This window comes from Nicotiana sylvestris, chromosome 5 (genome assembly GCF_000393655.2).
Source record: "Nicotiana sylvestris chromosome 5, ASM39365v2, whole genome shotgun sequence".
Lineage (NCBI taxonomy): Eukaryota > Viridiplantae > Streptophyta > Magnoliopsida > Solanales > Solanaceae > Nicotiana > Nicotiana sylvestris.
In genome coordinates this window covers 36,775,914-36,848,002 of record NC_091061.1, presented here as the reverse complement: position 1 = coordinate 36,848,002, position 72,089 = coordinate 36,775,914, and the positions used below count along the sequence as shown (strand labels likewise).

Genomic DNA, 72,089 nt, shown 5'->3' with positions numbered 1-72,089 from the left:
AATTGCAATTATAGGAGAGGCACTGAAAATATTAATATAAATAATATATTTATATGATTAAATCATTATAAAAATAATTTGAAGGCTAATTATTGAATATTTATATAATAAAATGTAGAAATAAATTGATTTAAAGCCTTTAAAAATTATGAAAAATTATAAAAAAAATAGTTGTGTGTTCTTAAAAATCAAAATGATGATTTATATGCACTATTTTAAAAGCATATATACATATATTAAAAAATGAGAAAAAAATTGAGTATCAACAACTGCCCCTCTTTACCCGAAAATGATGGAAGAATTATCGTGTAAAGAAATGATGACTGATTTTGACCGAATGGGATGATTAAAAAATAGAGGTCGAAATCCAGTTTCTGAGTTGCCTACATATCCCTGGCTTTACAAGAATCAGACCATATGTAATTCTGGACCCAACGGTGAGCGAAACCGATGGAATTGTTGTAGGAACGGTCGTGTGATTTGGAAAAGGTTCTTTTGGGAGGGATAGTATCAGATGGGTTTATGCAGAGTTATGAATGTGAATCTAAAATGTAACAGATGTGTTATGGAGCAAGTATCTAAATAGCCATAAAGAAAAGTGAGTAGTTGATGAGAGTCGGTTACGTTTGAAATAATTGTAGGGTATGAACGTTATGAACAGAAATCGGAGCGAAGGTTGCTCCCGTTTGAAGAATGGTTACCTCCTGAATTACCTGCAAAACTTAAAACACGATGCATGCAAATATATATATATATATATATATATATAGGGGTTATTGCGAGAATTTAAACATGATGCAAATTCTCTTTGGATCATGAAGACTGTCTTCGGACGGTGAGGATGATGTCCTTAGACCATGACGTCTAGGGCGATGAATGATGTGATAAGGGATTTGCAGGCCATGAAATAATGTTCCCGAGCCATGAGAATGGTGCCTCTGAACTATGATGCCTTTGGATAATATGACAATGTTTCAGCCCATGAAATGCAGAGACATAATGATGGATCATATAAGCGAAACAAGACAGAGCTTAGTCTTGCATAAGATTGGGACATAGCTCAGCCCCGTGAAGGCAAAATAGTGCTAGATTTCAAGTAGTGTAGCATTCGGTATTAGACAAGGAAAGGTAGAGCTTAGCCTTATGCAGTTGGGGAGGTAGGGCTTAACCTTATTCAAGAAGAGGAGATAGGGCTTAGTCTCATGCAATTGAAGGCAATGTTTAGCCTTATGCAATTTAGGGAGGCAAGGCTTAGCCTCATGCAAGAAAAGGAGACAAGGCTTAGTCTCATGCAATTTGAAGGCAGTGCTGAGCCTTATGAAATTTAGGGAGGTAGTGCTTAGCCTCATACAAGAAAAGGAGACAGGCTTAGTCTCATGCGATGGAAGGCAGTGCTTAGCCTTATGCAATTAAGGGGCAGGGCTTAGCCTCATGCCAGAAGAGGAGACAGGGCTTAGTGTCATGTAATTGAAGGCAATCTTTATGCAATTTAGGGAGGCAGGGCTTAGCCTCATACAAGAAAAGGAGACAGGGCTTAGTCCCATGCAATTGAAGGCAGTGCTTAGCGTTATGCAATTTAGAGAGGCAGTACTTAGCCTCAAGCAGGAAAAGAGGATAGGGCTTAGACTCGTGCGGGCGAAGGCAGTGCTTATACTTATGCAATTTAGAGAGATAGTGCTTAGCCTCATGCAGGAAGAGGAGATAGGGCTTGGTCACGTGCAGGGGATGGTAGTGCTTAGCCTTATGCAATTTAGGGAAGCAGCGCTTAGCCTCAGGTAGGAAGAGGAGACAGGGCTTAGTCTCGTGTAGGGGAAGGTAGTGCTTAGCCTTATGAAAATAGGGAGGCAATGCTTAACCTCATGCAAAAGACAATGCTTAGTCTCATGTAAGGGAAGGATAATAAGTGATATCAGGGTATTTTCTTATCTGGAGATATATTTGCGCTTGGCAGCACGTCAATTATGAAGATAGTGATTTTGGTATGTGTATACTTGTAAATACTCCTGTCATGTTCGTTGAACCTGCATCCAAAGAAAAATCGTGAGTTTTGCGTGGAAGGTTGGTTCATGCCTTCGCCTGCTTTCTTTCCCTTGCTTGGCTCTAGAGATCCTATTCGAGTTACCCTGGGTAACATCTGGTGCCATAGAAATAAAGTTTTTGAAAAGTATGTATGCATTTAATAAACATAGTTATTTTAAAACATAGTAGTTTACGATATCAAATAAATTAAATGAACCAATGACTGAGACACTTTAGAGACATTGCGACTTCTTTGCATTAGAATTTTGAGGGTCCTCCTCAAAATTCTGCCCTAGTTTAATAAGCAATTATTTGACTGTTTTGCATATGACGAAATTGGCTGGACTTGCACCGGAATTTTGAGGGTCCTCAAAATTTTTCCCCAGTTTCTGATCATGGGAAAAATAAAGATTTTATTAAGATGTGACCGAACCCACAGGGTTGCCTACGTATCCCCTCTTAAACAGGAATTAGGTCAAGCATAGTCCAGTTACATCAGATGAGGAAATGTAAACAATCTAAACATAGTATCTTTTGGGTGCATCTGAATTGATAGGCTTTGGCCAAATTTCTCCGTCCATTTCTGTAAGTATGAGTGCTCCTCCTGTTAGTACCCTATGAACCATGTAGTGCCCCTGCCAATTAGGTGAAAATTTTCCTTTGGTTTCATCCTGATGTGGAAAGATTCGCTTCAGCACCAGCTGCCCTGGTATGAACTGTCTGGGTTTGACCTTTTTATTGAAAGCTCTGGACATTCTGTTCTGATAAAGTTGACCATAACATATCGCAATCATTCTTTTCCGTCAATAAGAGCTAGTTATTCGTAACGACTTTCTATCCATTCTGCATCACTAAGTTCAGCCTCTTACATAATTCTTAAGGAAGGAATTTCGACCTTAGCGGGGATGACAGCTTCTATACCGTAGATCAACATGTAGAGAGTTGCTCCGATTGATGTGCGAACTATGGTACAATATCCCAATAAGGAAAATGGTAATTTCTCATGCCATTGCTTGTGGTTATCTACCATTTTTCTCAATATATTCTTGATATTCTTGTTTGCGGCCTCCACGGCTCCATTTATTTTAGGTCCGTATGCTGTGGAATTCATATGCTTGATCTTGAAGGTATTACACATAGCTTTCATTAAATTGTTGTTGAGGTTGGCGGCATTGTCGGTGATGATGGATTCTAGTACCCCGAATCGACAAACAATACAATCCCTGACAAAATCTGTGACGACTTTCTTGGTTATAGCCTTGTAAGATGTAGCCTTAACCCATTTTGTGAAGTAGTCTATGGCCACTAAAATGAACATGTGCCCATTTGAAGCGGCGGGCTCGATCGGACCGATGACATCCATTTCCTAAGTGGCAAAAGGCTAAGGAGCACTCATTACATGGAGTTCATTTGGCGTCACCCGTATGATATCTGCATGTACCTGACACTGGTGACACTTTTGGACATACCTGATGCAGTCTGTTTCCATAATCATCCCAAAGTATCCTCCTCTTAAGATCTTCTTGGGTAAAATGAAACCATTCATGTGTGGTCCGCAAGTTCTGGCATATACCTCTTCGAGCAGTTTGGAAGCTTCCTTGGCGTCAAAGCACCGCAATAATCCTAAGTCTGGAGTCCTTCTGTACAAAATTCCTCCACTTTGAAAGAAATGGTTGGATAATCTTCGGAGTGTGCATTTCTGAGTATGATTTGCATGCTCTGGGTATTCTCCTTTTGCCAAGTATTCCTTTATATCATGGTACCACGGATTCCCATCCGTGTTTCTCTTCAACATGAGTGCAATAAGCTAGCTGATTGTGAATTCTTACTGGAATAGGGTCGATGAAAGTCTTGTCCAGATTCTATATCATAGAAGACAAAGTAGCCAGCGCGTCTGCGAACTCGTTATGGATTATCGGAACATGTTTGAATTCTATCTTTGTGAAGCTCTTCATCAACTCTTGTACGTGATATATATATGGCAATATTTTGGTATTCTTGTTAGCCCACTCTCCTAGAACTTGATGTACCAAAAGGTCTGAATCACCAATTACCAGCAATTCCTGAATATTCATGTCGATGGTCAAATTGAGTCCCATGATACAAGCCTCGTATTCTGCCATATTGTTGGTGCACGGAAACCTAAGCTTTGCGGATAATGGATAATGTTGACCTGTGTCTGACTCCAAAACTGCTCCAATACCCACTCATATCAGGCTTGAACTTTCCGAGTTTCTGTTTTATAGGCGGACACATTGGATTGGTAGGTAGTTTAAAAGCTACGATAGATATGCTCAAATCGGTCATATCATCATAAGATCATGCAAAGATATCTTCTTGTTCTCTTAGGAAATGGGTGTAAAAGGTGGGTGCTTATGCGAGTTTCTTTGACTGTTTTAGAATCTCCCAAGTTGACTATCTCTATTTCGTCCAAATTTGACTTAGGTGTATTCTCAAAATTTTCCACCTCTCTGGCAGTTTCCTCAGGGATTATATCTTCCTCTTCTATTTCCTCTGAATCACTATCTTTATGTTGCGTTGTCTCATTAATGTCACAGTCGTCAGTTCATTAGGATAAGTAATGATAATGTTGCAGAGAAAAATGTAAAGGATAATAATAAATACTAAAATAGCAATGGCTTAGATAAATCTGGAAACATTAAAACAAGTAGGACTCGATGATTCGAGCAATTACTTTAAAACAAAATACGTCTAAAAAATACTGAAAACGCCTTAAATGCTTGAAATTGTTTTTTAAAAATAGATCATGCTAATTGCCAGTCTACCTAGGAACTCTACGGTCCAGGGATGGTGCAGCAGACCAGTTCTAGAGAACAACTCCCTCTCCCACGGTCTAAATGGTAAGGTCTTCCTCCTCCTCCTCCTCAACTATTGCATTGCGGTCCATGCCTTCATCGTCTAGAAACAGATTCCTTAGGCCAGCTAAAGCCTCATCTTCTTCATATCCCCATTGTCACGACCCAAACCTATAGGCTGCAACGGGCACCCAGTACTTTGCTTAACCGAGTACCAACATAACATATCTTTCTTATTGTACTTTCATTTGCAAATGGGCCAAACGGGCCATCATGGGCTAACCAGAATAGACATAGGGGAATACTTAATATAGGACGACCCAACCTGATATAAATTTTCTTTATACATATGACATACGAGCCTATAAGGCCAATATGATCATTTGTAAACTCAAAACATAGGCTGGCAAGGTCATACAAGTATCCGTATACATGACATTTGTCTACAAGCCTCTAATATTATATACTTATTATAAATGTCGAGACACAGCCCCACCATACCAAAAAATATGTGTCTAAATCGTACTGACCAAACAAGCAACTCCGGAGCAAATGGAGCGCACCAACATCTTCTGCTGAGCTGATAACCTACTTGGAGGACTCTCGAGCTATCTATCGGGACTTGCGGGCATGAAATGCAGCGTCCCCAGGCAATAGGGACGTTAGTATGAATAATGTACCGAGTATGTAAGGCACATAAATAAGTACATAAAAGACATGGAAGAAGTATAGAGTAAATGACTAAACCTGTAAGTCTGGAAAACTCTGTAAATCATGAAATACTTATAGTGTCATGCATATACGTATAAATGTCATGTCGTGCATAGGTACATGTATTCATAACATCATCAAGCCTCTGAGGGCATCCCATCATATCATCTCGGCTACTGTGGGCAAAATCATCAATGTATACTAGCTGATCAGGTGGTGGTACGTATATAACGCCATAACATTTTCCATATCTCGTATATATCCCATATACATATATACATACATACATATATACATACATATATATATATATATATATATGCATATATAACACCATCTGGTCATGGGTCAATGTGTGTGTATAAATGCATGAAATGCATATGAGATACGTTAATAAAATCTCTCGGTACGTTATAAGACCATTATGCCTCTGATTAATACCATGAAATAAACTTTACCAACTTACGTATTTTTGAGACCCATGAACAGATGATTGAATAATATGACACATGGGGAATCAAGAACATAAGCATTTCTAGTATTTCTATGAATAGAGTTATTTATGGAAGTTGTGCATTTGCTCGTTTCGTTCGTGTCGTATAAATCATGCTAGAAAGGAAGAAGGGACAGCCTTAACATACCTGGAGTATGGAAAAATCCATATGATATTCTTGGAAAAGGTTCCACCGTACTCCTTTAGAATCGCAAAATCTCACGTTGCTACGGTGCAAAAAAATCTCGTTGGAATTGTTCTTGTTGGATTGAGATTAACTTCCGTTTGTGGTCTTAATTCAACCAAGCAAAGAGCACAAACAGAAAAATAGAAAATGGATCATGTTTCATGTATTAGACGAGAAAACCAACGGTCAGCACTCACTAGATGCCCTCGGTCAAAGATCGCTCAGTAGACTAACAACAGAATAGACGCTTGATTTATTTTTCTTCTAGATCCACAAGTTGTAGGCTCGCTGTAGTATCTATTCTTTACCTTTAAATCTCACTTTTTCTCTTTAATTCTTTCCTTATCACAATCAAATGGATCTAAAAGGTAACCGGAACTCTATACTCACAAAATATATAAATCAATGTTTGATTGAACATATACAATGGATGGCTCAATAAAGTGACGGTTGAGCTGCTTGTATATGCAAATTCAAGTAGTAACATAAACTATATCTATCTTAAGACTTAGCCAACTTTTGCCACATAATGCAAAGTGACTAAGAGTCACTTGTTTAGAAAGTGGCTTGCTGCCACGTAATCCCCTTGTTGGGGATTTAAACTTTATCCAATAATCAATTAATTAATTAGGTAATATCCCGCTGACCGATAATTAACTAATTACTCGCATAATTAAGAATTATCTTAAATTACTTAAAATACTACTCACTTGTCACATACTTTATACACCTTGTTGTCATGGTCATACGGTATCTTGTATGACCATAAATACCGAGTATTTTAGCTCGGGTCGTATTTTATCCCAACATGCCAAACTTGGACGAAAATTCACTTTCTTTGACTTTCTTCCCCTCTCACCTTCACAAATTTACTCACTACTTGCTTGAAATAGCATAATGCTTATAATCTCAAAATAATCACATTCTCGAACTTACGTCGATTACTTACGACGAAACTTTAACATACGAAAATGCGGGATGTAACACCCATATCACATCAGCTTGTTGAAATGTCTAATGCAGATACGGTACTGGCTGTTCAAGAGGATAATAGGGACCATGCCGTGGTGGCAACCAATCATCCTACTCCTGCCAGGTGTATTGATATCCAAGTCCAAATGTTGTACCGTGACATTTTGGTTGTATTGGCTTAGTAATACCCTGAAGATTCTTGCCGAGACCTTTACCGGGTTCATACCCTATCCATAACAGTATGCTTTCAATCGTATTACTCCACCACTTGTCTTTCTTGATTGCATTGACAAGCTCAATGCGATGGTACGTTTCTCCACCCAATTTCTATCTATTCTCAACAACCAAAATGGTTTGATCGGAGTAAATAGGATTACTTCAGTCTCCATGAATGATCACTTTCTGATGATTCCATTCGAACTTCACGACCTGGTGTAGCGTAGAAGCTACGGCTCTAGCAGTATGTATACATGGTCGTCCTACAGCAGATTGTATGTGGCGAATATGTCCAATACTTGAAACTCAAGCCTTTAGGACTCTGGCTAGTTCATGCTCGTATCTCATGCTCGTATCCCTTTGGGAACAATCAAATTCTTTCACATTCATAGTTCATGCTCGTATCTCATGCAAGCCTTTACTCAACCTCTTCAAAGTAGTCAACGGACAAATGTTGAGGCTTAAACCCCCATCTATTAGGACTCTGGCTATGAACTTATCCTCAAATTATACTGTAATGTGCAGTGCCCTATTGTGACTTAACCCTTCTAGTGGCAACTCGTCCTCGTGAAAAGTGATCTTGTTCCAGCACTTGTCCTAGCATATTAGCCATTTCTCCACTAGTGATATTATTGGATACATAGGTTTCGTTCAAAACTTTCATCAATGCGTTCCTTTGCGTCTCAAAATTCTGTAGTAGCAATAGAATGGATATCTGAGCAGGGGTTTTGTTCAGGTGATCAACCACAGAATACTCTCTTGCCTGCACCTTCCTCCAAAGATCGTCAGGCTATTTAGGAGCAGCTTCTTTACTTGTTCCTCCCAAATGCTCGGGTGTATAAACCCTGCCAGTCCTGGTCATGCCTTGTGTGGCACCTGTTTCTTCCATTTTCCCTTTTTCTTTCCTTCTCGCCTCTGCAGCATAGTCCCATGGTATAGCATTGTAATTAAAGGACGATGTGGTTGCTATCATCACAGTGAAGTGTGTGGTTATTTCCACCTCAAATGGAGCTGGTGAGACTGAGGGCGTTGTTGTTTTAACCTCAAACAGAGTTGGCGTGGCTATTTCAACCTCAATTGGTGTGACGCTCATCACTTGATTTACAAGTAAATTCTGTGTTCTGAGGCCTTAGAAGCCTTTTTTTTCCTTACCTCGATTTGCATGCATGATCCGGGCGCATATCCGGAACACTTTTATGTGAAAATGTGATGAAAATATTAATTTGGCATTTAAAATTGAATTTAAGTTGACTTCAGTCAATATTTTAGGTAAACAGACCCAGACCTATGATTTGATGGTCTTGGAGGGTCCGTAGGAAAATATGGGACTTGGACGTATGCCCGGAATTGAATTCTGAGGTCCCAAGCCCGAGAAATAAATTTTTAAAAGAAATTGTTTTACTCAAAAATATAAGAGTTTTTTGGAAATTTGATTATATTTTAAATTTATGGTATCGGGCCCGTATTTTGGTTATGAAGCCCGGTACAGGTTCAATATGACATTTAAGATGCGTCTGTGAAATTTGGTAAGAAGCGGAAGTCGTTTGATGTGATTCAGACTCGTAGTTGTGAAATTTGATATTTTGAAAGTTTTGAGATTTTTCTTAGATTTCTATGCTAAATTCATTGTTTAAGATGTTATTTTGGCGATTTGATCGTGCGCGCAAGTCCGTATGATTTTTTTAGACTTGCGTACATGTTTGGTTTAGAGCCCCGAGGGCTCGGGTGAGTTTCGAATAGGCTTGGGGTGATTCAAACTTAGAAAATCTAGTGTTTTTGCTATTTGCTGGTGTCCAGGTTTTTGTTCTATGCGATTGCATAGGTAGGGCCGCGATAGCATAGAGTTAATTCTGGGGGTCATCATTTGTTTTATGCGATTGCATAGATAGGTTCGCGATAGCATAGAGTTAACTCTGGGGGTCATCATTTGTTCTATGCGATTGCATAGGTAGGTCCGCGATAGCACAGAGTTAATTCTGGGGGTTATCATTTGTTCTATGCGATTGCATAGGTAGGTCCGCGATAGCATAGAGTTAATTCTGGGGGTCATCATTTGTTCTATGCAATTGCATAGGTAGGTCTGTGATAGCATATAGTTAATTCTGGGGGTCACCCTTTGTTATATGCGAACGCATCCAATCGTGTGCGAACGCATAGGTTCCCTGCCCAGTTATTTTAAAACAGTAGCAAAACAGGATTTCTTCAAAACTTCATAATGTTTGCACTTAAACTCAAACTTGGGCAATTTTTGAAGAGGGATTTCACCAAAAAACCATAGGTATGTGTTTTTAGACTTGATTTCTTCAATTTCCATTAACCCTATTAGATTTTTAGGCCTAAATCATGTTCTTAAGGGTAGAAAATTGGGGATTTGGGTAGAGTTAGGGCTTTTTGAATAATTGGAATTTAGACCTCGTTTTGGGGTCGGATTCCGAAACTAATTACATATTTGGGCTCATGGGTGAATGGGTGATTGGGTTTTGGTCTGAACCTTGTGCTTTGACCAAGCGGGCTCGGGTCAATTTTTGTTTTGGGGAAAATGATAGAAAACCTATAATTTAGCATTGCGATTGAATTAATTAGCATTTATTGATGTGGTTAAATTAATTTGGACTAGATACAAGTAATTTGGAGGCAAATTCTAAAGGAAAAGCGGTGTTTGAGGCTTGAGTTGGCCGTGGAAGTTTGAGGTAAGTGTTTGGTTTAACCTTAGCTTGAGGGATTAGGAGTTGTGTCTTAATTTCTACGTGTTAATTATGGAGTACGACGTATAGGCATGGTGATGAGTATCTACATGTCAGTGTCAAGCATGCCCGTGAGTCTTGTATTATAATTTTTATGACTCCGTTGTGGGTTATTCTTGCTTCATATGAGAATGTTATTATTGTTCCCTTACCGAGATGTTGTTGTGATATTATAGTTCCCTTGCCGGGATGTTGTTGTGATATTATAGTTCCCTTGCCGGGATGTTGTTGTAATATTATTCTTCCCTTGCTGGTTTGTTGTTATTATGCTATTGTTCCCATACCGGAATTCTTTTATGATTGGTGTTGATAAATGAAATGGGAGCGGGTTGCACTCCTGCAACGGTAATACATGAAATGGGAGCGGGTTGCACGCCTGCAATGGTAATACATGAAATGGGAGCGAGTTGCACGCCTGCAACGGTAATACATGAAATAGGAGTGGGTTGCATGCCTGCAACGGTAATGTATGAAATTGAAACGGGTTGAACGCCTACAACGGTACTATATGAAATGGGAGCGGGTTTCACGCCTGCAACGGTACTATATGAAATGGGATCGGGTTGCACGCCTGCAACGGTATTACATGTGTACTTGTTCTTCTTATTTCCTTATATTTTGCTGGTAATTGATTTATGGCGATCCTTACATTTCTTTACTATTATTCTATGGTTATTTGTTACTCCCTGCAACATGTTTCCCCCACCCAACTTTCGTTATAATTATCTGCTTCTATTTTTGTTGTATATGATTTAACTGTATAGGTTTATTTAGTCTGGTCCTAGCCTCGTTACTACTTCGCCGAGGTTAGTCTAGGCACTTACCATCACATGGGGTCAGTTGTGTTGATACTACACTCTATAATGTGTGCAAATACTGATACCAGAGCATTTGGACCGCAGTGAGGGTGTTGTCTTTAGTCCATTCAGGCGACCTAAGGTAGTCCTACAGATGACCGCAGGCCTTAGCGTCTCCTCCTATCTTTTCTCTTTCTGTTTTTACTTATTCAGATATAGACTTATGTGTTTCCATTCAAACCTTATTTGTAGTATTTTTAGATAGTCCATGACTTGTGATACCAAATTCTGGGTAGTATTGTACTTCAGATTATGTAGCAGTGTGTGGTTGAATTATTAAGCTTTGACTTCCGCATTTCCTATTATTTAATTTATTTCGATGTTTAATCACTTATTATTTTAAATTGTTGAACATGTTTAATAAAGAGGGTAATGATTTTATAATATTCAGCTTGCCTAGCTTCCACGAGTAGGCGCCATCACGACTCCTAAGGGTGAAAAATCCGGGTCATGACAATTGGCGACTGAATTTGCACTATAATAGGTGTGAGAGTGACTGGAGGTACTTTGGGTTCGTCCCCTTCACGAATGAGTCTAATTGATCCTTCGGGATCCTATTCTTTGTTAGTTTCAATCACATTTACCCCCTCGCCCCTGTGATACGGGAGGGGGGTTTTGCGGATATTTGGTGCAGTCTCTTTTGATTGTATAACTTTGGTGTAAATCAACGTCTAGATCTTATCCTTAAAAGTGCGACATTCATTAATAGTATCTCCATTCATGACCGAGTGATAGGCACATGTCTTGTTCAAATTTAACCCAATGGGAAGAGTTTTCCATAGCAACAGCAGGAATGGGAGTTACATACCCGGTAGCCTTCAGTCTTTCATACAACTGATCGATGGGTTCAGCAATAGAAGTGTATTATTTGGTGGTCTGTGGTCGATATTTGGTCTAGGTTTCTGGTAGTTTTGGCGGGCTGTTGTGGTGAGTGGTAATATGCAAGTTGTGTGTTATAAGTATGGTAGGTGGCGGCGGGTTGTTGGTATCTGGGAGGTGAAGGTTGATATGTGGGTAGAGGTTTTTAGTATGTGAGAGGAGATTTCGGGCCTTGGGCTACCATCACGGCCCCTACTTCCTTCTTCTTGGATATACCTCCTGACTGCAAGGCCTTGTTTGTAGCTTGGAGTTCCTCAAAGTTCGTCAATATTCTACTTTTAATTATCTCTTCTATTATTTCTCCTAATTTGATGATGTCAGAAAATTTATGGTTTTCAATAACCATCAACCTCTCATAGCATTGTGGGTCTTGAGCTCTGACAAATAACTTATTCATCTGCTCTTCTTCCAATGCTAGTCTTACCTTTGCAGCTTGTGACCTCCATTGAGCAGCATACTCACGGAAAGTTTTTGTTGGCTTCTTCTTAAGATTCTGAATATAGAAGACGTCTGGTGCATTTTCCATATTGAACCTGAACCGATCCATAAAATTTGATGTCATGCTTACCTAGTTAACCCACTTCTTTGGATTTTGGCTGATATACCAAGATAGGGCGTCTCTAATGAGTCTCCTCATGAATAATTTCATGTGGATTCTTTCGTCCTTGCCAACTCCTATTTGTTTGTCACAGTACGTCCTTAGATGCACCTTTGGTTCACCTGTTCTATCAAATATTTCGAACTTTGGAGGTTTGTAGCCCTTCCGCAGTTCTACGTCGGGCTAAATACACAAATCTTCATAATTCAAACCTTCGATGCCTTTACTGCCTTCAACACCCTAGACTCGACTAGTAAGCTTCTCGAGCTCCTCTTCCATGTTCTTGATGAGAAGGTCCTTTTCGGCAGACTCTGGTATGTATAAGATCTGTTGTGGAGTATGGGGTAAGGTTTCTACGTATATGGGGTTGCTTTGATGGACTCCAGGAATTTGAGTATATTGGTGATCGTTGGTTGAGTTTTGACGATCGGGGGTAAGTTGTGGTGTGTTCTGAGGAGTGTGATAGGTAGTGGTTTGTGGAAACTGGGTTGGCTAATGATGATGTTCTAGAGGAGTCAGTACCGGTTGAGGATTGGTATTTTGAGGGGGTGTGGTATATTTTTGTTGGTTTTGTGTGTTCTAGGTAGGTGTTGGGTTCTTGATGTTTTGTTGGTTGACGTCGGGGACATTAAGGGTAAGGTAAAGGTTTCCCAAGTTTCGGACCTGCTCAAGTTCCCCTTGTAACTCCAGTATCTTTTGTTCTAGCCGTAAAACCAAGTAATTTTGTGCTGGTGTGCTTCGACCATCTGAAGTTTCGACATTCTCTACATGCATAGCATTGTCTTTCCTGATATTGCTTGTATCATCCATTCTGGATTTTCCTTTTCTTTTAGGATCACTTGGAAGAGGTGGAGTTGGAGGACCTCTAGATCTGGTATGATATGCTGATGATGCCAGTATGTACGAACCAACCCTAGGGGATGGGAATAAACAAATAAAGAAAAGAAGAAAACAAAAAGGTAAACAAGTCAGTGAGGAGTATTAAAAGGATGTTTGCGATATTTAAACACGTATTGCGGAATTATAAATTTTTGTCTTAATTTGGGGACATCATTGTGCCCGAGGTAGACCTAAGCGACATATAGATCTGGAGACAATCGATGCCAATAACTGCGTCATTTCAGTAATATGATAAATAAACCAAATCTCTACTAAAATGACAATAATGATAAAGAGTCACTAATGGCATATGCCTTATTAAAACCAAATCCTAAAACTAGGCTAGAAAGCAAGTAAAACATAATTCCTAATCTATTTGGTCCCAGAGTGACCTTATCCATGCTTGGCCTTCTTTGTTCCATCGATCAAGTACCCCAGGTCGCGCATGTCCAGCAGCAGATATGCTTTTGCTAAGAGCCCTCCTTCATTTCCCCCCATGTTTTGACAGCCTGCAACCCTGTTTCTCATCTTCCATTCAAGCTCCATCAACCCCTGTTCTAAATACTCCAACCTCTCTATTGATTTAGTAGCGATTCCTCTCCATTCATTGATTGCTTCCATGTTTGCTTTATGTTGTTCCAAATATCTGGCCTCGGATTCAAAAATCCTTTTGCGTTACCTCATACATTTGACTTGTGCCTTGACAGTGTCATCTATGCCCCTATTTCCCAAATCAATCCCCAGCTTGACTTCTCCTGCTATGTCATCGACCAACCATGATGGGTAGAAACACATATGGCCAGCATGGTACCGATCTAGCTCGATGGTATCCTTTTTAACAATGACTTTTAGATGCCACATGTGTTGTTCCTCGTACTTGAATGGAATGGCATCACCTTGGAAGTCTGCTTTGTAATGAACCATCTTGGAAACTCGGGGTCTGACTTGTTTCCTCCCAACTAGCCTCATAACTCTGATAGGAGCATAAGGATAGATACCCTTTAATCCGATTAGCACTAGATGACGAACATTTCTTAACCTGATGATGAATTCGCTAGTAGGGAACTATTCGAACATCCAATGGACTTTGTCGTCAGTCAAATTGTTAAAGAAGTGTACCCAGGCCACAACGTTTCCTCATTGTGCAAACCTATCCAGGATAAAAGTCATTATTTTCATGTGGTGAAAAGTTATGTGATCATTCCATGTTTATCGCGAAAATTCTTGCTAGTATTGTCCCTTTTGAAGATGTTCCAACAACTATATTTGTAGTAGCAAATTACAACCATGAAAATACCTATATCCTTTCTTGCAGCGGTCTAAAGCTCGATATATCTCTTCTACGATCATTGGGACAATAGTGTAGGTCTGTCCCTCAATTCCTTGCATTAGGGTCTTGGTAACCATAGCTAAATGAGTGTGAATCCTTTCTCCTTGCATTTAGAATACCAGCATCCCCAGAAAACAGACAATGAACAGAAAAACCCGGCAGTGGGTCCAACCCAAAGAAGTAATGGCAAACTCAAAATGGTAAAGGCGGTAGGATTTGTTGTGCCCATAACGTTCGTAAAGGAAGTCGAAGGGTATATAAGACTACTTCAGGCAGACTAACTCATCATGCTTTCTAAAACCCATCATTTTCAGAAACCCTCGAGGAGTGTGGTTTTCCGGTACCAATAGACCAAGACTATCCCAGGGAAGTCAAGCAAAGCTCCATATTTCCTCTAGAAGGGGAGTCATTTCTCTATCACTAAAACAGAAAACAGCCCTCTTTTCATCCCAGAACATAGTAGCAGCCTCGATTAGTACATTGTTTGGTTGAATATCTAGCAAAGAAGGTAAATTCCCAAGAACTCTTTTCACATGGTTTTTGTCACTTGGTGCGAGATTTTTCCACCAATCCAGCAGCAAAGGTGGGATATTCTGAACCATGCCGAACCTGGGAACCTCGTGCCTCATTTCTGCAAAACAGATAAGTTAGCCCTTTCCCCTCCTGATTCGGCTATTTACACATTAATGATCAACATATTGGCATATGCTCTCCAAATAATGCGTAGATCGTTATTGTGTCCATTAGCATTATGGAAATCCTGGCAGTCTTTGGACAAGGCTTGTCTTAGCGAGTTATTGTGCAGACAACGTTCTAACTCATACTAGGTTTAGACATGATGCATGCACAGTTGATTTTAGAATGGGGTTTCTAGAAGAGCCTAGACTGGTACCCTCAAGCGGACAACTTGAGAGGGAAAGGCACGGAACCGTCAATTGCACTGCTGATCGACTAGTTTTATCGCAAATGAGCCTTTCCAAATTTAAAGGGTGGCTTAGGAAGAGCGCAGACACTCATAAGTGTTGTTATGGTATCAATACGCACGAGTGGAATATGATGTGTATCATGCTTGATGGAAAGAAATAACACGTTGTCAAGTACTTTTGCATGTTGAAAGCAGTAATTGTAGTATTGAATGAGATATAAAGACATAAAAGAAAGGAAAACAAGGAAGACGTTAGTACGCACAATGTGGAAATGGTAACAACGTAAACGAGGGAATGAGGGTAAGGAGAGACATGATGTAACAATTCTTAAAATGTCTAAAGGAAAGTGCATATTATGAGCAAACTAAGCAGAGATTTGCATGCGAGTTCAAATAAAGGGAAAACAGGGAAAAGGGTGTACAGGTAGCAAAAAGGAAACGGGAGTGGCATATTCATGTAACAGCAAAGATAATAAAACACTTATCAGAGTTTATATCGACCAAGCTTACTTATCGTAAGAGCCTAAAAATCCCCAGCAGAGTCGTCATGCTGTCGTGCTCCTTTTTATTGCGAAATCGGGTTTCGACACGTGACAACTCTTTTAAGGAAGGGTTTTTAAAGAGAGAGTCGTCACCTAACGGATTAAGGTGCGTTAGGGCACCTATTTGCAAATAACTCTTTCTAACTAATTTGCGTCACCAAAGATCGAGTAAGGGCTCGAAATTACCTCGATGAGAAGGTGTTAGGCACTCTTCGAGGTCCACAACTGTGGGTCTCGACCGAACTCAATTATATGAATTAGTCTAGGAGATCAAGTACAGGAAAAACAAGGAATTTGGGAAGTTTATTATGAAACACAAATAATTGATGAAAGACAAGATGGGGGGCATCATAAGTTTTTAAGCCTAAAGGATCACCCCGTACAACATAAATATTACTCTGTATCTCCTCAAGGTGGGGTGTTACTCATATTATTCAGCAGGCACAGACTACCATCTCTTGTTACCTGATTACTATCTTTAACTTGTTTACCTAAAGAGCCTAGTCAATTCTATGTCGTACCCTATGTGTGCACTATCCGTCCCATGCCTATGGCCCAGGAGGCATTTGGACCTCTATCTCAGGGTGCTTATAGACTTTAACTTAGGCTGCTCAAAAATAAAAATACTAGGTGACAAATAAAACATTTTTGGACTATCACTTATAAGCAAATAAGGGCTGCAGTTGGCCTCCGCACTTAGACAACAAATGCACGCAAAGCCTGATTGACAAAGACAGTTGCAGATTTTAACAAGTCGAAGTTGTAGAAACCTATGGGAATGATCTCTATGTGATTATGGATTTTAAATAAGCAGGCACATTACAATCTCTAAAATCTACATGGTTGCATATTGATTACAGGTATGAGAGATTAAATCTATAGGCATGATATCTAGCCATTTTATGCAGTAACTAATAATGGTGATCGTAGGATTATGTTCAGAATTGGTTAATTGAGTCCTATAAGCATGGTTTCTAGCGACGATAATTAGCATAGCGTTGAAGACTATTAAAGAAACAAGTAGGACAATTAATTAAACTGATTTGGACCCTATAAGCATGATTTCTATAATTAATACTAATTTTAGATCCTATAGGCATGATTAAAACTGATTTTAGATCCTATAGGCATGATTTCTAACAAGCAGGCATAGAAATTATTTGAACCAAGTGACGAACCTATTGGTAAGATTTCTATAATGACTGGAAAGTAACACGTTTTGAGGAGAGATAAAATGCCTATAGGCATGATTTCTAACACATGATAGCTGAACACGTTTGAATATAATAGTATATTTTAACCAGGTAATGGACTTATAAGCAGGAACTCTACCCATTTAGTGCAAGTATAGGATAAAAGCCTCCTTCCCCATTTTCACTAATACCTTAAAATGTTATTACAATAATTATTACAGACCCAGAATGAATAGAATAAATTACAAAGATAAATAACTATAGAGAGCCTACAGTAGGCCCAAAGATACACCCAACCCTACCAGGCTTTCACATAGCTCACAACAGCCCATAAGACAGTTTTTATAGCCAAAACCCAGTTGCCATCAGAAATACAACTGTGTACATAAGCCCATTAGCTTATTCAGCAAATGAAATGGGACAGAACTTGAGACATTACGACAAATATGGCAAAGAAACTTGGACCTAGTGTGTTAGAGTTCCCAAGGGCTTCAAGAACCCAGGGCAGTGCTCACACTATGGAGATTAATAGAGGAGATTCAGGGATAGACTGATGACCAAGTCCTAGTGTGTCAAAGTTTGCAAGAGTCTCAATCGGACCCCGAGCAGTGCTCACACTAAGGTGGTCAGAATAGCATAAGTGATAATGCGAGGGACTGGACAATAGATGAGAGACAGAACTGAAGAGTACATGTTGAGCACATAGAGCAAATAATCAGATAGGCTTTAGGTTTTGAATGCAGACTCAACAAAGATTCAGAAGAACAACATTTAGTACATAACAATCACATATTAATAAAACAAGTTTTTAGGTTTGGTATACACATACGCACAATAAAGAAAAGATTCATATTATGTTAAGTGTAGATGCTAGTGAGAATCACCTTGAGTGCTAGCAGAATTCAAATAGGATGAAAGGAGGTCATTGCAAGAACTTTTGTAAGTAAGGCATGCTTAAGTGACAGGATTGCTACCAAAATCAAACATATAAGAAGAGGCTAAAATACAAAGGTTCTAACCATCAGTAACACATAGGCTAGGCAAACATAGAGAAAACTTAATTAACTCAGGTCCAAGCATGTTTCAGACAACAAACATAATGGAATTTAGATTAGAAAAGCCTAACATTGAGCAATACAGTCAGAATTGCATACGAGAACAGCCCAGAAAACGCATTAAGCTATGATCTTCAGAAGTAAAAACACATGCAAGCTACAGACACATAGGAAAGGATTTGCAAAGGATTCAATAACTCACCAGTTATCGAAAACAAGAAAGAGCAAAGTCCCAGTAGCAAAACCCAGAATTTCTGGCCTTGGCTTCCAGCCGGTCAGGAATCAGAATATAGAACAAGAATATGAGAGAACAAGAGTAATAAATTTAGCTTTTTAGTGAATGTTAATGATTCCAGTCCCCTCTTAAAGGGGAATAGGGAGGGGTTTATATAATTGTAGGAATTAACACATAATCATGGAAACAAATTATTCAGATACTAATAGGTTAGAAAGAAAATATTCCGAAGTCAATTAGAGCTAATTTAGGGCACAAATCAAGGATTCAGTAAATCAGGGAAACACACAAAATCATTGTTCAGGATATTTAAGGCAAATACTAGAAGTAAAAATTAGGGAAACATACAAAAATCGTTTAGAATATATAAGGAAAATACACAAAAATACCAAAACACAAATTGTTCGGAATATTTATAGCAAATACTAAAGTAAAAATTAGGGAAACACAAGGAAAGAGAGTAATCGAACACAGAAAAGGAAAGATTCATCAAACCAGTAAGAAAAGGGGAAAAGTCTCAAACCCTAGTTTTAGGGAAAATGAATATTGACAAAAATATAACAAAAATTGGTCACATGGTATAACATGGGAAGAACATAGACATAATAACACTTAAAATCAGGAATCGAACCAATTTAAGTTCGATCTAAAGAGATCTGGAAACCCTACTTTTAGGGTAAGTAAGAATCTCAAATATACACAAAGATTCATAGAGATTCATACTATAAAAGAACAAGAACGAACATAGACGGAAAAGGTCAATTAAATGAACCAGTTTTTGGTTTGAAATTGAAGAGATCCGCTTGACATGTTTAGGCAAGCTTCTGGGTAACACAATAAATGAGTAACTAGTAGTGAGAGGAGGTAAATAAGGAAAGAGAATCCATGGTGAATTTCATTTTGGGGCCGGATTTGGAGGGGTTAAGAAAGACGGCGGCTAGGTTTCGTAAAAGATGAGAGATGGGAGGGTTCAATGGTGGTGGAGTGGTGAATAGTGATTTAGGGTTAGGGGGTTTGGTTAATTTAAAATGGTAGGGGTATCGATTAATTGGGGGTTCTGGGTCGGGTTAGTTTAACCAGTTGTGCTGGGGGTTATTTGATTTGGGTTCAGGAGTTATTGGGCTGGGGCTGGATAATTTAGGTCCAAAATTAAGGAGGAATATAGGGCTAAATCGTAAATACTCGATTTTAATCAAATAAATAATTTATAAAAGTGATAAATAAATAATAAAATATCATTTGCACCTAAAAATGATTAAAAATAATTACCTAACATTATAAAAATATAAAAAGTTAATTTTGCAAAAAATAATGTAGTTTTGTATGTGTATGGGCTATTATTGCAAAAATATGCAATTTGGCCAAAAATGCAATTGCAATTATAGGAGAGGCACTGAAAATATTTAAAACCTTATATTGATATAAATGATATATTTAGATGATTAAATCATCATAAAAATAATTTGGAGGGTAATTATTGAATATTTATATAATAAAATGGAGAAATAAATTAATTTAAAGCCTTTAAATATTATGAAATATTATATAAAATACTTGTGTGTACTCATAAATCAAAATGATGATTTATATGCACTATTTTGAAAGTATATATACATATATTGAAAAACGAGGGTAAAATTAGGTATCAACACCAAGCCACAATTAATACGGTGCCCGCCCGCACGCCCGTCCCTTGGCATGTGCATCACCTCAATACTGATCACATAACACGTAGTTCAGGGTTTCGAACCCTCAGAACCAAGTTTGAAAGCGTCACTTACGTCAAACCAAGCCAAATCCTAATCTGCTACGCCCTTGCCTCTGGAACCGGCCTCCAAATGCCTCGAATCAAGCCACAAATAATTTGATACAATCAACACGAGCTAAAGGAATCAATCCTATAAGAAAATGCTAAGCTTTAGGTCAAAAGTCAAAAAGTCAACTCAAAAGCCGGTCCCCGGGACCCACGTCTCAAATTCCGACAAAAGTCACAAAATCCCACAACCCATTCGATTATAAGACTGACCATACTAGTTTCACTCAAATCCGATATCGAATAGGATTTCAATTCCCAAAAATCCATTTTATGAAACTCCACCAAATTTTCCCAAATCACAAATTGAAGGATGATTCAATGATATATTCATGAATATTAGCCAAAACTGAGTTACAATTACTTACCGCAATGATTTCCTTGAAAAACTCCCGAAAATTCGCCTCAAACCGAGCTCCCAAAGTCCAAGATTTAAAATAAAACCCTAAACCTCACTTACATAGTGCCCTCTAAACTTCTATTCCGCGGTCCGCGTATTTCTCACTGCGGCCGCACATGCCTCACCGCAGTCCGTGTAATTCCATTGCGGCCGCGAACCTCGAGCCTTACCTTCCGCGGTCCGCGTAAAATCCACCACGGCTGCATAACTGACCCCTTTTCTTTCCACTGTCCATGAACTTCCTACCGCAGCCACATTTCTTCTACCGCGGTCCGCGATATCCACCTCGCGGCCGCACCTCCAAGATCCGAGACTTGCAACTTTCCAACACCAGATATCAGATATTTCAAACTTCCAAATCCAAATAGTGATCTGATAACCACCCGAAACTCGCCCCCAGACCCTCGGGACCTCGACCAAACATACCAACACATCCCATAACATCATTCGAACTTAGTCGAACCTTCTAATCCCTCAGAACAACATCAAAACACCAAACTACACTCAGATTCAAGCCTAATAACTTCTACATTTCCAAATTCCACAAACGATGATGGAACCTACCAAATTATCTCCGAATGACCTGAAATTTTGCACACAAAACACAAATGATACTACGAATTTACTCCAAATTCCGGAATTCTATTCCGACCCCGATAACAAATTTTCCACTACCAACCAAAATCACCAAATTTCCCACTTTCGCCAATTCAAGCCTAATTCTACCATGGACCTGCAAATCACATTTCGGATGTGCTCCTAAGTCCAAAATCACCTAACGAAGCTAACTCAACCATCAAAATTCAAATCCGAGGTCTTTTACTCATATGTCAACATCTTGTCAACTTTCCCAGCTTAAGCCTTCTCAAAAGAGACTAAGTGTCTCAATTCTCCCCAAAACCACTCCGAACCAACTAATGCGATACGATCAAATACAGCTGAAGAACACAAAATGAAGCACAAAATGGGAAAACGGGGCTATAACTCTCGAAACGACCACATTAGTTGGTTCGGTTTTGGAGTGGTTTTGGGGAGAATTGAGACACTTAGTCTCTTTTGAGAAGGCTTAAGCTGGTAAAGTTGATAGGATGTTGACAAAATGGGAGAACAAGGCTATAACTCTCGAAACAACCGGCCGGGTCGTTACATCCTCCCTCTCTTAAACAAACATTCATCCTCGAACGAGTCTAGAAACATACCTGAAGCCTCAAATAGGTGTGGATATTTGCTCCGCATCTCCTGCTCGGACTCCCAAGTAGCCTCCTCCACGGGCCGACCTCTCCACTGCACTTTCACTGAAGTTATATCCTTTGATCTCAACTTTCGGACCTGCCGCTCCAAAATAGCCACTGGCTCCACATCATAAGTCAAATCACCATCTAACAGAACCATGCTGAAATCCAAAACATAAGACGGATCGCTAATATAATTCCTGAGCATAGAAACATAAAATACTGGATGCACGCCCGACAAGCTAGGTGGAAAAGTAAACTCATAAGCTACCTCCCCAATACTCTGAAGCACCTCAAAAGGCCCAATGAACCTATGGCTTAACTTGCCCTTCTTCCTAAATGTCATAACACACTTCATGGGTGAAACCTTTAGTAGAACCTTCTCAACCATATAAGACACGTCACGAACCTTTCTATCAACATAACTCTTTTGTCTTGACTGAGCTGTATGAAGCCGCTACTTAATCACTTTCACCTTGTCCAAAGAATCAATTACCAAGTCTGTACCCAAAAGCCTAGCCTCGTCCGGCTCAAACAACCTACTAGAGATTTATGCCATCTCCCATATAAAGCCTCATACGGAGCCATTTGAATACTCGACTGATAACTGTTGTTGTAAGCAAACTCTGCGAGCGATTGAAACTAGTCCCATAAACCCCCAAAATCAATGACACAAGTGCATAACATGTCCTCCAATATCTGAATAGTGCGCTCGGACTATCCGTCCGTCTAAGGGTGAAAAGTTGTGCTCAATGCAACCTGAGTACCCAACTCTCGCTACACGGCCCTCCAAAACTGCGATGTAAACTGAGTATCTCTATCTGAAATGATGGAAACTGGGATCTAGAATCAATTCCTAAAGTCCATCTACATTGGGCACATATATCTGGCCCTGCATCCTCAATACCCCATCATCACTAATAATCACATCTCTGGCATTTTCGCGCTGAACTCTGTCCCTGAGGACTAACAAATGAGGATCATTATATTGCTGCTCTCTGATACGATCAAACAAGGAAGACCGAAAAGCCACATAAGCTAGGATCCGACTGGGCTCCGAAATATCCAACCTCACAAACTGATTGGCCAAATCCTGAACATCAATTACAAAGGGTATCTCACCAACAAGAACGAATGCAAGACTATCCATACTCACTGCCTTCTTACTCAAGGCATCGGCCACCACATTGGCCTTCCCCGGATGATACAGAATAGTAATATCATAGTCCTTTAGCAGATCAACCATCTCTATTGCCTCAAATTGAGATCCTTCTATTTGAACAAGTGTTGGAGGTGTTGATGATCAGTAAACACCTCACAAGATACACCATAGAGATAATGCATCCAAATCTTCAACGCATGAACAATGGAAGCCAATTCTAAATCATGAACAGGGTAATTCTTCTCATGGGGATTCAACTGACGAGAAGCATAAGAAATCACTCTACCCTCCCGTATCAACATACACCCAATGCCGACCCGAGAAGCATCGCAATATACTGCATAAGAACCTGAAGCTGATGGAAGAACTAACACTAGAGTTGTGGTTAAGGCGTTCTTGAGCTTTTGAAAGCTCGCCTCACGCTCATTCGACCACCTGAAAGGGGTACCCTTTTGGGTAAATTTGGTCAAGGGTGATGCAATAGATGAAAATCCCTGAATGAACTAATGGTAATAACCTGCCAAACCAAGAAAGCTACGAATCTCTACGGCTGAGGATGGTCTGAGCCAACTCTGGACCGCCTCTATCTTTTTCAGATCAACCTGAATACCCTCACTGGACACCACGTTCCCCCAAGAATGCCACTGAACTGAGCCAAAACTCATACTTGGAGAACTTTGCATAAAGTTTCACCTCCCTCAACTGCTGCAATACCACTCTCAAATGCTCAGCGTACTCCTCCTGGCTACGTGAGTATACCAGAATATGATCAATGAATACAATAACAAATGAGTCGAGATAAGGCTAAAACATGTTTTTCATCAAATGCATGAACGTTGTTGGGGCATTGGTCATCCCAAAAGACATAACAAGGAACTCATAATGATTGTATCGGCTCCTGAAAGCTATCTTAAGAATGTCTGAGTCCATGATCTTCAACTGATGGTACCCTGACCTGAGATAAATCTTGGAGAACACTCTCGCTCCTTGAAACTGGTCGAATAAATCATCAATGCGAGGCAAAGGATACTTGTTCTTGATTGTGACTTTGTTCAACTGCCTGTAATCAATGCACATTCTCATAATGCCATCCTTCTTCTTTACAAATAGAATAGGTGCACCCCAAGGTGACACACTAGGCCGAATAAACCCCTTATCAAGGAGTTCCTGAAGCTGCTCTTTTAACTCTTTCAACTCAGTCGGTGCCATACGATACGGTGGAATAGCAATAGGATGAGTGCCTGGCACCAAATTAATACCGAAGTCAATATCCCTGTCCGGCGGCATGCCCGGCAGGCCTGCAAGAAATACTTCCGGGAAATCTCTCACCACTGGAACTAAATCAATAGTAGGACTCGCTGCACTAACATCCCTTACAAAGGCCAAATAAGAAAGATAACCCTTCTCAACCATCCGCTGGGCCTTCAAGTATGAAACCACTCTACTGGAAACATAACCCGATGAACCTCACCACTCAATCCATGGAACCCCCGTCAAAGCCAATGTCACCATCTTAGCATGACAGTCCAGAATAGCTTAGCATAGAGACAACCAATCCATGCCCAATATCACATCAAAATCAACCATACTAAGCAGCAAAAGGTCTACTCGGTTCTCCAAACCCCTAATAGTCACCACATAAGACTGATATACGCGGTCTATAACAATAGTATCACCCACCGGAGTAGATACACAAACAGATAAAACCAGAGACTTGCGGGGTGTATCCAGATAATGAGCAAAATATGATGACACATACGAAAAAGTGGAACTAGGATCAAATAATACAGAGGCATCCCTGTGGAAAACTGAGATAGTACCTGTGATAACAGCATCTGAAGCAATAGCATCGGGTCTGACAGGGAGTGCATAGAAATGGGCATGACCGCCACCTGATTGGCCTCCCCCTCTAAGGTGACCCCTAGTTGACTGACCTTCACTCCGAGCTGGCTGGGCGGGTAGGGAAGTAACTGGTGCGGAATCCAAAGGCTGAATCCTCTATTGGGATGAACCTCACGTTAGGCGGGGACATAATCTCTTGATATGACCCAAATCTTCACACTCAAAGCAACCTCTCTTGGCAAATGGCGGTGGCGACTGAAGGGAGCCTTGAGCACCGGGATATCCACTAGAAGAACCAGGCATAGATGAGCCTGAACTACTGGTGCATGAGTCAAGCTCTAAGCTGGAAGGGTACTAAGAGATGAGTGGCCCTGATGTGAACTGTGAGAACCATAGCCAGACGATCCTCCAAGGTGACCTAGACGAGCTGACTGAGCATGTATGAATGGACGACCTCTGTCGTGCTGGAACTGACCTCCAGAAGGAACACCCCAAAACCTGCTAGATCCCCGAGGCCTATTGGCCTCCCTCCCAACTCACTCCTAGCGGCGAATTGACTCTATTTCTCGGGCAATATCAACCACCTCCTCAAAAGAAGCACCAAACACCCTCTCTCTGGTCATAAGAATCTGTAGCCGATACGTGAGGCCATCATAAACCTCATGATCCTCTCCATGTCTGTAGGAACCAACCAAATAGCATGACGGGATAACACAAAAAACCTTATCTCATACTGCAGCACAGTCATATCATCCTGACGCTGTCACACCTCCTTTTTCCGCCCCCCGCGAGGAGTGAAGGAATTTTTCCAATTAAAGGACAATCGAAACAGGATTTGTTTGTTTATTTCAGAGTCGCCACTTGGGAGATTTAGGGTGTCCCAAGTCACCAATTTAATCCCGAATCGAGGAAAAGAATGACTCTGTATTACAGTCCGTGAACCAAAAATCCGGATAAGGAATTCTGTTAATCCGGGAGAAGGTGTTAGGCATTCCCGAGTTCCGTGGTTCTAGCACGGTCGCTTAACTATCATATTTGGCTTGTTTATCTGATTTTATATAATTATGCGCTCATGTGCAAGTTTTAACTCTTTACCACTTTTATTATTATATTTTAAAAGAATGTGAACATCGTTTAAAACATGTCTTTGGATGGCGTCATATGAAATGCACCCGCAATCCGGAACACATTTTTATTCAATGTTTTGGGATTTGGATTTGGGTCGCATGAAATGCGCACCCGAATTTAAGAAAAATAAGATTAATTAAGACGCGTCCTAAAGAACTAGCGTGTTGTTACTTTGGGGAAAAGCCGTGAAATTTGCTAAACGACCCGTCCCAGAATATAAATATTTAATATATATACATTTAACGAGGGCCCCGCAATTTATGTATTTTATTTGGGCGAGGCTCATCTCCTTTTTATTTAAATGCAAACCTAAAAGCAACTATGATTTCCTATCTTTGTTTGTCTCTAAAAAATGGAAAGGACCTACTGTATTTACAAACTTATGAGTTATTATAGTTAAGTTTCGAACGTGATTTGTTGAAAGAGGGACGCGACACGGGTAGTCCGTTTGGCAGTTATGGGCCCAGGCCTAATGTGCATGAAGTTAAATTCGGCCTGGGCCACTCTTATTCCAATGGGGCCTATTCAACTTATTTGATATGTGTTTAACATTTATAAACAAAAAGGGGGAAAAAGCTGAAATGCGATGTATTGTTTGCCTTAATCAAATCATATTCCTAACAACTTAAAACAGACCATTTGTTTAAGAAAGAACTATTGGGTACCTAACATGCTTCTTGACAAACACAATAATGAATTAATAGAACATGGATACTACAACATCAATCCCTTTCAATTATAAGCAACACATATAGTTTTCCAACTGAATGATAGGTATAAAAGTTCAACTACATCACAGCTAACCACATAGTTCTATTAGGGAAAGTAAACTATCATGCAGGCGACCTATTGTTTCAATAAATTTTTCTAAAGCTGATTTGAAATAACTTCAACTCTTCCAACTTTCTTTGTATTCATGCCTCAAATTTCAGCTTATATTGACAGTTTATCAGTCGTGTACCTGGTATAGGAAAGCAAAAGAAGGAGGAGGAATGATCAGCAGGGCAGTATGCAACAACACAGCAACAGCAGCAACAGGGACAGCCCAATAATAGACCAAAACTCAACAGCAACTTAAGAGAATGCCTAGCTGAAAATTCAGAAAAACCCAACAGCAACAACCAGTAGACTTTCAGTCCAAACAGAAAACCAAGACACTCAACTGAAACAGTTTTTAGCGAGTAAAGAACCAAGAAAACTAAACTAGAATCCAGCAGTGTCCCAACACAGCAGACTGGTACATGAAAATCAGTGATTTCTGGTTTCTGACAAACAAAAGGAAAATCCCAGAAAAAAGAAAAAAAAGCCTCCAACTCCTTGGTGTGGAGTTTCAGCTTTAAACACTCTATTTCTCTCTCAAACTACTCTTTTAGTTTTGGAAAATTAGCTCAACTTTCAGCCTATTTCTGACTTGTAAAGGTTCAGCAAAACAGCAGCTGAAAGCTTTTCAAACTCTGAAATCTTAGTGTTCTGCCTTAATTTCTGATTTCCTAACCTTTTTAACCTCTAATGTCTAACCCCCTTTTCTCCACCTTAAATGAGCCTATTTATAGGCTAAATACAAGCTAGCCCCAGGCTGCCTCGTTTCCCCAGCCCTCAACTCTGCCCATAACTCCTTTAAACTAATCAAAAATGCCCAATGCTCATCCTCCTGACAGCCCCTTAGCATGTGTTTTCTGCCAAAAGGCATGGGCAGCCTATAATATTTAATTACCCTCATGCTACCAAGTTTGGTTCCCCACTATTGCATTAGTTTAATCCTATTTCAGTACCCTATTGTCAGCTCACTTAAACTAATCATTTATGCTCTTTTCACACCCCCAAACTACCCTTGTCAACCCTTGATTATTACTGTATTACCCTACTTCAGTAGTAGGAATTTTTGGACTTCTGAAAGTTCTAATTCAAGCTGACCTAAACTAAACTCTAGCTATTACATTGCAGTTAAAAACCAATATACAGATAATGTCAAACAATCAGCTAAACGACAATGATTCGATCAGTCATAAGAAGCCATACGAATCAGAATATTTGCACATTCAGTCCTATAAAACTAATCGACGACGTTTATCTAATCGACTATACTAATTATAACGTAGAACAATCAGTCGATCAAACAAACAAACGAATAGGGCATCAACTGCCTTCAACAATTTTGCACGACACAGGGAACCCATATGATATATCTGCTCGACGATATTAATCAAATTGAATATGCATCTTATCATACGTATTCAAACATAAACAGAAGAACAATCCACCAAATAAAAGGTCTTACGAAGACGGAGGACAAATTGGAAGGAAATATCAGAAATACCAAACAAACTAATTAAACATGCTGACAAACTAAAACAACATTTAAACAAAAATAGAAAAGAAAGAGGGAACTCAGTCTGAAAGCTTAACAACAAACGACCCCAGCTTTGACTGGATTTGCCCACTTTGGGGTCGAAAAGACCTTAATAGAGGTGTTCTCAACCGAGAACACTTCGATTAAGGTCTATTAGACCCCAACCCTCTGTTAAACTGGCCGGATTCCAAGGTCCTTGTGTTCTAGGGTTCGAATCAGTCCGATTTGGGGCTTGAGGATTTGTGGGTAGATTCGGACCAAATCAAGCTTAGTTTGGTCACGAGTGAGGGCAGGATAGTGGCTGGTATGAATTCGGGGTGGGTTGGTATAGATCGGGGTTGGGCTCGAATCTTCAAATCAAGATTCGAGATGAAGGGGGATGATTCGAGGCAAGGGGGTAACAGATTTGGGTTCAGGGAGTGAAGGAGGTGCTATGGTGTTAGAGGGGTGACCGACGGTGTAGATGTCGCCGGGTTTCAGGCGAAGGAAGCTTAGGGCGGCCAGGGTTTGGGAGGTCTGGGTTTGGGTTTGGGTTTGGGACGATGAAGGGGGGGTGTTCGGATGGGGGCGTGGGGTGTGATGAATGATTTATATATGGGGTAAGGGATTAGATCCTGGTCGTTGGATCGAGTTGGATCTATGGCCAGGATCTATCTGGCACCAGGAAACAACGTCGTCTCCCTTAAATGGGAATGGTTCGGCGTAAGGTTTAAACGGGTCGGGTGCTGGGGAAAGCTAGGGGATCGTTGGATTAGGTGGGACGGACGATTTAGATCAAACGCCTCATACGGCGTCGTTTGGGGGGCGTCCCTAGAAGACCTGGTTTGGACTGGGTCACTGTATTTGTTTGGGCCCGATTTTCAGTTGAATTTTCGGCCCAAATCAGATATTTTCCCTCTTATAATTTAGACAAAAATTCCTAAAAACCAAAATTAAACATACAAATATTAATTAATACCTAACAACAAATATTACACGAATTAAAACATTTTAATAAAATTACGATGACAACAAAAATGCGTATTTTGTGATTTTCGCTTTTACACAACCAAAGTATAATTAACTAATTCCTAAATGCACCAATTATTCCTAAATGCTTGCAGCATGTATTTTTGTATTTTCTAACTATAGCGAGGCGAGCATTTACGGACAGAACAATTATCAAAATGTCACATAAATCCTCAAAATTGTACCCGGGGGTAACTTGTTTTATTTCTTTTCCGATTTATTTTGGAGTAGTTTCCATGAAGCAAAAATCACGTGCTCACAGCTGCCCCTCTTTGTCCAAAAACACAAAGAGTTTTCGTGCAAAGATAAAGTGAGCTGATACGAGCGATTTTTGCCCGTTGGAATACTCCGTGTGAAGCATTTTTTGGAAAAAGATTTAACCGAACTTTTGCTTCAAAGGTTTCCTACATATACCTGGCTAGAAGGGAATCAGGTTAATATAGTTCAGGAAATTTTGGTAGCTGGGACTACCATGGGACTCCAATGTTACTGCTATTGCATGCTGTTATCACTGCTTACCGATCTCCTTGTTACACCGTGCTTAAAAGAAAATAAGAAGCTAGACTAGACTACGGATCATAAGATCTCATCTATCTTCAACTTGTCCTTGTTGCCTTGCTTTCTTGTCGGCTTATATTTCTTCCGGTGCTTTTCTTCTTGTGAATTTGGGGATGGCACTGGCCTTTTTCTTTTCTGAATGTCGGTGTTCATCACTTTGTTCGGTCCACTGGAGATATGGCTTCCTTCATTAAGCTTTTTGGTGGTTCCTCTGGGGGTACGGCTTTCTTCATCAGATTTGTTATACTGGGCATAATTTAATATTCGCATGTCGCTTCTTTCAAGATGCTTTTTTTCTTCCTTTTGACTCATGCGCTTAGATTTGTGCTGGGACCTCTTGTTGCAACCTTCTGCTTTCCGGCGCTGGGGAGTTTTTATTATTTCCTACTGGGGATTCCTGTTGTAACCTTCTACCTTCCGTTGGGTTACTGATTTCAAGACCTGCAGTATAAGACTGAAAAGTATTCCTCTCGTTATACAGGTGGGCACCTGAATGCGAAAATATGAAATGTATTCCCTCGTTATACTGGTGGGCGACCTAGAACATGAACTGAAAAGACAGAAATGTATTCCCGCATTATACTGGTGGGCGACCTAGAACATGAAATGAAAAACAGAAATGTATTCCCGCATTATACTGGTGGGCGACCTAGAACATGAAATGAAAAACATAAATGTATTCCCGCATTATACTGGTGGGCGACCTAGAACATGAAATGAAAAGACATAAATGTATTCCCGCATTATACTGGTGGGCGACCTAGAACATGAAATGAAAAGACAGAAATGTATTCCCGCATTATACTAGTGGGCGACCTAGAACATGAAATGAAAAACAGAAATGTATTCCCGCATTATACTGGTGGGCGACCTAGAACATGAAATGAAAAACATAAATGTATTCCCGCATTATACTTGTGGGCGACCTAGAACATGAAATGAAAAGACAGAAATGTATTCCCGCATTATACTGGTGGGCGACCTAGAACATGAAATGAAAAGACAGAAATGTATTCCCTCATTATACTGGTGGGCGACCTAGAACATGAAATGAAAAGACAGAAATGTATTCCCGCATTATACTGGTGGGCGGCCTAGAACACGAAATGAAAAGAGAAAAAAGTATTTGGATTTATTCCCTCGTTTCCCCGAGAAAAATTTTGACAACGGCAGAAAATTTTCTGCCCCGGTTTTGGGGACCTTCTTTGTGGCGTGTCTTTCCGCCATCATCAACCTTTATTTTCCTGTAGAAATCAAAGAAAATTTCGTTAGTTTTAACATGGTGAGTGATCATGTCATTCCTGCTGCGTGGATGATTTTTCCTCTCCCTTTCCTTTGCTCTTTGCTCCCGCAACTGGTTGGGGATAAAGTTGTTTGCTGGGGATGACATGTCTGCTGGGGATGGTATTCTTGCTGGGGATGGTTTTCCATTTATCCCTTCCCCGCTTCGTGCTCCCAAAATTGGTTGGGGATAAAGTTGCTTGCTGGGGATGACATGTCTGCTAGGGATGGTATGTCTGCTGGGGATGGTATTTTTTTGGGGGATGGTTTTCCATTTATCCCTTCCTGTGGTGTCTGACCACCTTGGACCTTGTTCCGTGATTTATTGCAGTTCTTGATGGGGATCTTCTTGGAACTTTTTCCACAAGTCCTTCAAACGTCGTTTTCCTCTTTTCTTCATGTTCCCCTTAACTTTCTAGGCCAGTGTGCCATTTGGTTTTGCAACAAACGCCTTTTGTCCTATTGCCTTGGCTTTGGCCTGTGCCCTTCGCATTTTGCTTTGTACCATTTTGGCCCCTGGTAGTAAATTCTGAAAAGTCTTTCTCCAAACAAATTTCTGGAAGAAGTCTTTTTAGACAAAGAAAAAAAAATAGAAAAGAAAAAAATCTTTTTGAACAAATGTTGGGGGAGAAGAAAAGGAAAGAACTTATCTGGACGGTATAACTGGTCCCAACGATCATGTTGTGCATTACGGATTACTCGACCCAGTCTATTTGTATCAATCAATCTTCCTGATGGCCTTACTTGCTGGGGATAAATAGGTGCCCACCTCTTCGCAAATGCGGATCCTTTTTGCCAATATATCTTGTCGTCTTATAGTGCCCTTCGAGGGGTTTTCACTAATAAGACTCTCTCTTTTCTCTCAGCTCTCGTCGCCTTATGGTGCATGTGAAGGTTTTCACCGATAAGACTCTCATTTTATCTTTCAACAGGGGATTGGAGTGTTGCCGATATGACTCTCTCTTTCGGAGATTCTTTTCGGCCATCAATTCATTTCCAGTTTATGATCCCCTTCCTTGCTGGGATTTAGCGTATTATTCTCGACTTTCATTTGCCTGACTTGGCACCTCTCGGATATTGATCGGGATCTCTATTTTGGACATCGATGTTGGTTTTGTGTGGGTTTAAAGAAAGGCTATCAAAAAATTCAAAAATAACTTTGACGGGTGAAACATTACAACTCTTGGAATCAACCCATTTTTGAAACTTCAAAAACATAACTCCTGCCCCAGTTTTGCTTGGGAGATTTTTATATTTACGTTGTGTGGAGCCATGCATATTATGCACACTATGGTGCACTATGACCGAGCCCTAAGGCGCCTACGTATCCTCTTTGAGGAATCAGGTCAAACGTAGTTCCTACCGGCCCAAAAAGAGGGGTATGAAGGAATAAATAAGGCTCAAAGGGGGGAAACAAAGGTTAAAAGTGTTTGGATAGAAGAAAGAATTGCCTCCGTCATTTCATTATCCAATAGGTACCAAGTACAAACAAACGAACCAATAACTATCATAATCAAAGAAATTACGCATAATATCTTTTGACTACATCAGAATTGATAGCCATGTCAATGCATCTTCCCTCGATATCTGTTAGACATACAGCGCCGTTGGATAACACTCTGGTCACGACATAAGGCCCTTGCCAATTTGGGGCAAACTTGCCTTTTGCTTCGATCTGATGTGGGAGGATCCGTTTCAATACCTGCTGCCCTACTTTGAATTTTCTGGGGCGCACCTTCTTATTGTATGCCCTCGCCATTCTTTTCTGATACAACTGGCCATGACACACTGCTGCCAATCTCTTTTCATCTATTAAGTTCAACTGCTCCAGTCGAGTTTTGACCCATTCGTCATCGTCAATCCCGGCTTCAGCGACAATTCGGAGGGACGGAATTTCGACCTCTGCTGGTATCACTGCTTCAGTTTCGTATACCAACAAATAAGGAGTTGCACCTATGGAAGTCCGGACTGTAGTGCGATAACCCAACAAGGCAAAGGGCAATTTCTCATGCCATTGTCTAGATCCTTCTACCATCTTCCTCAGTATCTTCTTGATGTTCTTATTGGCTGCTTCAACTGCCCCATTCGCCTTGGGACGGTATGGGGTGGAATTGCAGTATGTAATCTTAAATAGTTGGCATACCTCTCTCATCAAATTGTTGTTAAGATTGGCACCGTTGTCCGTGATGATCACTTTTGGGACCCCAAATCTGCAGATGATATGGGAATGAACAAAATCCACCACTGCCTTCTTGGTTACCGACTTGAAATTTTTAGCTTCAACCCACTTGGTGAAGTAGTCGATGGTCACCAGAATGAACCTATGGCCGTTGGCTGCTGCCAGCTCGATACGCCCAATGACATCCATGCCCCATGCAATAAATGGCCATGGCGCGGACATTGTATGCAACTCTGTCGGCGAAGAATGAATCAGATCTCCGTGTATCTGACATTGATGGCATTTTCTCACGAAGTTGATGCAATCATACTCCATAGTGAGCCAATAGTACCCTGCTCAAAGAATCTTCTTTACCAATACATATCCGCTCATATGTGGCCCACAGACTCCAGCATGCACCTCTGCCATAACCGTCGTGGCTTGACCGGCGTCTATACATCTTAACAATCCCAAGTCCGGGGTTCTTCTGTACAACACTCCTCCACTGAGGAAGAAACCATTTGACAAACGCCGAAGGGCTCTTTTTTGGTCTCCAGTGGCCTGCTCCGGATATATCCCCATTTTGAGGTACTCCTTTATGTCATAAAACCATGGCTCACCATCTACTTCCTCCTCTACCGCGTTGCAATAAGCATGCTGATCACGAACCTGAATGTGCAACGGGTCAACATACATTTTGTCGGGGTGATGTAACATTGATGCTAAGGTGGCCAATGCATCTGCAACCTCATTGTGGACTCTCGGGATATGTCTGAATTCCACTGATCGAAATCGCTTGCTCAGATCGTGCAAACATTGTCGATATGGTATGAGTTTCAAATCCCGTGTTTCCCACTCACCCTAAATCTGATGCACCAGGAGGTCCGAGTCTCCCAGGACCAAAACGTCCTGGACATCCATGTCTGCAGCTAGTCGCAGACCCAGAATGCATGCTTCATACTCTGCCATGTTGTTGGTACAATAGAAGCGTAGCTGAGCTGTAACAGGGTAGTGATGTCCTGTTTCAGAAATGAGTACTACTCCTATTCCAACCCCTTTTTCGTTTGCGGCTCCATCAAAGAAAAGCTTCCAGCTTGGTTCCTCGGGTAATTCTAGCTCACCTGTATGCATTACTTCCTCGTCTGGGAAATACGTCCTCAAAGGCTCGTATTCTTCATCAACGGGATTCTCAGCCATGTGATCGGCCAGCGCTTGGGCTTTCATGGCCGTCCTCGTCACATAGACGATATCAAACTCTGTGAGCAAAATTTGCCATTTTGCTAACCTCCCTGTAGGCATAGGTTTCTGGAAAATGTACTTTAATGGATCCAAACGGGATATGAGATAAGTAGTATATGAGGACAAAAAGTGCTTCAATTTCTGAGCCACCCAAGTCAGGGCGCAACATGTCCTCTCGAGTTGAGTGTACTTAACCTCGTATATTGTAAACTTCTTGCTAAGATAATAAATGGCATGCTCCTTCCTCCCGGTAATGTCGTGTTGCCCCAATACGCAGCCAAACGAATTCTCCAGGACCGTCAGATAAAGAATTAATGGTCTCCCCGGCTCAGGTGGAACCAACATAGGTGGATGAGACAGATACTCTTTGATCTGGTCAAAAGCCTCTTGACACTCCGCCGTCCAGTCTATCGCAGCATCTTTCTTCAGTAGCCAAAAATATGGGTTCACAAGTCGCTGTGAGTTGAGCGATGAACCTGCTGATATAATTTAGTCTTCCCAATAGACTCATTACCTCTGTTTTGTTCTTTGGCGGTGGAAAATCTTGGATGGGTCCAACTCAATACCCTGTCGACTAACGATGAATCCTAATAGCTTTCCTGATGGAACCCCGAAGGCGCATTTGGCCGGGTTGAGCTTAATATCATACCTTCGAAGTCTTTGAAAGAATCTCCTTAGGTCTGCTACATGGTCTTCCTGACGCCAAGACTTTATGATCACATCATCTACGTACACTTTAATTTCTTTGTGTATCATGTCGTGAAACACAGTAGTCATTGCTCGCATGTACGTTGCCCCAGCATTCTTCAGTCCGAATGGCATTACCCGGTAGCAGTAAGTTCCCCATGGTATAATGAAAGCTATCTTTTCCGCATCTTCTTCGTCCATTAAGATCTGATGATATCCTGCATAGCAGTCCACAAAGGATCCGATCTCGCGCCCAGCACAATTATCGATTAGGATATGGATGTTGGGCAATGGAAAATTATCCTTAGGACTTGCTTTGTTGAGATTGCGGTAGTCGACGCATACCCTGATTTTCCCATCCTTCTTCGGCACTGGTACCACATTGGCCAACCAATCGGGATATCGAGTGACCCGAATAACTTTTGCATGCAGCTGCTTAGTCACCTCTTCTTTGATCTTCACACTCATCTCTGTTTTAAACTTCCTCAGTTTTTGCTTGACCGAAGGGTATGCCGGGTCAGTGGGCAATTTGTGAACCACTAGATCGGTGCTTAATCCCAGCATATCGTCATATGACCATGCAAAAACATCTTTGAACTCAATGAGGGTTTTGATTAATTCCTCCCTGACGTTTGGCTCAATTTGGATGCTAATTTTGGTTTCTCTGATGTTATCTGCATCCCTTAGATTTACAGCCTCGGTGTCATTCAGATTAGGCTTGGGTTTCTCTTCAAATTGGCACAGTTCTCGGTTTATTTCTTCGAAGGCTTCATCCTCGTCATATTCAGACTCATCGTCATAACAGATCTCTTGTGTAATTAAGTCGGAGTTAGATTTATTTATTAGACTAGGTCGAAGATCCGTTGTGCATGCCATTTCATTAGAACCAGTAAAAAGAGAACTGTTCAAAAAGAGGAAAGAACAAAACAAAATTAAAATGAGACAAGAAAAGAGAATTTTATTAAAAATGCGGGATAACAGGGTTCACACTTGTACAAAATAAAATGAGATTTAGATTACACCCTGGAATAATCCGAAAAACAAGAAAGAAAAATCAAAGCCTACTACCAGGACTCTCCCTGAATAGGAAGAGGAGTAACCGTCCAATTGTTGGTTTTGGCCTCAGGCCCCACAAACTGTATGTCTGCTCCGCTGGAATCCTCTCCAACTTCTATCACATGGACATCGGCAAACAGCCTTTCGAAACTCTGATTCAAATCCCCGTCCGTCCCAATCAATGGTCTGAGGATTTTCGGGACCGGTGACCCCGTGGCACTTGCTCTAATAAAGGATCTTGAGAGACGCGGAACTGGTTTGGGAAGAAACCAAACTCTCTTCTTCATTTTCCGCGCTTGTTTTACATCTGCCGCATTAGGTTTGAACCCTAATCCAAAGGTCTCTAAATTCTTGGGCAAAGAGACAGGTTGAACAATCCCCTGAAGCTCAGCCCCCAGGCCTTTTCCTGGCACAAACCCATTACCCAGCATCTTTGAAACCATCATGACCGTTGCGGAAGCTACCCTGGGGTGTGGAATGATTTCACCCTCAGGAATCTTGTTTGTTGACACTGCATCGAAAATCTGGTAAACCCAGGGACCTTTGTCATCATTGGTCTCTATGAAGGGCACAATGGCGCCTCCCATGGTGCACGCAGTGTCCTCCCCATGCAGCACGACATCTTGTCTGTCCCATTCGAACTTGACCATTTAATGCAAGGTGGATGGCACCGTTTTGGCCGTGTGGATCCATGGTAGTCCCAAAAGAAGGTTATAAGATACCGCGGCATCTAATACCTGGAACTCCATGGTAAACTGGACCTAACCGATGGTCAACTCAAGTATAATATCCCTCACGGTGACTGTTCCACTTCCGTCAAATCCTCAGATGCAAATGTTGTTCTTGTGGATTTTTCCGTGGTCCATCTTCAACTGGTTCAGGGTGGATAATGGACAAATATTGGCACTTGAGCCGTTATCCACCAATGCTCGAGTAACTGCCGAATTTTCACATTTGACAGTCAAGTAGAGAGCTTTATCATGTTCCGTGCCTTCCACTGGCAGATCATCATCAGAGAATGTTACCCTGTTCACCTCAAAAATTTTGTTGGCAATCGTTTCAAGGTGGTTTACTGAAATTTCATTGGGCACATGAGCTTCATTCAGTATCTTCATCAGGGCCCGGCGATGTTCATCTGAATGGATCAGTAATGATAACAGCGAGATTTAGGCCGGTGTTTTCTTCAACTGTTCGACCACGGAGTAATCCTGCACTTTCATCTTTTTCAAGAACTCCTCAGCTTCTTCTTCTGACACAGGTTTCTTTGTTACAGCTGGGTTGGATCTTCTCAACTCCACTGGAGCAAAACACCGTCCCGATCGAGTCAGTCATTGCGCCTCACAACTATCCTCCACCACTTGCTTTCCCTTGTACATTACCACTGCCTTTTCATACTTCCAAGGCACGGCCTTGCTATCAATCACTGGTAATTGGACTACCGGCTTTATGGTGACCAGCCCCCTGCAGACCCCTTTCACAACAACTACGGGTGGGGATGATGTTCCTGACACCACCAATTTGGCTGGCTCTGGTTTCTTTGTTGCGGTGGACGGATTCTTCCCTAGTATTACCACTGGCTTGATATCTTCCCTCCTCAACTGCACCGCTACTTCCCTACCGGTCGATTCCTCTTTCGGAGCGGCTTGGATTGTCATCACTGTTTGTGAGGGTTTCCTCGGCTCTCCTCCCTCGTATACCAACTCGATCATGTGAGCTTTGTGGTGTACTGGCAAGGGGTTCTGGTTGATGTTGGGTGCCTCCGGCGTCTGGACCTCGATTTTGTTGGCATCAATAAGATCTTGTATTGCATGCCTCAACTTCCAACACTTTTCGGTATCATGCCCCAGCATTCCTGAGCAGTACTCACAGCTTATTGATCGGTCTAATTTTGGGGTGGGGGATTTGGTCCTCTAGGCTCGACAGGACTCACCAAACCTAATTGCCTCAATTTGTGGAACAAGGCGGTGTAGGTTTCTCCCAACTTAGTAAAATCTTTATGTCTCTGTAGCCTGTCATTTCTAGCAGCTTGATTTCCTCGAAAACCCGCCCCCGGAGGGTTTCTGTATACCCTTGGTGGAGGATAGGTATTTTGTGGTGGAGGGTAGGTGTTTTGTGGTGGTGCATATATGTTTTAGGGAGCCGGCGCACGCCATTGCGGGCGAACCGGAGGCTGAGTGTATGTTTGGGCTTGGTGTACGGAGAAGTGTGGTTCCTGAGGTGGATAGTAATGTTGTGGCGGGATGTATGGATAATTTGGCCTGTGGGGTCTGGGTTGGCTGTAGTATGGTTTGCCGGACCTGGACCAACAGCCTGCCTCAACCGTGGCGACTTCTTCTTTCTTCTTCCTTCCCAGCGCACCTCCCGTGCCGCTTTGAATAGCCTGGGTCGTTGCCTTGAGCGCTGAGTAATTCAGGATTTTATCAGATCTCAGTCCCTCATCTATTATGACCCCTATCTTTACTACATCATTGAAGGATTTTCCAACCGTTGTCACCAAGTGACCAAAGTAAGTTGGATCCAGCGTTTGCAGGAAGTAGTCCACCATTTCTCCCTCTCTCATGGGAAGATCAACTCTGGCTGCCTGTTCTCTCCAGCGAAAACCAAACTCACGAAAGCTTTCCCCAGGCTTCTTTTCGGTCCTCAGCAATGTGAGACGGTCAGGGACTATCTTGAGATTGTATTGAAAGTGACCCGCGAAAGCCTGCGCTAGATCATCCCAAGTGTACCATCTGCTGGAATCCTACCTGGTATACCATTCCAATGCCGATCCACTCAAGCTTTGACCGAAATAAGCTATCAGTAGCTCATCTTTGCTGCCTGCCCCTCTCATTTTGCTACAAAAGCCCCGCAAATGTGCCATGGGATCACCGTGCCCTTCATATAAATCAAACTTAGGCATCTTGAACCCAGCCGGGAGTTGGACGTCCGGGAAAGGGCATAGATCCTTGTAGGCCACGCTGACCTGGTTGCCCAATCCATGCAGGCTCCTGAAGGATTGCTCCAGGCTTTTAAACTTCCTCATTACCTCATCTTGCTTTGGGACCTTAACCGGTTTTTCAATCTCCGCTGGTACCTCCAAGTGCGGATTGTAGGTATGGGGTTCTGGTGCATTGAATGTGGGTTCAGGGGGATAGTATTGCGTGTCGTGAGCCTGAAACAACGGCTCGCTGGTTGATCTTTGTAGGGTGGCTGATGTGGGTCCCATAAAAGTGGGAACATTTGGTGTTGGGAGAGGTTGATGGGGTGGTGGAGCTTGGGAATCATGGGGGCTTCTCTCTGGATGATAGCGGTGATTCGGGAGGCTTGTTGAAGGGCTAGAGTGAGGGTATTCCGGCATATGCCCTAGTGGTTCAGGGATCTTTTGTGCTTTGGCCAAAGCTAACTGCATTGCATTCATCTCCAATCCCATCCTTTCTATCTTCTCCATCGCTTCTTTCAACAACTAGTTTACCGGTCTTTCTTCCTCGGTACTATTTTCTGAAGTAGTCATGCTTGTTGGTACTGGTCCTTTGGATCTGGTTTGATAAGGGTGTCTTGCCAGAATGCTTTAACAACTAACTGTCTGGTATTTGTGGAAAACAACAAACTTGTTAGCGTTAGAGTTTAACAGATTTGATAATAGCACATTGGGGATGCAATGCTCCTAGGCAGTTAACCATTTCTAACATGTTTTGCTTCAAACGCATGCATCATCCCGGCTTGCTTATTTGCACCTTTAAAGTGCTTTGGGAACCCCTGTATTTCTTTCCATTATTCTTTCCTTTTCTTTCTCTTTTTTCCTCTCTTTTCCTTTTCTTTCTTTCTCTTTTTTTTCTTTTCCTTTCTTTTTAGTGGCGGTCAAATCTTATGTGGATTGCCTACGTATCACGTCCCTACGTGAATCAGACCGGGCGTAGTTCTGCCAAAATGAAAGGTAACAACAATGAAACATTTTTTTTCTTTATCAATTTTCATAATAAAACAAACTGGGTTTCAAAGGTTTAAAGATGACCTACAAACTTGAAAATCAAACAACCCACATATTCTAATCAAAAGATTTATAAACTCAAAAACAAAAGGCCAGCTCCCTTTCTCCGTTTAACAAATGCAACCAAACGGTTATTTTTGCAAATGTGGCCCCTTCCAAATTTCACATGAATTTTGAGGCCGGGGAGGATTATTTTATGACACTTTACAAACTTGTTCGTTCTTTTACGAAAATAGCCTTTCGACAACTGAAAGATACTTATTTCGGCAAGAACGGTTTAAGACGCGGCCGAAGCTGGCTCGGCTTATTTTTGACTAAAAATCCAAACGGTATTCACCTGACTACTGACTCAAATTACAGTAAAACCTGGTGTTGCAAACACGGTCCTTCAGCGCCTCGGGGACGAAGATTTTTAAGGCTGTGTGGGTCAACTGGACCAAAGTCCTAAAAAATGACCGAAGGTGGCTGTTTATACAAAGTCAGCCTTCCAGCGTCCCTTTCGGGAACATTCGGCTATTTTTGACAAAAACAGCATCACCCGACTTATTTATGACTCTTTTTATCGTTTTTCAAAATGGAAAACTCAAGTTGAAAACACGGCCTTTCAACGCCTCGGGGACGAAGATTTTAAGGTTGTGTGGGTCAACTGGACCAAATCTTAAACATGACCCAAAAGGTGGCTGTTTATGCAAAGTCAACCTTCCGGCGTCCCTTTCGGGAACATTCGGCTATGTCTTGACAAAACAGTGTCACCCGACTTCTTTATGATGAAATTAAAATTTGACATATATATATATATATATATATATATATATATATATTGCTATTTTTTGCAAAAGGGGAGGTTCGACATCACCCGAAAAATTTTGACATGTTTTTTTTTTGTTTTTTGTTTTTGTTTTCTTTTTTTTTTATTATTTGTTTTTGGCTATTTTAGCAAAATGGGAAGTTGGACCCGATGAGGGTTGCCTACATATCTCACATCCGGTGAGAATCAAACCCGCGTAGTTCGGGACATCATGAATAAAGTAAATAAACTAACCCCCTTTTTTATTTTTATTTTTATTTATTTTTTGAAGGAAAGACTTATAAAGAAGAAAGGGAGCATTTTTGCAAGGAAGGATTTCTAAAGAGCAAGATTTAAAAAAAAAATTGAATTTTAAAAGAGAAACTTCTAAAGAAGAAAGAAAATATTTTTGGAATAAAGAAATGCTTCTAAAAAATATTTTTGAATTTTGAATTTTCTTTTCAATTTTGAAAAAAGAATGAAAATATTTTCGGATTTTTTGGGAGAAATTAAAAGAAAATATTATTTTTTTTAAACAATTAAAAAGACTTTCTAAAGGCATTAATAATGAAAAATATTTTTGGATTTTTCTTGAAAATTGGGGGTCTAAAAAAAACTTTTCTAGAAAGGAAATAAATAAAACTACTTTTTGGATTTATATATATATATATATATATATATATATATATATATATATATATATATATATATTGCAACAAATAATAAAACCACGTTCAACGCAAGACTCTTTTTATTTTTATTTTTGGCATTTTCATAAATAAATAAATAAATAAACAAAAACCATTTTAAAAACAATACTCTTTTTTCATTTTCATTTTTCATGGCAAGACAAACTATTTTTCTTTTTCTTCTTTTTTCTTTATTTTGAAAACAAGACAAAGTGAAGATTTTTTTTCTTTTCGTTTCAACAAAATGACCAACCTATTCTTCAACTTAAAAATAAAGGACTCATTTTCTATTTTTTCTTTTGCTTTTTTGAGTGAAACAAACTATATAAAAAAAATATTTTTCTTTTTTTCATTTTTCCCAAAATTTCGGCAGAATTTCTCCAGTATTTGGGGCATTGGTTTTTTTTTTCTAAAATAGGTAATTAACTCTCTACACAGTTACTTCCCTCTTTTTCGCAATTCTCCAATATTCCCGATTTTTCGAAGCCGGTCAGCATGCAAGTCTGAAAAAAGTAAATACATAAAGCACACAGTATGAAGCAGGATGGTCTTTTCTATTTCAGGTTGCTATTCCTAGACGGACCCAACCCCTGTGTTGAGTCCCCTAAGTCAAATGCACATGATGCAAATAAACGTTCCTACTAGGGATCCGGCATGTGGCTTTGTTATACTAGGTTCAGAACCTGGGTGTTTGTTCTAGACCTGGCTTACCCGAGCGGACAGCTCGAGCCGAGGGGGGGCAGCGTACCGGGAATACAGAAGCTTCACCGGCTTAGCAACTTGTCCGAACCTCGTTCTAAATTGGGATTTGACACTATACAGAAAAGAAGTCGTACGAAGTACACCCTTCTTCATGATTCAGAAGACTCAGAGAGGAGATGGGTTTCGGCACAGTTTATATACAGTTCACGTAATATCAAAGCGGTAAAAGGCAACCAATTAACACATTGAGCCAAAACATGTAACAAAATCAGATAAAACCAAATATAACAATTTATATAAGCTCGAATTTCTAACCCTGAACCAGTGGTTCTGGGTTATTCTCGCCAGCAGAGTCGCCAGAGCTGTCACACCTCCTTTTTCCGCCCCCCACGAGGAATGAAGGAGTTTTTCCAATTAAAGGACAATCGAAACGGGATTTGTTTGTTTATTTCAGAGTCTCCACTTGGGAGATTTAGGGTGTCCCAAGTCACCAATTTAATCCCGAATCAAGGAAAAGAATGACTCTGTATTACAGTCCGCGAACCAGAAATCCGGATAAGGAATTCTGTTAACCCGGGAGAAGGTGTTAGGCATTCCCGAGTTCCGTGGTTCTAGCACGATCGCTCAACTGTCATATTCGGCTTGTTTATCTGATTTTATATAATTATGCGCTCATGTGCAAGTTTTAACTCTTTACCGCTTTTATTATTATATTTTAAAAGAATGTGAACATCGCTTAAAATATGTCTTTGGATGGCGTCACATGAAATGCACCCGCAATCCGGAACACATTTTTATTCAATGTTTTGGGATTTGGATTTGGGTCGCATGAAATGCGCACCCGAATTTAAGAAAAATAAGATTAATTAAGACGCGTCCTAAAGAACTAGCGTGTTGTTACTTTGGGGAAAAGCCGTGAAATTTGCTAAACGGCCCGTCCCAGAATCTAAATATTTAATATATACATTTAACGAGGGCCCCGCAATTTATGCGTTTTATTTGGGCGAGGCTCGTCTCTTTTTTATTTAATGGCAAACCTAAAAGCAACTATGATTTCCTATCTTTGTTTGTCTCTAAAAAATGGAAAGGACCTACTGTATTTACATACTTATGAGTTATTATAGTTAAGTTTCGAACGTGATTTGTTGAAAGAGGGACGCGACACGGGTAGTCCGTTTGGCAGTTATGGGCCCAGGCCTAATGTGCATGAAGTTAAATTCGGCCTGGGCCACTCTTATTCCAATGGGGCATGTTCAACTTATTTGATATGTGTTTAACATTTATAAACATAAAGGGGGAAAAAGATGAAATGCGATGTATTGTTTGCCTTAATCAAACCATATTTCTAACAACTTAAAACAGACCATTTGTTTAAAGAAAGAACTATTGGGTACCTAACATGCTTCTTGACAAACACAATAATGAATTAATAGAACATGGCTACTACAACATTAATCCCTTTCAATTATAAGCAACACATATAGTTTTCCAACTGAATGATAGGTATAAAAGTTCAACTACATCACAGCTAACCACATAGTTCTATTAGGGAAAGTAAACTATCATGCAGGTGACCTATTGTTTCAATACATTTTTCTAAAGCTGATTCGAAATAACTTCAACTCTTCCAACTTTCTTTGTATTCATGCCTCAAATTTCAGCTTACATTGACAGTTTATCAGTCGTGTACCTGGTATAGGAAAGCAAAAGAAGAAGGAGGAATGATCAGCAGGGCAGTATGCAACAACACAGCAACAGCAGCAACAGGGACAGCCCAATAATAGACCAAAACTCAACAGCAACTTAAGAGAATGCCCAGCTGAAATTTCAAAAAAACCCAACAGCAACAACCAGTAGACTTTCAGTCCAAACAGAAAACTAAGACACTCAACTGAAATAGTTTTTAGCGAGTAAAGAACCAAGAAAACTAAACTGGAATCCAGCAGTATCCCAACACAGCAGATTGGTACATGAAAATCAGTGATTTCTGGTTTCTGACAAACAAAAGGAAAATCCCAGAAAAAAAAAACAGCCTCCAACTCCTTGATATGGAGATTCAGCTTTAAACACTCTATTTCTCTCTCAAACTACTCTTTTAGCTTTGGAAAATTAGCTCAACTTTCAGCCTATTTCTGACTTGTGAAGGTTCAGTAAAACAGCAGCTAAAAGCTTTTCAAACTCTGAAATCTTAGTGTTCTGCCTTAATTTCTGATTTCCTAACCTTTTTAACCTCTGATGTCTAACCCCCTTTTCTCCACCTTAAATGAGCCTATTTATAGGCTAAATACAAGCCAGCCCCAGGCTGCCTCGTTTCCCCAGCCCTCAACTCTGCCCATAACTCCTTTAAACTAATCAAAAATGCCCAATGCCCATCCTCCTGACAGCCCCTTAGCATGTGTTTTCTGCCCAAAGGCATGGGCAGCCTATAATATTTAATTACCCCCATGCTACCAAGTTTGGTTCCCCACTATTACATTAGTTTAATCCTATTTCAGTACCCTATTGTCAGCTCACTTAAACTAATCATTTCTGCTCTTTTCACACCCCCAAACTACCCTTGTCAACCCTTGATTATTACTGTATTACCCTACTTCAGTAGAAGGAATTTTTTGACTTCTGAAAGTTCTAATTCAAGCTGCCCTAAACTAAACTCTAGCTATTACATTGCAGCTACAAACCATTCACAGATAATGTCAAACAATCAGCTAAACGACAATGATTCGATCAGTCATAAGAAGCCATACGAATCAGAATATTTGCACATTCAGTCCTATAAAACTAATCGACGATGTTTATCTAATTGACTACACTAATTATAACATAGAATAATCAGTCGATCAAACAAACAAACGAATAGGGCATCAACTGCCTTCAACAATTTTGCACGACACAGGGAACCCATATGAATTATCTGCTCGACGATATTAATCAAATTGAATATGCATCTTATCATACGTATTCAAACATAAACAGAAGAACAATCGACCAAATAAAAGGTCTTATGAAGACGGAGAACAAATTGGAAGGAAATATCAGAAATACCAAACAAACTAATTAAACATGCTGACAAACTAAAACAACATTTAAACAAAAATAGAAAAGAAAGAGGGAACTCACTCTGAAAGCTTAACAACAAACAACCCCAGCTTTGACTAGATTTGCCCATTTTGGGGTCGAATAGACCTTAATCGAGGTGTTCTCAACCGAGAACACTTCGATTAAGGTCTATTAGACCCCAACCCTCTGTTAAACTGGCCGGATTCCAAGGTTCTTGTGTTCTAGGGTTCGAATCAGTCCGATTTGGGGCTTGAGGATTTGTGGGTAGATTCGGACCAAACCAAGCTTGGTTTGGTCACGAGTGAGGGCAGGATAGTTGCTGGTATGAATCTGGGGTGGGTTGGTATAGATCGGGGTTGGGTTCGAATCTTCAAATCAAGATTCGAGATGAAGGGGGATGATTCGAGGCAAGGGGATAAAAGATTTGGGTTCAGGATGTGAAGGAGGTGCTATGGTGTTAGAGGGGTGACCGACGGCGTAGATGCCGCTTGGTTTCAGGCGAAGGAAGCTTAGGGCGGCTAGGGTTTGGGAGGTCTGGGTTTGGGTTTGGGTTTGGGACGATGAAGGGGGGTGTTCGGATGGGGGCGTGGGGTGTGATGAATGATTTATATATTGGGTAAGGGATTAGATCCTGGCCGTTGGATCGAGTTGGATCTATGGCCAGGATCTATCTGGCACCAGGAAACGACGTCGTCTCTCTTAAATGGGAATGGGTTGGCCTAAGGTTTAAACAGGTCGGGTGCTGGGGAAAGCTAGGGGAGCGTTGGATTAGGTGAGACGGACGGTTCAGATCAAACGCCTCATACGGCGTCGTTTGGGGGGCGTCCCTGGAAGACCTGGTTTGGACTGGGTCACTGTATTGGTTTGGGCCCGATTTTCAGTTGAATTTTCGGCCCAAATCAGATATTTTCCTCTTATAATTTAGACAAAAATTCCTAAAAACCAAAATTAAACATACAAATATTAATTAATACCTAACAACAAATATTACACGAATTAAAACATTTTAATAAAATTACGATGACAACAAAAATGCGTATTTTGTGATTTTCGCTTTTAAACAACCAAAGTATAATTAACTAATTCCTAAATGCACCAATTATTCCTAAATGCCTGCAGCATGTATTTTTGTATTTTCTAACTATAGCGAGGCGAGCATTTACGGACAGAACAATTATCAAAATGTCACATAAATCCTCAAAATTGTACCCGGGGGTAACTTGTTTTATTTCTTTTCCGATTTCTTTTGGAGTAGTTTCCATGAAGCAAAAATCACGTGCTCACAGACGCAACTGCTCGAACTGCCTGCACAGCTCCTCTCTGCGAGATTGTGGCACATACTTCTCTAGAAAGAGAATGGAGAACTACTGCCAGGTAAGGGGCGTTGCACTAACAGGTCTACGCCTCTCATGAGCCTCCCACCAAGTAAAGGCAGCTCCAGAGAACTTAAAAGTAGTGAACGAGACCCGACTGGTCTCTAGAATACACGTTGTACGAAGAATCCTCTAACGCATGTCAAAGAAACCCTGGGCATCCTCGCCATCTCTACCACTGAAAGTCGGAGGCTGAAATTTACCAAACCTCTCCAATCTATTCTGCTCATCATCAGGCATGACTTAAACCACATAGTCCTGAGCAGGCACAACCAGTTGGGCTGGTGGTGCACCTGATGTCTGAAGTCCCTGAACAACTTGCTCGGGTGTGTGAGTGGCGGGAGTCTGAGTACCTCCCCCGGCCTAGGAAGTAGCTGTTGTAGTAGAAACAGTGACCGCCTGAGCAAGACAGGTACACACGGTCAGAATTTGAGCTAAGGTCTCCTGAAGACCTGGAATAACCATAGGCACAGCTGGTGCTTGAGATGGTCCTGCTGGGGCATCTACACCCGGAACCTGATCCTGAACTAGGGCAACTAGTAAATCAATTGGTGCCTCCCTAGTTGTGGCGCGACCTGCACCTCTACCTCTGCCACGTCCTCTGCCGCGACCCCGACCTCTTGTGGCCCCAACTGGCGGTACTGGCAGCTCTCTATCCTGACCGGTAGTGTGTGTCCTCACCATTTGTGAGAGAATAGAATAATAGAAGTTTAGTTGCCAGTATCAACAGATTCGTATGACAAGAATTCAAGAATGTGAAGTTTTCTTAAAGGTTCTACAGCCTCTCGAAGATAAGTACAGACATCTTCGTACCGATCCACATGACTCCACTGTTGACTCATGAGACCTATGTAACCTAGGCTCTGATACCAACTTGTCACGACCCAAAACTCAACCCGTCGTGATGGCGCGTATCGTGAAACTAGGTCAGCCTCAACTCAACTTAATCCAAAACCACAATGCTAAAATTTAAAACATTTGCTGAAAACTTTCATCGTTTAAGTAAATTGTTTAATACATAAGGCAAATTTCATAACATACAACGAGCCCAAAACCAGGTGTCACGGAGTACATGAGCATCTAGAGAAATAGCATAGTCCACTAAAATGTTTACTAAGTACAACTGAAACACATCTAGAATGGAGAAGGAGGGTCAAAGCCTGCGAACGCCATGCAGATACCTCAATAATCTCCAAAGCCTGCAACCTCGATCAATGAATGACATTGAGACCGAAAGTACCTGGATCTACACACAATATGCAGGGGGTAACGTGAGTACACCAACTTAGTAAGTAACGAGTTCAAACTATGGACTGAAAGGTAGTGATGAACTCAACCTCATCAGGGATAATAGAAATAATGTATAGAAATGTAGGCATGCTTTCAGTTAAATAGACAGCTCAAAATAGTGAAACAGAGCAGATATGAACATGGTAAAGAAATATAACTCTGCTACTCTACATGCCAATGCACATGCTGTATGTAATGTACCATGCTGAGTGTCTCATGTGCACATAATTCCAAATGCTCGTCCACTCAGTACTATATATGGCTCATACGGCCCAGGGAAGATCTATCCTGGAATATATACATCTCTGGAAGCAGTCACTTAGTATTGAAGAAGGGCAAACCAGCCCTATGGAGAAGAACTATCTCCAGATAATGATAATAACCTCACAACCACTCGGTGTTGTATATGGCTCACACTGTCACTCATAATCAGTCTCTCGGCCTCACTCAGTCATCACTCTCCAGTCTCATCACGGGCTTACAAATGCCATAAAACTAGCCCGAAATAGTGATATAATGTGAAAATAAACAACAACTAAGACTGAGAAGTGATATGAAATGCATGAATATGATTGAGTACAGAATATCAATAAAATCAGTAAGATGATAGCAAGAAAACGACCACTCGGGTCCCAACAGTATTGGCTTAAAGCCCTAACATAATACCTAGCCTGATTTATAGCTCCTTTACTTAATCGCATGATGGAAACATGAATATCAACAAGAAGAGTCATTAAACGGTGCCATGGAATGAACTAGGCCACAATTCTCACGGTGCCCGCCCCCACGCCCGTCAATTACACCCAATTTCATGTTGACCAAGTATTTACTTGGCCAAACAAACATGTCAAACTATGTAATTACATCCAAATCCATTTCCAAGGTGGCTTTCCAAACATGCTCTAAGTGATAACCTTTATAAGAAGGTTAAATAAGTTTATAGTGTAACAAAGATATGTAACTAAATGTTAGCATATTAAATATAGTACTTCTTGATCTTTTAGTCAATCCCCATTATTTGTCTCTGCAATTCGTTTCTAGATATTCAAGTTTTCTCGATACTTCACTCCAAATTCAGCATTCAGCACCCAATCCAAAGTTCATCATTTCAATTCTCCACCATGAAATGTGAAATGCTCTTCTTTTCGGCATTTAGCATAAATGTCTTTGCATCTTCCACTATCGACCAACATTAATGGAGGTAAAGCTTAAGGTTCTAATAGTATTGGTTTGTTAATATGATTGGATGTAAGGTATTCTTCCTTTTTCGATGCAAAAAATTAAAGGTAAAAGATCAATAATCCAATAATAAACTACAGGCGAATAATAAATCGGAGAAACTTACTCCTAGTATTTATTAGGAATAAAGCAAAGAATCTAACAATTGAGAGAGGTAAAAATTGGGAGAAGGAAGGAAAATAAAAGTGGGGTTGGCTATCGTTTGATTTCGGTATTCTTGGGAAAAATGTATAAGAAGGAGAAGAAATTTGGGTGAAAGACAAATATGTCTTTATCTTTTATGTACTAGCACAAATAATTTTTAGAATTGAAAATAAGTATAATGCTAACCTACTATACTCATATCTGTGTGTGTGTCTATATATATATATATATATATATATATATATATATATATATATATATATAGTTGAATATATTTATGAGGCTTTATTTATGTGGAGGAAAACACATTCTCTTATACATAGGCATTAAACTCTATCCTTTTGAGGACTCTAGGCGTTCCCTTGTTCTACTTATGTTTAATGATGAAGATGGATGAAGTTAACTCTCAAGTAGAGGTGAATTAGTTTGAAAATGGCAGATCAAGTTATTGACCACCATAACATAGACCCCCTGGTGAATTATGAGGTTGTTCTGAATGAAAATGTACCTAAACAAGAATTGATGAGATTCGTGATGAATTGAACTTAGATACGTTATTTATGTTCTGGTGCTTCTTAAAGCAAATTAACTTATAAGAAATATACGAATGGTACTTGTTCGAAAATACTATAGGAAATAAAACAAATGCCCTCTTTTTTGGTCTAACCCGCATGATCTTATTCAAACAAAAGGCAATGCATCACGTTGACTTTTTTTGACATTTACATTTTACTTTATATGCAATCGATAAGTAGGAATAGCCATTAGATGCTGAGCTCTAGCTGTTACTAATCCGGATTTTTCAGTCATGTCAATATCATTTGGCAGCATGCCATTTGGTAGCTCCCAATCAAAGCAGTGAACCAATTGTGCGACCACCAAACGAACGATGGTGAGCCCTAACTGCAAACCAGGGCAACCTCTTCTGCCCGAGCCAAATGGTAAAAGTTCATAATTTCTTCCTCGAGATCAATATTGCTTCCTTGAAACCTCTCAAGTTTGAACTTTTCTGGCTCAATCCAAGTGTCTGAATCTCTCCCGATTGCCCAAACATTAAGCAAAAGTCACGATCTTTTAGGTAAATGAAAACCATCAACTGTGCAATCTTCAATAGACTCATGAGGAAGCAATAATGGTGCAACTGGATGGAGCCTACAACCTTCTTTTATGACCATATCCAAATACTCCAGACTTTCTAAATATAATTCTTCCACCATTCTGTTTTTACCAACTACTTGTTTCAACTCATTCTGGAATTTTTTTCATCACTTCAGGATGCCTTAAAAGTTCTATTAGAGTCCTCTTGATTGTTGTTGATGAAGTATCCATTGAAGCTATCAGCAAGTCCTGCACATATCAGTACTCTTTAGTTATTAACTCATAACATATTGAAAATTGGAAACTTCAGCTGAGTTTGCTTTCTACAGTCTAAGTGAAGGCCAGCGAAATATTTTTACACATAGAAAAATTAATACACTTGCCTAATATTTTTGAAACAAATGTGGAATTATAGTGAACATTACCAGTAAAATAGCTTTGACATGGCGGCGATCAAACTCGAATTCAGCTTCTTTAGATTGCATAATACTCATCAGTGTATCAACCATGTCTTTTGCTTGCTTCTGCTCCTCAGTGTATTGAACATGTTCATAAATAACTCTTTCCAGGAATTCATCAAAAAGCTTAGCTAATTCCTTCATACGACGAGTAAATCTCTGGAGGTCAAAAACACGAAGAAAGGGAAAGAATTCAACAAAATTTGGCATTGCTGCTATGTGGAGTATATCTTGAATCAGAGCTTTGAAACCCTTATCGCCAAGATCCTCGTCCATGTACTTCCTCCCAAATATCATCAGACAAGACATGTTCGCGCTAAGAGATGCAACTTTAGCACTAAGATCAATCACAATGCCTTCAGAAGCAGCCTGTTTGAGGAAATTCACAAGAATTTCGAGTTCTTTTTCCTCATAAGCTGAAATTGATGGATCTTGGCGTTGCTTAGCAATTGCAGAGTGCACAATTTGAGCATGTTTCTTCAATATAGTCCGTACTTGGCTAAGACCAGATTTCTCTATTCGTAAAACATGTGTTAAGAAGCTTCATTATACGGTCTGCTGGCAAAAGTCAAATCATGGTTTTTCAAGAAGAGTTGTGCAGCATGAGGAGAGGAAAAAATAATGACAGGAACAAGAACAAAGTGCATGGACATTATGGGACCATGCTTTTTGGCTAATTTATGTGAGCACCCAATTTTTGCCCTACATGAAAATAACTCCTAAAAATAAACCAAAAATAATTTTAATTAATTTTTAAGAGTTTTTCTTTATTTTGTTGCATTTCATGCATTTTTAAAATTTTACTAATCATAAAAATTGTCACGTTTTAATTTCATCTTAGGCTCAGTTTGCATGTAGTTATTAATTTTATTAAGCAAAAAATCACATAAAATGGTCATTTTTACATATTTGGATTTTAGCCTTTAAAATTAGTATTTTTCCTTAGTTTTAAGTTAATTAGTTGTTATAATGTTAAAAATAAATAAAGAATTATAATTTCTACAAAAATAGATTAATTCAAGATTTTAAATAATTAAAGAAAAAAAAGGAGAAAAGGAAATTAGGAAGAATATATTTAGGTCTTGTTTCTTTTAAAATACTTGGCCTGGGCCAATTACTAAAAAAAGGGCCCAATTCACCTTTTTCTTGCCCAACCCAATACCATACCCAATACCTTCTTGGCCCAAACTCCATTTTCATTACAAAAACAAACAAACAAACAAAAAAAAACCTAGACCTAAGAGAGGATATCAGATTTTTCCAAGGCTAGCGCAGCTTTCACCTTGGTCCTACCCTCTCGATCTTCTTCCTCATTTTTTTCTCACTCAGAACAAGAACCAAAAACCAGACCCCTCCCATTTTCCCCCATCTTCTTTTTCTTCTCAAGCCATAAGAATCAAACCATCATATCCTACACCCTAAGAACCTAGAACAGAGAGGCTCGTCATCTCCGTCCCTCCCCATCTTTGCACCCTCACTTTCCACCAACCACTCCCACGCCAGTCTCTCTTTCTCTCTCTAGAGTCACTCAGTCAAGTACTGAACATTAACGGAGAAACAGAAATCGGCAACAATGGCAGCTACATTTGCTACAGTTTCGAATTTAGGCTCACTCTCAGCTCCACGAGCTGCTGCAAACCCTACATATGCTTCTCCTAAGTTGGTGAAATCTTCATTCTCATCGTCAAGTTTCTTTTCTGGCTCGTTGCGCCTCGCTACTTCATTGAACCGTTCGGTTCTCAGAAAAACCGGCGCTTTATCCGGGTCCATTCAAGCCGCAGTGCAGGCGGCCGAGGTGCAATCCAAAGTGACACAGTTTATTTTGATATTAGCATTGGGAATCATGTTGGAAAGCTTGCCGGGCGAATTGTAATTGGATTATATGGTGATGATGTGCCACAAACAGCAGAAAATTGTAGGAATATATACCATAGCAGAAGCAATAACAGAATCTTATTCACATGTAATCTAAACAACTAGCACATTTTAGGATTACCTCTTGAAGCGTAAACACAACAAATCTATATCGTTCTCTAATTCCTCAGTTGAAAACACACCAGTAGAGTTCCACAGTCTTCTGCTGTGTTACCCAAACAATAACCGAAAATGGAGAATTTTGGGTGGGCAAAATTCTAGTAGAAACCGCAGTCCGAATCTTGTCAAAAAGGTCCAGCCCTTATATCCATATATATAGCTGCGTTTTTTAGGTCAAAACCGTTTTCAAAACCTGTTAGGTTTCCTTCTCCCACTAAGGGACGGTTTCCACGTTTTCTTTCCCACTAAGTAACAGTTTCCACTATTTTCTATTATTTAGGCACAGTAGGGACCACAGAATTTAATTAACAAGGCTTCCTATTATGATATTAATTTCGAAATTCTGAAACTAATTTCCATCATAATAAATTACGAATTATTCCACTAAAAATTCGTAATTGCACTCCTTAGTTCAATTTCGAAATTCTTCCATAAAACCTTATTTAACTCCCCATGTTAAGATTCAGATACTAATCAATCAAATTAAATTACTGACTATTTAATTTATTGATTACTTCCTTTAGACTTACACTTAACTTATTTCATGTGTCGGATACAAAATCCACCGGCCGGGTTTACACATGAAAACTTATAAGCTTTCATAAAGGAGTATCATCAATCTCAAAATCGAGACATGGATTCCATCAACTAATTATTACTTCGCCAATGTATATCATTGTTATCCAATTTACCAGGCTTATTGACTCGCGAAAGAATCTCGCCTTTTAATAAATCAAAACAACAAGTGACATACACAGCTAATAATAATTATATCAGGATTAAGAGTATAAGTACATTAAATGGACTAGAGAAATTATTTTATAAAGTCAGTATAAAATACTCATCTCTACTTGATCCGTTCAATACATACAAAATGTACTAGCACAAGAAGTTGGAATTAAACCATTCTCATAATCAAGATAAATTATATTTAATCTTGTGCTACAATCATTCCGATGATTTGTCCAATTCCATCATTAGATTGTGAACATTAACTTTTATGTCTTACAAGAACCGATGATTTAATCTTCCGTGTATAAGCTAAACTCTATACACTAAATCATCTACTATGTAAGCAATGGACGCACAAACCAACACATGATCTATTTAAAATGAAACTTTATTGAATTTAAACAAGTAAATAAATAATTGTTCATAAAGAATACTATAACAATACGCATGGCTTATAGTATATTCTAACAAAAAATTCTGTGCACTCTGCACAGGTGAGAAGGGTTTTGGCTACAAGGATTCTGCATTTCATCGTGTTATTAAAGATTTCATGATTCAAGGAAGTGATTTCGATAAAGGAAATGGAACCGGTGGTAAAAGCATATATGGTCGTACCTTTAAGGACGAAAACTTCAAGTTGACTCATACTGGACCTGGAGTTGTTAGCATGGCTAATGCAGGCCCTAATACCAATGGAAGCCAATTCTTCATTTGCGCTGTCAAGACCCCATGGCTTGATGAGAGGCACGTTGTGTTCGGGCAAGTTTTAGAAAGCATGGACATTGTGAAATTGATTGAGTCGCAGGAGACCGATAGGGGTGACCGTCCAAGGAAGAGGGTTGTCATCAGTGACTGCGGTGAGCTACCAGTGGCATGAGGCGGGAATACAAATATAAAGCACTTTATTATGTTAAGGCCCGTTGCCAGATATAAGAGGATTCTCAGTACTGAGTTTTCATCCAAAACCCGGCTTTTCCCTGTTCCTTTTTTGGGTCTCTGTAGGATTTCGAATTACAGGGTAAAAAATTTCTTGCTAGTAGTGAGTATGTTGTATTCCTGTAACCTGGGCAGATGCTAGTTTAGTTGACATTGAATATACTAGATGGTAATAGACTTGTTGCTTCTATACAACCACTGTTTGGATTAAAAAAAAAAAAGAACCTAGAACAGCGGCAGAAAATGAGCTCCATTTGATGCGATTTATTTTTAATTTCGCTGAAGTTGGCTATTTTCTGAGCTCCATCTGCTGCTTCTTGCTGGGGAATACGGACAGAACAAAAAGAAAACGAAAAAACTGAAAATTAAATGATTTGAAGGCTATTTGAATTTCTGCTCTTTTATTTCAATTTTCTGGAATTTTTGATTGACATTTGGATTGTAGAAGTGTGTTCTGCTCGCTGATTTCGCTGCTTTATTCTGGAACGGGCCATGCTCTGACTGTAGCAGCTATTTACAGCTTTCATTTGGTTTGTTTTCGGTCATTTTTGCTGTTTGGATTAGATAGCTACTCTATCATTCCTCGCACTTTGTTATGGATTGAAATAAGTGAGGAAGAGCAGAATTCAAGTGATCTATCAATGACATAGTTATTGAATCAAGTCATATGTTGCTGTAATGTTGAATTAAGTCTGGCTTAAGCTTATTAAGGTGAAGTCTCTTTTTTGCGATCATATCTCCTGCGTGAGTGCTTATTCAAGGTAATTTGTTGGACTTTTATGTGATTTTGATGTTTGTTTGAAAGTTGGATTTTTGGTTTTCAGTTGATTATATTTTGACATACTCAATTTTCTAACTGTTTTGAGTAATTTTTGGTTCCAAGGTAAAAAAAAAAGTTATGTAAAATTAATTGTTGGTTTGCTGATAATCTAACTGCTTTTGGTGTGTCATAAATCAGCATACCTTATAACCTTTATTTCAAAATTATTAATGATTGTTCATGTAGCTTTGTAGTACATGATATGAAAATATTGAACTTTGTTTCCAATTTTGTATCCAGTGCGTACTTAATTCATTTTACTGAATTGTTCCTCTCTTCTCTGCCATTTCATATCAAAACAAAACTGATAAAAAATAGTTGTTCCAACTTTTGTAATGTTTGCACGGGCTAGCACCACCTAGTAAGTGTTAGAAATAAAATAATCAAATTAGCTTTGAGACGTGAAAATCGACTGTCCTTAAAGAGTTATCGCCTGTATACTAATTTAGGGAAAATACAAAATGATTCTCTTCAGGATACAACAAAGCCTGCAGTAATACTTGTGATTTTCTATATCCACTTCGTTGGAATTCTTGTGTATTTATAGGCAACCAATAGACCCTTTCAGAAAAGATGTCTTGTTTCACAAACAGACACGACTATTTATTCGAATTTTAAATTCAAAATTCAAATAAATAATTAACTCTAGGATCTCGTGCCTGTTGAGTTAATCTCGTGTCTGTTGAGTCAGTCTCGTGCATGTTGAGACAATCTCGTGCCTGTTATGTGCTATTTCATAATGATCAGTTCTGAGGCTAACAAACACGGTACGAGTAAGGTCGGTCCCGGGAGTGTTTCACATGACAGGCACAGAACTTCTTTCTTCCGATGTGGGAAGAATCCAACTTCCAACTTGCCAATAACAAACTATCTTACAATCCCCCACTAGTTTGTTATTTCACTTCATAACACTTGTGAATAATTGAAAGTATCTTTTACAGATTTGAACTTTCCTTTAGTGTAAGTATATTAAAGTTTTGACGAAGTTAATGGTATCTTAAGATTTGAACCACAAATCCTTGTGCCAAAACCGAAAATACCACACACACAGTGTTATCTAGTAGCTTAGAAAATTCAGTATTCGCTTTACCACGTTTACGGCCATGTGCTCATCCTGAATTCATGAATATTTACAAGATCAACCCTTTAAATCTTGCTAGAAGCGGCACCACTTCAATATTCATATGGTGGAATTAGTTAATATGTCCCTGTTACTCCAGACATTAATAATTCCATTAAGATTAATCAACCTCTTCATGTAACAGTATGCACTTTGGAGTTTGTCTTTATGCCCCTGTTATAACAAGCATTTAACAACTCCTTAACTCCTCATATAACAGTAAGTAGTACAATAGAATTAGGGCTCCTAAAGAGGAGATCAGTGCTTAAACAATACAAGTAACTTGTTATTACCCATTGAACTTATATTGTTAGAGTGTATACTAACTCAAAGTGGGGTTCCCATTCCTTGTATTTAATTTAAGGGTCTCAGCCCCATCCCTCCACAAGTTTGTTGTACTACATCTCTACCTAATGGCTTCGTAAGTGGATCAGCCAAATTCTTATTTGATCTCACATATATTATAGCTATAGCTCCATTTGTAATTAATTCTCTTATATAAGCATGTCTCAAGCTTATATGTCTCGATTTCCCATTATATATTTTATTGTGAGCAACACACATTGTAGTCTCACTATCACAGAATATGGAAATGGCTGGCATAGGTTGTGGCCACAACTTTATATCAAGTAACATATTCCTCAGTCATTCTGCTTCTTTTCCAGCAGCTGCTAATGCAATAAATTCAGATTCCATAGTAGAATGGGAAATACATGTTTGTTTCTTGGATGCCCAACTAATGGCTCCACCGCCTAGAGTAAATATCCATCCTGATGTGGATTTATTATCATTAACACTTGTAATCCAACTTGCATCAGAATATCCCTCTAATACATTAGGAAAACCATTATAGCAAATGCCTAAGTGCTTTGTATATTTTAAATATCCAAGTACTCTACTTATTGCTTTCCAATGATCATTACCTGGATTACTGGTAAACCTTGAAAGTTTACAAACAGCAAATGCAATGTCGGGTCTAGTGCAATGCATTGCATACATCATACTACCTATCGCACTTGCATACTCCAACTGTGCTACTGCTCTTCCAGTATTTGCAGTTAGCTTAACACTAGAATCATAAGGAGTATTATACCCCTTTATTCCTAAATGACTGAATTTAGTAAGGATTTTATCTATATAATGTGCTTGTGACAAAGTCACTTGCTTGTTATCTCTTTTGACCTTGATTCCCAAAATAGTATCAACTTCATTTAAATCCTTCATTTTAAAAACTGAGGTTAGATACTTCTTGGTCTCGGTAATTCCTTGTAGATTCATACCAAAAATCAGCATGTCATCGACATATAAACAAATTATTACTCCATATTCTTTTGTAAATTTAGAGTAAATGCACTTGTCTGCATTGAAATTTATTCCTGCCTTTCTATATCTGCAGTCCCGAATCATATGGCCTTTCTTTCCACAATGATGACAACTAAAATTTGTCACACCTCCTTTTTACCTACACCGGTAAGGGCGTAAAGGAGTTTTTCCAATTAAAGGACAATCAGAACGGAATTTAATGATTAATGATTCAGAGTCTCCACTTGGGATACTAATGGCGTCCCAAGTCACCGGTTGAATCCCGAACCGAGGAAAAATATGACTCTGTTAACAGTCCGCGAGCTAGAAATCCGGGTAAGGAATTCTGCTAACCCGGGAGAAGGTGTTAGGCATTCCCGGGTTCCGTGGTTCTAGCACGGTCCCTTAACTGTTGTATTTGATTTTATCTAATTTTAATACATGCTAGTTTATGTGCCTTTTATTTAATTTCGAACCGCTTTTATTATAATTATTTTTTAAAAGAATTGCGACGTCGTGAAAACACGTTTCAAACCACGTCACAATCAATGCACCCATAGTCGTAAACACATTTCGACTTCGTCGAGATTTGGATTTGGGTCGCATCAATGTGCACCCGAGTTTAAAGAAGTAATTTAATTAAATCGCGCTTAAAGGTTCTAACGTAATATTATTCTGGGTAAAGGCGGCGGAATGTGCTAAACAACCTTTCCAAACTTAGTCATTTAAATAATTATATTGTTATCTACTTAATTTGTCCCTAAAAATCCTGATGGGTTAAGGTCAAACTTTTCGAATCCAAGTTCAAATATCCAGGGAGAATGCAGAGAAATGGGTCTTGAGCCCATAAGGCCCAAATCATGTAATCTCATATGATGCGAGCTCAAAAATCTTACAGCTCCAGGCATTAGGCCTAATGCGGGTCAAAGTTTTAAACCAAAGATAGGCATTTGTAAAGCCCGGGGATCGAGCCCTTGGGGGGCACCTTTTGGTTTAACTAATTGCCTAAGTTTTTAATGCACCTAGGCCCTAATTCAAATTATCACCTAACCAAAATAGATCTGGGCTGCCTATTAATACGCCCAGGCCCAAATGAAAAACCTGGCCCAGTACGAAGCTATTGAATATACAATTCAGATTAAAACCAAAATTGAAACTAATCACGTGTATTGAACTCAAGATCAATTGTAACGTTACAAATTTAACTTCAGCAGACTGTGGAGCTTAAGCAAAACTGAAAGCTACAATTACATAAACATGGAATGCACAGTCTGAACAGTCTAGACATGGTCTAAATTAATAAACCTTAATACAACTCAATCCAAACGAATCAAATACATATAGTCATTTATCAATCAACTGATTACAGCTATATACATCCAACGAACACAGATTGACCAAGGTGATTGCATTTCATCCCAAATTGTGATTACATCAAGGGAATTTTGAAAATGTACCTGGAAATTGGAATGTAAATAGAGAAGAGGAGATTAGCAGCAGTAACAGTTCAGCAGCTCAGAAACTAAGGTAATAACCCAGTCACAGTCAGTGAAAGAGCATTTCAGCCCACCCAGATTCAACAATTCAGCAGAAATGAGTTGAAATGCAGGGCAAACTCAATGAATCAACCCAAAACACATTCAGACATACCAACCATTTAAAATCCTAGATAAACGATTCCCAATTTGACTTGTTTGATTTTCAAAACCACTCGAAATTAAATCATGAAAAGTGTTGTAATTCTGCTAATAGAATTTCAGATATGGGAAACTGAAGAACATGTTTAGTGGAATTCTTTTTGGGCTGAAAATTCAATCCCCTCCCTCAAGGCACTTCATGCCTTTTTATAGGTGATCCCAAAAGGGTTCATCAGATTTTTGGTTTTCTTTTTGGTCCCTCCCCTATTTTCAGTTTAGTCCCTCATTTCTTGACTTGTTTTCCAGGCTAATATCCTAAGCTGGCTGAAATCTACACTAAAATACCCTTCTAGAAGGCCCTAGGATGCTCTTCTACCCCTAAACTACCTATACTACCCTTACCCCTATTTTGAAATTACTATTCCCAAAGAAACTACCCTTTTCCATGCCTAAACTACCCCTGAAAGCTTCTCCAAATCACTGATTCTACCTATATTCTCAGGAGCTAACCAATCCTCTGAATTAATTCAAAGTTAACCAGGACTGCTTAATTAGAAGTCAGACATTAACCAATTGAACTAAACAATCCTAATTGTTCAAATAACCAAACCCAAACAACTTAAAGAAACAGGATCAGTCAGTATTAATGGGAAAGAAAAAAAATGGTACTGAATCCAAACTAATTAACAATTGAAATTATGATTAACTAATAAACGACACATGCCTCAATCTAAATCACAAATGCTAAGATACTTTACTTGACCAAGGAATAAAGAAAATTTAAACTATACTAATGCACACAAAACAAAATTGTAAAATTAACAGAACACCTTATTGAAATCAAAAACTGTAACTATGCAAGTAAAAAGGAAACAAGAAAGCTCACTGAAGCACGAGAAATTCAAGCCGATTGCTATCATCCGAATCTTTCCAGATTTTTGACTCGTAACATCCCTAACCATGTGTTTTCACCATAAACACAGGGTTAAGGATTATACAGTCCAAAATCGCAAGATTTTGTGTTAGGGTTTTGACCAAAAATTTTCAGATTTGAAATCCGAGCTACTTCACTAGGATTCGAAGGAAAATAGTCATGGATTTGGGTTGAGGGAAGTCTGGGGATAGTGTGGTATGATTTTGGACGGGTTTGGACAAACTTGCGAACTGGCCGGAAAATTAAAATCGATATTCGACGAGTTCTTGCTGGATTCGAGGAAAAGCAAATACAGGACTGGAAAGAGGTGGAAGAGGGGAGTTGATGGTGTTAATTGGGTGACCGTTGGTGTAGTTGACGTTCACCGCCAGCGAGGGATTTGGGGGCGGCGTGGATTAGGGTTTGTGAGGGTGAAGGAGACGATACGAATGGGGTGGGGGGCGTTTCGGACACTTATATACCAAACATCCTAGTTAGATCCGGACCGTTGGATTGATGAGATCCAACGGTCGTGACTGAGGGCTGGGGAAACGACGTCGTTTCTTCGACTGGGAGGAAGACCGGGTAAGGGATTGGGCCTGGGTTGTTTGGCCGGTGGAAACGGGTATTGGGCTAAGGGCATTGGATCAAAAAATGGCCCAGAGGTCTTTTGAAAGTCCACCCCTTTCACACTCTGTTTTTTCTCTTTTATTTCTTTTATCCAATTTGTATTTTGTATTTATTTTTTTGATTTTATAAAATCGTAAGAATTAAAATAAAGTCCTAATATGTTTCAAGACTAGACTAATTAAATTCTAAAATTATTAAAAACCTTTTTACGGTTAAAACAATTAAAATGCGAAAGTGAGCTATTTTGTAATTTTTCATGTTCGGTTCTAAAACAAACTAACCCCTAATCGGTCCTAAAAATATAAAATTATATCCTAAATGCAAATGCATATTTTTGTGTTTTATATGAATTAACATGCACAAATAAAATGCAACCATTATTAGAAAATGATACCAAAATGCACAAAAAATTGTACATATAAGGAAAAATTATTTTGTTGGAATTTTGGGAATTATTCATATATAGGGCAAAAATCACGTGCTCACAGCTGCCCCTCTTTGCTAGGAAACACGAAAGGTTTTCGGGCAAAGATAAGTGAGCAAATACGAGCGATTTTTGCCTGTTCAAATATTCCGTTGAAGCATTTTTGAAAAGTTTGACCGCACCCTACTTCAGAGGTTGCCTACATATCCTGGGCTAAACAGGAATCAGGTCAGTGTAGTTCGGGAATGTCTGGTAGCTGGGACTACCAGGAGCTGTGATTTCACTGCGATTGATGTTGTTGCTGCTTGCTGACTTCCCTTATTACACCGTGTAAAAATAAAAGAAGCTAAACTATCTGTGCTTTATGAATTACAAAAAGTCCTATCTAGATTCTTCAAACTTGCTCTTATACTTCCTTGTTGCCTTGTTGTCTCGTGTTGTCTTGTTGCCTCATTGTCTTGTGCTTTCTCGATAAAATTCCCTGTTGCTATTTCCTCTGGTTAATTGAGATGTTATTCTCTCTCTCCAAACTACTGAACTTGAATAAACTCGAACTCGAATGTATTCCTCTGTTATCCAGGCGGGCTCCTGACTGCTGAACTTAAAATTGAAACTACTCCTCTATTATCCAGGCGGGCTCCTGACTTCGACTACTTAAAAATTTAACACCTCCATTCTTCAGGCGGGCTCCTGACTTCGACTGCTTAAAATATTTAACACCTCCATTCTCCAGGCGGGCTCCTGACTTCGAACACACCAAGAAATTGATTGAAAACTAAAATCTGAATTGTATGACCTCTGTTCTTCAGGTGGGCTCTTGATTGCTAAAATTAAATAGTATGTCTCTATTCTCCAGGCGGACTCCTGATTGCTAAAATTCAAAATACGTGTCTCTGTTCTCCAGGCGAACTCCTGACTTTTAAAATTTAAACTGTATGTCTCTGTTCTTCAGGCGGACTCCTGACTTCCGAAACTTGAACTGTATGTCTCTATTCTCCAGGAGAACTCCTGCTTTCAAATTAGACAAGAGATTTGATTGAAAACTAAAATTCGAATTGTATCACCTCTGTTCTTCAGGCGGGCTCCTGATTGTATGTCTATGTTCTCCAGGCGGACTCCTGACTTCTGAATTTTGAATTCTGTACCTCTGTTCTCCAAGCGGGTTCCTGACTTCAAAATAAACAAAGGGATTAATGGGAAGCTAAAAACTTGAATTGTATCACCTCCGTTCTTCAGGCGGGCTCCTGATTGCTTAAAATTTGAATGGTATGTCTCTATTCTCCAGGCGGACTCCTGATTTCTGAATTTGAAATTGAATGTCTCTATTCTCCAGGCGGACTCCAGATTTCAAAAATAAACGAACCAAGAAAACTTTCTGCCCCAGTTTGGGGAAACTGGGGCTTGTTACCACCTACTAACAAGGGTTAAAAACTAAAACTTTCATGCTTTTAAAAATTACATACTGAGATGTATTCCTCTGTTATAGGGGCGGGCTCCCCACCTCAACACTGTGCATTTTGCTCTAAAATGCAGACCTGAAACAACTTACATCTCTCTATGCTACTCTTCATTTTCTTGTATTTTAACCATGCCACACTTGCGATTAAACTGGGTTAATATCTGCTCTTCCCTCACGGAGAATTCCTCCTCGACAACTAACTTTTCTGTCCCTGTTTCAATCAAAAAAAATTTCGTTAGTTTAAAACGGTGGTTAGTTGATGGCATTCTTGCTGAAAAATCCTTCCACTGCCTTGCTTTGCGTTGACTGACTTCCTTGAACTGACCCTGAACCGCCCGACTTTCTGACTGACTTTCGAATTCCCCAACCTCTGACAAACCGAATGTTTTGTACCCATGCTGTTTTTCCATACCTTCGACCCCTTTGTCTGAACCTTTACATTTCCCAAAATATTTCCCAATTCTTCCACCGATGATACTTCCTTCGACTTCCCATATTCCATTTTACATCATGTTGCCGTTGCCATGCTCTAACAACATTAAGCTTTACCATTTTCGGAAGATGGTAGTGAGCTTTGAAGTCCTTTTTGCTCTCATTGAACAAAACTGGCGCTGAAACATCTTAGCTAGATAAAACCATCCAAAGAAAATGAGATGCAATGATTTTTTGAGTTAAGGATAAGAAGAATCCAAAACCAGATGGCTGTTTAAAAAGAGAAGGAAAATAAACTTATCTGAGCGAGACAACTGGTACCAATGGTCATGACATGCATTTTTGATTAATCGGCCCAATCTGTCCAACTAACTCACTTTAAATTGCCATACTTTGTTGCTCAGAACTTCCATCAATTGTTTGAATTACCCAGACCTTAACCTTGTTTTCCTACAGTACCACGCAACGGTTTCCATCAACAGACCTTTCTCAGTTTACCATCCCTCAACTCACTTTCGCCTTGAGGTGCCCGTAAAGGTTTTTACCACTAAGACTCTCTCATTTTATTTTCTCTCAGCTCCCGTCGCCTTACGGTGCCCGTGAAGGTTTTCACCAATAAGACTCTCTCATTTTTACTTTTGTTCTTTCTTGCTTGAACCAGAGTGTTGCCACTGCTACGAATTACCGCTACCTGCTCGACCTGGCATTTCTTAGAAATTGATCAGAAGGTCTTTCTTTGGACGGTAGTGTAGGCTTTTGGAGTGGGTTAGAAAGAAAGGTATAAAAGGCTCAAAACAATTCGAATGGGTTTAAATTACAACTTTCGGAATCCAATTTTTCACAAAAATCACAACTTCTTCCCCAGTTTCTTGCTTGGGGATTTTTGGATTTTTATTTTGGTATGACTGAACCTCGGAGTAAGGCTGCCTACGTACCCTTTCGGGATCAAGTCAAACGTAGTTCACTGTATCATAGTCACCTTTGTTGTTGTGTGTTTATTTCCTTTTCTTTTCTTTCTTTACTTCTTCTTTTCCTTCTCTTTCTCTTTTCCTTCACTTTTCATTTTTCTTCTTCTTCTTCTTTTTTGTTTTTTTCCTTCTTTTTCCTTCTTCTTTCTCTTTTTCTCTTTTTCCCTTTGCTTTTCTCTTTTTCCCTTTGCTTTTCTCTTTTTTTTAATGTTTGACACCTGTGTTTCTTGATAGTGTCATTGATTCCGAAAGAGGGGTATGAAAAATAAGTAAGGCTCAAAGGGGATGACAAGGGATAAAAGTGTTTGGATAGTAGGACAAAACGCCTTCGTCATTTCAATCTTTAAGATATGCCAAATACCAACAGATACATTTAGAAATAAAGAAATCATACATAATATCTCTTGACTGCATCGGAATTGATGGCCATTTCTATATATTTTCCTTCTACATCTGTCAAGTACAATGCCCCGTTAGACAACACTCTGGTTACTACAAATGGTCCCTGCCAGTTTGGGGCAAATTTGCCTTTTGCTTCAGTCCAATGAGGCAAAATCCGCCTTAATACTAACTGTCCGACTTCGAATTTCCTTGGACGCACTTTCTTGTTGTATGCTCTTGCCATTCTTCATTGGTACAGTTGACCATGACACACTGATGCCAACCTTTCCTCGTCAATCAAACTCAACTGCTCAAGGCGGCTTTTCACCCATTCATCATCATCGATCTCAGCCTCCGCAACAATTCGCAGAGACGGGATTTCCACCTCTGCAGGTATTACTGCCTCGGTGCCATACACCAATGAATAAGGAGTCGTCCCCACCAAGGTACGAACGGTGGTGCGGTAACCTAACAACGCAAAAGGTAATTTCTCATGTCACTGTCTAGACCCTTCAACCATCTTCCGGAGTATTTTCTTTATATTCTTGTTGGCTGCTTCAACCGCACCATTTGCCTTGGGACGGTATGGAGTAGAATGCCTATGAGTAATCTTAAACTGATCACATGTCTCTTTCATCAAATGGCTATTAAGATTAGCTCCATTATCCGTGATGATTACCTTCGGAATCCCAAACCAACATATGATATTTGAGTGCACGAAGTCGACTACAGCTTTCTTAGTCACAGACTTGAACGTCTTAGCTTCCACCCATTTGGTAAAATAGTCTATAGCTACCAGAATAAACCTATGCCCATTTGATGCTACTGGATCAATTGGCCCAATAACATCCATGCCCCATGCAACAAAAGGCCATGGTGCGGACATCGTATGTAGTTCTGATGGTGGAGAGTGAATCAAATCTCCATGCACTTGGCACTGATAACACTTACGCACAAAACTGATACAATCCCGCTCCATAGTGAGCCAATAATAACCTGCTCGGAGAATCGTTTTTGCTAGAATGTACCCACTCATATGCGGTCCACAAACTCCAGAATGTACCTCAGTCATGATAGATGTAGCCAGTCTCGCATCCATGCATCTTAACAATCCGAGATCTGGAGTTCTTTTGTACAACACTCCTCCACTAAAGAAAAATCCGCTTGCCAATTGCCGAATCATTCTTTTCTGATCACCGGTGGCCTGTACCGGATACCCTCCCATCCTGATGTACTCCTTGATATCATGGAACCATGACTCACCGTCGATTTCCTATTCTATCATATTACAATAAGCATGCTGATCACGGACCTGAATCTGCAACGGATCAACATAAGCTTTGTCTGGATGATGCAACATCGACGCCAAAGTAGCCAAAGCGTCGACAACCTCATTATGAATCCTTGGAATGTGCCTGAATTCTATGGCCTGAAACCGTTGACAAAGCTCATGCAAACACTGCCGATACGGTATAAGCTTCAAATCCCGTATTTCCCATTCTCCTTGAATTTGGTGTACCAGTAGGTCCGAGTCACCCATGACCAAGACTTCCCGTACACCCATATTTACAGCTAATCTCAATCCCAATATACACGCCTCATATTCTACCATGTTGTTCGTACAGTAGAAATGAAGCCGAGCTGTAACAGGGTAATGCTGACCTATTTTAGAAATAAGTACCGCTCCTATTTCCACGCCTTTCATATTTGCATCCCCATCAAAGAAAAGTTTCCATCCCGGCTTCTCGGCTTGTTCCAATTCATCAATGTGCATCACCTCTTCATTAGGGAAATAAGTTTTCAAAGGTTCATAATCTTAATCGACGGGGTTCTCAGCCAAATGATCGGCTAGTGCCTGTGCTTTCATCGTAGTCCGTGTCACATAGATAATGTCGAACTCTGTAAGCAGGATCTGCCACTTTGCAAGCCTCCCTGTGGGCATGGGCTTCTGAAAAATATACTTCAACGGATCCAAGCGAGATATGAGGTAAGTAGTGTAGGATGACAAATAATGTTTCAACTTCTGTGTTACCCAAGTTAGGGCGCAACATGTCCTCTCCAGATGAGTATACTTAACCTCGTAAGATGTGAACTTCTTGCTGAGATAATAGATAGCCTTCTCCTTTCTACCTGTAACATCGTGTTGCCCCAGTACACAGCCGAATGAATTATCCAAAACCGTCAGATATAGAATCAAAGGCCTCCCTGATTCTGGCGGGACCAACACGGGTGGGTTCAACAAATACCCCTTTATCTTATCAAAAGACTCCTTACATTCATCAGTCCATTTGACCACAGTGTCTTTCTTCAACAATTTGAAAATCGTCTCACAAGTTGTCGTGAGCTGAGCCATGAACCTGCTGATATAGTTCAATCTTCCCAACAAACTCATCACCTCGGTTTTGTTTCTTGGAGGTGGCAATTCTTGAATAGCTTTGATCTTCGACGGGTCTAATTCAATACCCCGCCGGCTGACTATAAATACCAACAGCTTCCCAGATGGCACCCCGAAAGCGCACTTTGCAGGATTGAGCTTAAGATTGTACCTGCGAAGCCTTTGAAAGAACTTTCTCAAATCTCTGACATGGTCAGATTGCTGTCTAGATTTCACGATCACATCATCCACGTACACCTCGATTTCTTTGTGTATCATATCATGGAATATGGTTGTCATGGCCCTCATATAAGTTGCCCCAGCGTTTTTCAAACCAAACGGCATGACCCGATAACAATACGTTCCCCACGGCGTGATGAATGTCGTCTTTTCTGCATCTTCCTCGTCCATTAGAATCTGATGATAACACGCGTAACAATCCACAAAAGAGCCAATATCATGTTTGGCACAATTGTCAATCAGTATATGGATGTTGGGTAAAAGGAAATTATTTTTTGGACTCACCTTGTTAAGATGTCGATAATCAACACATACCCTGGTCTTTCCATCTTTCTTCGGCACATGCACAACATTAGCTAACCAAGTGGGATACCGTGTAACCCGAATGACCTTTGCCTCAAACTGCTTGGTAATCTCTTCTTTGATCTTCACACTTATGTCTGTTTTGAACTTTCTCAACTTCTGCTTGACAGGGAGGAGGGCCGGATCAGTGGGTAATTTATGAACTACTAAATCGGTGCTTAGTCCCGGCATATCATCATACGACCATGCAAAAATATCTTTGTACTCATGCAATACTTTAATTATCTCCTCCTTGAGTTGTGGCTCCAGATGAACACTTACTTTAGTTTCCCGCACATTGTCTTGGTCCCCTAGATTAACTACTTCTGTGTCATTTAGGTTAGGTTTGGGTTTTTCTTCAAAGTAACTTAATTCTTTATTAATTTCCTCATAAGCTTCATCGTTGTGACGATCCACCCTATCATCACAATCTATTTCTTGTATTATTACTTCTGAGCTAGATTGGCTTTTAAAACTGGGCCGAAGATTCCTCATGCATGTCATATCATTGATATCAGCATAAAAAGAACTGTACAAAAGAAAAGAAAAAATGGAAACAAAATTAGGAACGAAGAAAATTGCATTTCATTGAATGTAAAGATAACAAGGTTTTAACTCATCCAAACGGACGGAACATAGCAACTGGATTACAAACCCTGGAATAACCCAGGTGACAAAAGGAAAACAAAATCCACTACCACGACTCCCTCCGAATTGGAAGAGCAGTAGCTTCCCAATTGTTGATGTTAGCATGTGGTCCGATGTACTGTATATCTGCTCCGCTTGACCCTTCCCCGGCCTCAACCATGTTCACTTCAGCAAATACTCTCTCGAACACCTTATCCAAATTCCCTTCTGCCCCAATCAGTGGACCTGACACCTTTGTCAATGACTGCTTCTTGCTACCCAGCCTGACGAAGGACCTGGACAAGCGTGGAATCGGTTTGGGAAGAACCCAAGCTTTATTTTTCAATTTACGAGCCCTTCTAACATTTGCTGCTGTTGGTTTGAACCCAATCCGAAGGTTTCCAGATTTCTGGGTAGAGAAACAGGTTGAACAATGCCCTGAAGTTCAGCCCCAGACCTTTTCCTGGCACGAACCCATTACTCAGCATTTCTGATACTACCATGATGGTCGCAGCTGCCACCCTGGGACATGGAATGCTTTTACCCTCGGGCACTCTGCTCACTGGGACCGTGTCGAAAACCTGATAAACCCATGGTCCCCTATCATCTTCAGCTTCTATAAAGGGCACAATGGCATCATTCATGGCGCATGTGGGATCTTCCCCATATAACACAATTTCTTGTCTGTCCCACTCGAACTTGACCATTTGGTGCAGTGTGGAAGGCACTACTTTGGCCGCGTGGATCCATGGTCAACCCAACAAAAGATTGTAGGACACTGCAGCATCCAACACCTGAAATTCCATAGTGAACTCGACTGGGCCAATAGTCAATTCGAGTATAATATCCCCTACTATGTTTGTTCCCCCTCCATCGAACCCTCGAACACAAATGCTATTTTTGCGGATTTTATCATCATCAATCTTCAACTTGTTCAATGTGGACAACGTACAAATATTAGCACTTGACCTGTTATCAATCAGTGCCCGAGTAACCATTGAACCTTCACACTTGATCGTCAAGTAGAGAGCTTTATTGTGCTCTGTGCCTTCCGTAGGCAATTCATCATCAGAAAATGCTACCCTGTTTACTTCAAAGATCTTGTTGGCAACTTTCTCCAGATGGTTCACTGAAATTTTGTCGGGCACATGAGCTTCATTCAATATCTTCATCAAAGCTCGGCAATGCTCGTCTGAATGGATCAATAACGATAACAACGAGATTTGGGCCGGTGTTTTTCTCAATTGTTCAACAATGGAATAATCTTGCACTTTCATCTTTTTCATAAACTCTTCTGCCTCTTCTTCAGTCACAGCTTTTTTGACTAGCACTGGATTGTCTTTAGCACCCTTAGCCTTTCTCAACTCTTCGGGAGCAAAACAACGTCCCGACCGAGTTAGTCCTTGTGCTTCACAACTCTCTTCCTCAATTTCCTTTCCTTTGTATGTCACCACTACCTTGTCATATTTCCACGGTACGACTTTGCTATCAACCACGGGTAATTGGACTACCAGTTTTATGACAACTAGTTCTATGTAGGCCTTTTTCACAACAACCACGGGTGCAGATGATGACCCTGATACCACTAACTTGACTGGCTCTAGGATTTTTGCAGCAACAAATGGTCCTTTTCCCATTACCAACACTGGCTTATCTTTTATTGCTTTTAGCTGAACCACTAGCCTTGCGCTCACTGTCTTTTCTTTGACCTTGGCTTCCGTAGAATGAATCACCATAACCGCCTGCGAGGGTTTTTTAGGCTCTGTCCCCTTATGTATCAGTTCGATCATATTGGCTTCATAATGTGATGGTAACGGATTTTGATTGATGTTTGGGGCCTCTGGAGCCTGTACTTCAATACAGCGATTACCAATGAGTTCTTGTATCGCGTTTTTCAACTTTCAACATTTTTCAGTGTCGTGCCCCGGCATCCCTGAGCAATACTCGCAGCTAACAGAATGGTCCAGGTTTCTGGGAAAGGGGTTTGGTTCTTTGGACTCAATTGGGGTCAACATTCCCAACTGTTTCAATCTATGGAAGAGAGCGGTGTAAGATTCTCCCAGCGGAGTAAATGTTTTTCTGTTTGGGGACTTCTTACTTTTAAAAGCTTGGTTTGGGCGGAAGCTGGTTCCTGGTCTATTTTACCTGGGGTTTGGATAGGTGTTTTGTGGGGGTGGATGTGTGTTTTGGGGAGTCGGTGCACGCCATTGCGAGTGCACCGGAGGCTGAGTGTAGGTTTGGATGTGGTGGATAGAAAAGTGTGGTTCTGGTGGTGGATAGTAGTGTTGCGGTGGGCCATATGGGGTATATTGGTAGTTTGGGTGGTGGGGTCTAGGTTGGTTGTAGTAGGGTGGAGGGTTATTGGGCCTGGACCAAGCACTAGTTTCAACCGTGGCTACTTCTTCCTTCTTCTTCTTTCCAAGCACACCACCAGTACCGCTTTGGATGGCCTAGGTGGTTGCTTTCAATGCCGAGTAGCTCAAGATCTTGTTATATTTCAATACCTCTTCAATCATGGCTCCCATCTTTACCACTTCATTAAACAACTTTCCGACAGATGTCACCAGATGACCAAAATAGGTAGGCTCCAATGTTTGCAAGAAGTAATCTACCATCTCACTCTCCTTCATTGGAGGATCAACCCTTGCTGCTTGTTCCCTCCAGCGGAAACCAAACTCTCTAAAACTTTCCCCAGGCTTCTTTTCCAGTTTCAACAATGACAGACGGTCGGGGACTATCTCAAGGTTATATTGAAAATGGCCAATGAATGCCTGTGCCAAATCATCCCATGTATACCAGCGGCCGGGGTCCTGTCTCGTGTACCATTCTAGTGCGGATCCACTCAGGCTTTGACCGAAATATGCTATCAACAATTCATCCTCCCCCCCAACACCTTTCATTTTTCTACAAAAACCACGCAGATGGGCTACTGGGTCACCGTGCCCCTCATACAAGTCAAACTTCAGCATTTTAAACCCCGCAGGCAACTAAACATCAGGGAAAGGGCACAAATCTTTGTATGCAACGCTGACTTGGTTACCTAAACCATGCATGTTCCTGAAGGATTGCACCAGGCTTTTGACTTTACGAATCACTTCCTCCTGTTCTGTATTCTTAACCGGTTTCTCAACCTCTCCCGGGATTTCAAAATGGGGAGAATAGGTATATGGATCAGGCGCTTTGAAAGTGGGTTCGGGAGGGTAATATTGGGTGTCGTGAGCTTGGAATAGCGGCTCACTGGACGATCTATGTAGTGAGGCTGGGGGAGGTGCCATAAAGACTAGAACCATGGGTGGGGGAGGGTTCTGTTTGGGGGGTGGAGCTGGGGGAGCATATGAAGTGGTACCAT

At 40.2% G+C, this 72,089-nt stretch overlaps 1 protein-coding gene and 1 pseudogene across 1 annotated transcript; one reads left to right on the top strand and one right to left on the bottom strand.

The window, feature by feature from the left end:
• Positions 1-51,058: 51,058 nt before the first annotated feature.
• LOC138868521 (cytochrome P450 71AU50-like) lies at positions 51,059-52,563 on the bottom strand. Its single transcript, XM_070146076.1, has 3 exons — positions 52,509-52,563; positions 51,337-51,884; positions 51,059-51,160 (listed from the first exon to the last, which is right to left on the bottom strand). Exons 1-3 carry the CDS (start codon positions 52,561-52,563, stop codon positions 51,059-51,061), a joined length of 705 nt encoding a protein of 234 aa, XP_070002177.1.
• A 223-nt stretch (positions 52,564-52,786) lies between these two features.
• Positions 52,787-55,266, top strand: LOC104218598 (photosynthetic NDH subunit of lumenal location 5, chloroplastic-like; annotated as a pseudogene).
• Positions 55,267-72,089: the final 16,823 nt, after the last annotated feature.

Bases quoted from the DNA above. Each gene is read 5' to 3' on its own strand.
- LOC138868521 (XM_070146076.1), bottom strand. From the start codon at position 52,563: ATGGAGTTTGGGCCAAGAAGGTATTGGGTATGGTATTGGGTTGGGCAA. The intron at 51,885-52,508 runs GTGAATTGGGCC...TTTTACGAATAG, and splicing joins TTGGGTTGGGCAAGAAAAAG to AGAAATCTGGTCTTAGCCAA. The intron at 51,161-51,336 runs GTAATGTTCACT...TGATATGTGCAG, and splicing joins ATGTCAAAGCTATTTTACTG to GACTTGCTGATAGCTTCAAT.